General features: G+C 43.7%; 4 protein-coding genes across 9 annotated transcripts; 2 read left to right on the forward strand and 2 right to left on the reverse strand.

Moving 5' to 3' along the window:
• Nucleotides 1-18426: 18426 nt before the first annotated feature.
• On the reverse strand, nt 18427-36909 carry arhgdia (Rho GDP dissociation inhibitor alpha). Its single transcript, XM_062970526.1, has 6 exons — nt 36787-36909; nt 23544-23754; nt 22126-22209; nt 20491-20567; nt 20314-20377; nt 18427-20010 (listed from the first exon to the last, which is right to left on the reverse strand). The coding sequence occupies exons 2-6, from the start codon at nt 23731-23733 to the stop codon at nt 19811-19813; spliced, it is 615 nt and encodes a 204-aa protein (XP_062826596.1). The 5' UTR covers nt 23734-23754; nt 36787-36909; the 3' UTR covers nt 18427-19810.
• A 2753-nt stretch (nt 36910-39662) lies between these two features.
• Nucleotides 39663-46085, reverse strand: alyref (Aly/REF export factor). Its single transcript, XM_062970525.1, has 6 exons — nt 45846-46085; nt 45532-45663; nt 42621-42768; nt 42237-42300; nt 41796-41967; nt 39663-40433 (listed from the first exon to the last, which is right to left on the reverse strand). The coding sequence occupies exons 1-6, from the start codon at nt 46083-46085 to the stop codon at nt 40419-40421; spliced, it is 771 nt and encodes a 256-aa protein (XP_062826595.1). The 3' UTR covers nt 39663-40418.
• A 3-nt stretch (nt 46086-46088) lies between these two features.
• On the forward strand, nt 46089-51308 carry anapc11 (anaphase promoting complex subunit 11). Of its 6 annotated transcripts, none has more exons than XM_016991392.2 (4): nt 46152-46250; nt 48937-49076; nt 50100-50252; nt 50347-51308. In XM_016991392.2, the coding sequence occupies exons 3-4, from the start codon at nt 50144-50146 to the stop codon at nt 50490-50492; spliced, it is 255 nt and encodes an 84-aa protein (XP_016846881.1). In that variant the 5' UTR covers nt 46152-46250; nt 48937-49076; nt 50100-50143; the 3' UTR covers nt 50493-51308. The 6 variants fall into 6 exon arrangements, with proteins under 6 accessions (XP_008102798.1, XP_008102796.1, XP_003217347.1 ...); XM_062970528.1 differs by having other exon boundaries at nt 46162-46254; XM_008104591.3 differs by lacking the exon at nt 48937-49076 and having other exon boundaries at nt 46089-46211.
• Nucleotides 51309-55576: 4268 nt separating this feature from the next.
• On the forward strand, nt 55577-58327 carry npb (neuropeptide B). The gene is made up of 2 exons (XM_003217321.3): nt 55577-56188; nt 58070-58327. Exons 1-2 carry the CDS (start codon nt 55835-55837, stop codon nt 58199-58201), a joined length of 486 nt encoding a protein of 161 aa, XP_003217369.2. The 5' UTR covers nt 55577-55834; the 3' UTR covers nt 58202-58327.
• The last annotated feature ends 7625 nt before the right edge of the window (nt 58328-65952 follow it).

Consider the following 65952-nt stretch of genomic DNA (forward strand, 5'->3'; position numbering starts at 1 on the left):
CAGAGAACTATAGTGTTTTCCACGAATGATTTCTTTGGCATTATGTATCTGCCTTGAAGATATCAAAAACTGGCTACAATAGGTGGGTAGCTTCATGCAACTCTTGTAAGAAAACCACATAAATCTTGCCCATATACTGATGTTGCACTGTTTTGATGGTCAGAAGAGCAGAAATGTGAACACTATGTGAAATAGGTCATCAAACTATGTTGCACACAGATTCATTGTAGCTTGGAGACAGCGAATTTGGAAAGTAGGCACTCCTTAAAGACTTGCTCGGCCTGTTAATACTGTGGATCTCAGCCAAAGAAAGAAAGCAACTGCTCTTAAGATCTTTGGCACTAGATTCAAACACACAACTGATGAGCATTCCAGCATTATATCTGTGTGTACATACATATATATATGTGAGCATGTAAATTTTAGGTGTTATTTCTCAGACCTACATGCGACTCCTAGTTTTAAGAATGGGTGAGACAACAGGCAATGAGATGAAATCTACCCCTGGGAACAGAAATTCACTCCTGGAAGAGTTATCATGGAGAAAAGGTGTATCTACTGAAGCTTTATCACCAATCCCTGTTTCCACAGCTCCAAATTTTCATAATCCAATTGTCACCAGGACAGAAATTGCGGTTAAATTTTCTGAACAAGGCACAGATAGCAAAACAAATACCACAGGGGTATTAACCTTCCCTGTGCTAAAATGGCTGAAGTTACATTTTTAAATGTATCTGTTCTAATTTATATACAAATTCAACTTAAGAACAAACCTATAGGTCCTATCTTGTTTGTAACCCAGGCACTGTATTTTGGATTTCTTATTGCATACTCCTCACTCATTTTTATCAAGCTGTTAGGAGCCCCCGGTGGAGTAGTGGGTTAAAGCCTTGTGACTTGAAGGTTGGGTTGCTGACCTGAAGGCTGCCAGGTTCGAATTCCACCCGGGGAGAGCGCGGATGAGCTCCTTCTATCAGCTCCAGCTCCATGCGGGGACATGAGAGAAGCCTCCCACAAGGATGGTAAAAACATCAAAACATCCGGACGTCCCCTGGGCAACGTCCTTGCAGATGGCCAATTCTCTCTCACCAGAAGCAACTTGGTTTCTCAAGTCGCTCCTGACACGAAAAAAAAAAATCAAACTGTGTTTAGAGGTAACTGTTATATTGCCTCTGATAACTAATGAACATCCTCACACCCCCAATTTCTATGGCTGTGCAATTTAACCTGAAGCATTAACCTAACCCTCTGCCTCTCTTGTAAGGAAAGCCAAAAAATGGGGCCTGTTTGGAAGAGAAGCTTGGCATCCTATCACACTGCATAATTTTAACATTATGATTCCATTTTAAGTGCTATGACAACATCATGAGGGATACTGGAGGTTTTAAGGCACTTATGAATTCTGAATATGCCCCCCCCCTGCTAATTCCAGAAAATCCCACAGCAGTAAAATTGGAATCATGGTACTATAATTGTGTATTGTGAAAGAGTATAAGAAGTAGGAGGAGTAAAAAATAAGATATAGTAAAAAAAGAGTTTGATGTTTGGTATTGTGAAAGAACACTTCATTTTGTTCATGTGATGATAGCTCATATGTGGAAATATATGTTTGCAGTCCAGTGGTATCTGGACATTCCCCAGCTTTTTAGTGGTGTTTTTTGCCATAAGGAGCCCCAGTGGCGAAGTGCGTTAAAGCGCTGAGCTGCTGAACTTGCAGACCGAAAGGTCCCAGGTTCAAATCCCAGGAGCGGCTTGAGCCCCCGCTGTTAGCTCCAGCTCCTGCCAACCTAGCAGTTCGAAAACATGCCAATGTGAGTAGATCAATAGGTACCGCTCCGGCAGGAAGGTAACGGCGCTTCATGCAGTCATGCCGGCCACATGACCTTGGAGGTGTCTACTGACAATGCCGGCTCTTCGGCTTAGAAATTGAGATGAGCACCAACCCCCAGAGTCAGACATGACTGGACTTAACGTCAGGGGAAACCTTTAGCTTTTACTTTTTGCCATGCTCCCTGGGCACATCTCACCTCTTGAAAGAAGCTGGATCTGAGCTAGATAAGAAGCAATGCTGTATTATGTCGCTGTTAGCATTAAACTAAGCTGTGATGCAAGTAAGCACAGACCTTGTTCCTCTTCCAGGTAAGACTACAGTTGTTAGATTGGTCAATAACTGACTCTTTCTAAGCATAGTCAAGGGATCTGAGGAAGAGAACAATAAAGAAAACCTGCAGATTGCAAAATATCAAGAGAGCACTTAAAATATTTAGAGGGGGTTAAAATACTACTATAAAGAGGTGCTGGGGACTGAGGACAAATGTATTGACTTTGTACAATATACCGAAGGAAAATAGTCTGAACTGTTTTTGTATGGAACTTTCCATACCATTACCTTTTAAGTTACTATGCCAGGTATGTTCTCTCTAACACACAATTTTTGTAGCAGTCCCCAGAGGAGTAGTACCAACGAGTAGACAATAAACATTCAGGCTGCAGTAGTATTGGAGTTGTATATCTTACTGAACCTAACGGAATTTTATGACTAATTCAAGACTGTCATATTGATCATATTGTGAGAAGACATGACTCACTAGAAAAGAATAATGCTTGGCAATATAGAAGGCAATAGGAAAAGTAAAAAGACAGCATTCCACAGATGGATAGACTTTTATCAGTGAAGCAGTTGATCAATGACTGGTGTGGCTACACCACATCCAAAACCCCTGTATTTCCACATAAGGTCCACAGAAACAACACAACACCACACCAGCCACTAGGGTCCCAGAGTTAATACTCAATTGAGTTATTTTCCAACCCTGCCCTCCCATAGAGAAAGAGTAGAGCAATTGATGCATGAACAGCTCTGCCATAGCTGTTCATGCATGAAGACGGCATAATAATAATAATAAAACTTTATTTATACCCCGCCACCATCTCCCCGTGGGGACTCGGGGCGGCTTACATGGGGCAGAGGCCCAAACAACATAGAACAAAACATAAGCAACATAATACAAATCACACTATAAAAAGATAAAACAGTAATACAATATATCAATTAAAACAAAAATACAGGATAAAAAATTGCATTTAAAACACATAAATGGTAAAATCATAATAAAAACTGGATAGATGATTAAAAAACCCTCTGGGGCTGATTAATTAATGACTGTGTCTCCAAAGGCCTGCTGAAACATCCAAGTCTTCAGTTGTTTCCTGAAGGAAGGTAGAGAGGGAGCCTAATATAAGAATAGCTTGGTCTATTAAAAAAAGGTCAGATGGCTCTTAGAATGTCTGCTAAAACAAATCTTTTATATCAAATACAGGTAATATCCCCTCTGAGTGTTTTTGATTTACAGTTCCCATCAGCTCCAGGCAGAAGAAACTATGCTGAATATTTGGGATATGTAATTCATAAAGATCTGAGGGATTGATGTCGCTTGCTTCTCTTTATAATAACTTTCCGAAAGAGAGAAGGGTTGTCTAGGAAGTTGTCCTATCAGCCTAACTGGTTAAAGGAAAAGACTGCACAGAAAAACGTGCGGAAGTTGACAAGAGAGAAAATGTTTCCTAACGTAATCTTGGATCAGGCATCTTAAGAGTTTAAATGTTAGAGCTGGGAAATGTAGCTATTTCAACTTTACATGCCTCCACAGCAATATTAAGTTTGCCACAACCTGCTCATTTACTATGTTAACCTCAGGTGTGTGTGTGTGTGTGTGTTTTAGCACATGTGCGCGCACACAGACACACACACACACACATATATATCTTTTTGTAATTTCATGAAATCCTTCAATTGCCTACCAGAGAGCTCTGCTAGTACTACTGTACAATTCAGAAAATTTCACTAAGAAAATTTAAGAATTTCTCCAAATTACAAATCCCAGGATTTCATATAAGGGATTTATGTAGGACTAACAGGTCCGGACTGTCCCAGGTCCAGAGATTTTGGGACAAAACCCTGAAACGTAAGAATGGCTCCTTGCAATAGTACAGGCCCTGGTTACAAAGGACAGTCTCTGGAGATGTTGCTAAGCATCAAGCACATTTGCACAAAGAACATCTCCCAAATTAAACACCAAAAAGCTTATTAGCAGATTTCATATTGTCAAAGTGTTTCAGTTAAGAGTAGCAATATCGGCCTGCTACAGTGCCGAGAACAAAATGGCGCAAACCTGAAAGACTAACTGTGACATGAGCTTTTCCAAGTGTCTGATGAAGTAAGCTCTTGTTTATGAGATCTTATATTAAGACTACAGCTTTGCTATAGAATTTCATTACAACTGAAATCAGATCAGTGGCAAGAGTTTAGATGCAATAGAAAAAAGCATACATGTACAATATTAAGCTATATCGTTTTGGTAGTTTTATATATATTGTGTTTTTCTAGAGTAAAAAATAGCTGGATGCCTGGAACTTATTTTGTTGGCAAAAAGCAGCTACTCTGGACATAAACTAATAGAAAGCAAGATAAATGACTCAACGGTAACTGCTTTTGATGGTTGTCCTGGCCAAATTCAAACTGGAAGGCTAATACTTGTGGTCACTAGACCATCATGGCCTGAATCATTCTTTGGAGAATGACAAGGTCTTATCTATAAAATAGGGTCATATGGGACACAGAGCTCTCCCTCTGAAACCTTCTATTGCAGGATTACAGTGACTGCTCCAATGTTTTGCAGAAATCACACACTATGTGGAATTCTGATAAGTGTGCTTCATATTGAGGACACTGTGCCAGTAGAAACTCCTTGTTAATATATGCTTAGGGGTGTAACTGCAAACAACAGCTTAAAGTTCCATGCAGGTTTGGGAGACCTTATAGATAGACCCAAATGCATTATGTCCCAAACCTTCATGGACCACTAGAGGTTGAGATGAATCAATCTGAAGAAACAAACTAGGTTCACAAGTGTCCGTGCTGTAATAAATGTTTTAATCTATAAGGTATCTGAAGATACCTTGTTTTTACTGCAACACTGTAACCTAGCTGTTCATCTGGAAATTAAAACTTTGCATAACGTTGCCAATTAATTGGGAAATGACTTGAAGAAAACTTACAGAAACAATGATTTGAACCCTGGTCTCTCCAAAGGGAGTGTCACACTTTACACTATACAGGCTTTTGTATCATGCTGGGAATTGCATGTCTAATTGCAGGACAAACAAAAGCATGGCAAATGTGAAAAGGCATTATTCACAATTTTTTTTGGGTCAAACAAGTAGAGTATAACATAACCACTTTTCCTCATGAGGAAGTTTAGAAGATAACACAGACTTATACGGTATATATACGACGTATTTTAACAATTTAACAAAAAAGAAATAAAACATTTCATTTGTAATCCCCCTCGTCCCCTACTTGTATCCATCCCTTTCCCACTATTTCCCCCCTCCCTCTCCTGCTCACCCCATTGGTTGGCATAGAAATTGGCTTAGAGACAGGTGGACTATAAGCATGGCTAACTGGGGCCTGCAAGGTTCCCCTCTCTCAAAGGAGAGGGACACCTTTCCTCTTAAGTGATTCCACTTTCCAGTCAGCCAGAGCACTCAGTTCAATAGCCATTTCCATTGTGATGCATATGTGTTACTACTGAAAAGAAGGTCCAACCATAGAAAGTAAACCCTCCAAAGAGGCCCTAAGACAGTCTCTCCATGGAAAAGACTTCAGTCCCACTGCAGCTGCTTCTCCCCTTTGGCCTTTCTTAGGCAGTCTAATTGGCTTTGAGAGCAACTTTGCTCTCCAGCAGCCTCTGGTGGTCAACCAAGGAAACAGCCACAAAGGCTTGGTTTCGGTTTTATTCAGATTTTGCATACGTTGTAAGAAGAACTTTGCTTCATTAATATAGTATCTGACAATACATTTTCTCTGTGTACAATTCTGAAATTAAGTCTATTGAGTCTCCTCTTTATTTACTTTTTCCTTTGAAATAGGAAGATATAGCTGAGAATTTAGGCACAGTTACCTTAAAAAATGGCCACGAGGCATTGTGAATGGGAGAGTAATATGCACCAGCTGCGCCTTACAATCAGATGGGAGGTGGGGGGGGGATAGGCTATGCACTATCAAATCTGCCACCCTCACGCTCCAAATTGGCATGTTTTGCCGAAGTATTGTTCTTTCCCCCTACATAAACTGTAATGGAATGGCCTACCTTGCAAGGTTGGTGTGTAAAGTCAGTTCTAGGCCTTGGTTGGAAAGGCAGAGCCAGGCAAGGGGAGGAGAGATCAGGCAGCTCCATATATAGAAGTGGAGTCTGATTGGTTGATGGAGTTGGAGGGAGTTGCTTAGCAACAGGAGGTAGGCAGCACCAGGGTACAGAGTTATTCAGCCAGAGATTTAGTTCAGTCAGGGCTTGGAGTGTGAAGAGAAAGGAAGGAAAAGTTTGGGAGCTGGTAGTTAAGAATCTTTGTGAGGAGAAAAGTTAAATTAGCCGTCGGAGAGAAGTGCTAGAGATTGAAGAGAGCCTCTAGGGCAGGGGTCCCCAAACTAAGGCCCAGGGGCCGGATGCGGCCCTCCAAGGTCATTTACCTGGCCCCTGCCCTCAGTTTTATAATATAATATTTTTATATCAGTTTTAATAATATAATATATTGTATATACACATATTAATAAAAATATTACCGTGTTATACAATATAATACTAATAATACCATATAATAATATTAATTATGTTATATATTACATATAATATTACAGTGTAGTTCAATATGATGATATATAATGCTAATATTGTGCTATGCTAATAATATAATATATTGTACATACAGCTGCTCCAAGTCCCCTTCGGGGTGAGAAGGGCGGGATATAAATGTAGTAAATGAATAAATAAATAATTTTTGACTTAGGCTCGCCCAAAGTCTGATATGACTTGAAGGCACACAACAACAACAATCCTAATTAACTTGACTATCTCATTGGCCAGAAGCAGGCCCACACTTCCCACTGAAATCCTGATAGGCTTATGTTGATTAAAATTGTTTTCATTTTTAAATATTGTATTGTTCTTTCATTGTTGTTGTTCTTATTGTTTTGCATTACAAATAAGACATTTGCAGTGTGCATAGGAATTTGTTGGATTTTTTTTTCAAATGATAATTCGGCCCCTCAACAGTCTGAAGGATTGTGGACCGGCCCTCTGCTTAAAAAGTTTGAGGACCCCTGTTCTAGGGGATAGAGTGCTTATGTTTAGTTCCTCTGGAAGGGAGGACTGAGGTTTTAAAAAGCCTGTTTTGTTCTCTTTTGAGGGAACAGATTTCTGAGGAAGTCAAGTTCAGGAACCATTTTATTTAAATGTAACCAGCCTGTTAATTTACTGGAACTCATATGCAACCTTTTTGTTCAAGTTCAAATAAACATCTCAATTCTGTTTTTATTTCACCTCAAGTTTTCATGTGTCTTTTTGTTCATCATAATAAGGGGGTGGCCTGTCTGCTTATTAACCATCACTCTGTAAGTTGGAGTTTCCCTCCATTTTTGGGTGGCTCTGTGTGCTGGCTCCGGTGAGTGGTTGCAAATATATGAGTATGTTAAAACTGGTGGCACAAACAGTACATATAATATAATTGGTGGCAGCAAATGGCCTCACCTGCTAGATAAACCAACATCTTTGAGGTCTCAAATCGTTGGGAGTAGTTTTGGGTAATTTATGCTGTTGCGTTTAAATTGAATGTTTACATTTAAGCTTGTTATTCAGGCAGGCTTTGGAAGCAAGGGGGATGCTGTGGGCCAGGTATTTGATACTGGTCACCCCAACCTTAGAATCAAATGAATTTCTGTCACAGAACAAAATCACCTTTATTATAGCATGGAAAGTTGCTTCAGTAATTGTATCAGAGTTGGAAGGGGCCACATACTTTCACATACCTTCAGGCCATGTGTATAAAGTACACATGAAACATAAATGGGTTTCAGGTTTAGACTTGGACCCCTACAAGACAGCCCCATACACACACACACACACACACACACATATTCCAGACATTTAAATCCACAGCACTTTTAGTTGCAAGCATTTCGGATAAGGGATACTCCAGCAATACACATGAAAACAAACCCCTTTCTATGCACCTTGAATTCCTCTCTTGTACCAATCCTTTATATCTCAGTAAGTGGTTATGTAACCATAAGTGGAATATACAGAGCATTTATTTCTTGCAAACTGCCCCGCCCCCAAAATAGAGGTTGCTCTTTACTTTTAGAACAAAAATATAGTTTCCCCTCTGCTGCTTTTCTATCCTCAAGGCCCTCCCTCAAAATCCTTTGATCAGATCTCTCACTGCTTCAGATCTTAAGCCTCTTATCACTTCCTCAGTTAGAAAGTATAGGAGGGTAACTAACTGCTGTGGATTCTGCGTTCTCCACTAAGGGATTCGTAGCTCATTTGACAGTTTCTACTTAATAGCTTCTTGTACTTCCACCTACCGTTGATGATTAACTGAGAACACAATGGGCCTGTTTGCTCCAGAAAAAAAACTGTTAAGAGTCAGATATGTTGTGCTCAGTCTACAAGGAAAGGAGCAACAGAAAATGACTTGGAAGTCTCTATGCTGCTTTACCTGACGACTTCATAAGGAAATAAAGTCAGGCGTCCATCAAACATAAGCCCTGTCAAAATGACACAATGAATTGTCAAGCCCAGGGAGAAATCTCCTGTGGCCCACAGGCTGCATGTGGTGGTGGGATTACTATGGTTTGGCCCCACACACACATACACAATATCCCCAAATGTATTTTCTAGAAGTATTCCATTTGAAAACCCAAAATTATACCTCCAGGGGAGGCAAACCTCTAAAACACCAAACATCAATAAATGAAAAATAGGAAGGTATGATTAGAGCAGAGCTTTCCAAACTTTTCATGCTGGTGACAGGCTTTTTAGACATGTATCCTTTTGTGATGACCCATGGGCCTTGTAGTCCTGCTCAGGACATTGTAATCCCTGATGAAGATGAGAACTTGGGTTTTTTACCTTCCCAGTCTGAACTGGATTCCTCTCAGCCAGATCTTCCCCAGGCAGATCTGGGAACCTTGCACCTGCAAGAAAGTTGTGTCCCAGAAGTATGTCAAACAACCCCAGAGCCTACTTCTCCCGTGTTCTTGCGCCGGGAGTTTTGTAAACAACAGAGAAGTTTGGAATCAGCTTCGCGCAGGAGTGCGAGGATAGCAGCTAAGAATGTTGCCAATTAAGACTGTTTCTCGTGAGAATCTTTAAGGAGTTTAACATCTGGTCTCGGAGTTTAGCTTTCGTTTCTGTTTCCCAGAGAACGGCTTCGGTGAGAAAGTTAGACTCTATATAGGTGTTTTGCCCGCGTAGTAACTTCGCGGAGTCAATTCGTCAGCCTACGGAGCGAGTTGTGTCTGGACAGCGCGCTCCGATTCAAGCCTCGCTTCTGCCCAAGCCTTGCCTGCTATCCAGCCTTCGCCTTGCTTCCCAGCCTTTGTTTATCTGCGGACCTTGCCTTGTTTCCCAGGATCAATCCTTGCCTTGTTCACGGATTTTACCAAGTTATCCCACGGACCTTGTTCTTGTTCCTAGTTACCTTGTTCCACGTTCAAGCCTTGTTTCAAGTATCAAGTTATTTCCTAGCCACGCTCAAGTTTTATGGACTAAAGGACCTTGTCATCTCCCCTCACTTTGCTTGGCAAAGTGAGTGTTTCGGTTATTGGATTACAACTTTGGACCTTAATATTTCCTATTGGACATTGCTTTTTTGGACTATTTCTGACCTTTCCTGAAAGGTCTATTTCTGGACTATTTTCTACACTTGTTCTTATTAACTTTATATATTCCTTCAATAAAGATATTAGTTAGATTCTGGCCTCTGTGTATGGTTATTGGTGCTCTGCAGCCTGGGTCGTGACAGTTTGACTCCGCCACCCTAAGCACCAATTAACCTCGGCCAGAATGTCCACCGGAGACGTACCTGGGCCGAGCGGCCAGCCGATTACCTACACCATCGACAAGGAAGAGGTGGATCGCATCCGCGACAGACTCAACGCCCAGGATGGAGAAATAAAGGGCTTGCGGGAGCGCGGAGTCCGCCTCCCGGCCATGGCGTTGCCCACCAAGTTTACTGGAGAAGCTTCTAAGGTTCATGTTTTCCGTCGCCAATGTCAAGCTTATCTAGAGGCCCGAGATGCCGAGTTTCCCCAAGAAGACATCAAAGTGGCGTGGGTTTACAGTCTTCTAGACGGGCCAGCGGCCAATTGGGCGACGGCACTGTTCGACCAAGCCTCTCCACACCTAAGATCAGCGCAACACTTCTTGGACCACCTCAAGGAGACTTGGGGAATCGAGGACAATTTGGAGGCAGCCGGTCACAAACTCCGTCGCCTTTTCCAAGGAGACAGACCTATGTCTCAGTATATAGCCGAGTTCCGAGTGCTGGCCCACAATACCGGCTGGAACGATGTAGCCCTCAGAGGACAATTCCGGGAGGGTCTCAACATTGAAATGCTGGAAGAAATCTCCAAGGTGGACCCTCCCCAGACCCTCGAGGCACTCATTGATCAATGTTTACGGGCTGAAGTCATGATTGCCAACAGGAAACAGTGGGTTCGAGGCCAGGGCAGTAGAGCCGGGGCAAATCCCCCCGCTCCCGCCAGCGTTCAGCCACGACCAGTATGGAGACCCCCACCACCAACCCCATACCCCAGAGGAGGCGAGGAGGTGCCGATGCAGTTGGGCAATGTGCGTCCCAGACTAGATGCCGCCGAGAAGGCCCGTCGTCAACGCTTAAACCTCTGCTGGTACTGCGGGAACGGGGGCCACTTCGCCAGAGAGTGCCCAGCCAAAGGGAAGCCGGCCGCCCGTCTTGCGGCGGCGTCCTCCATGGAGACGAAGGCGTCTGAGCCGACTGGTACACAGCCGGCGGGGGAAGCCAACGACCGGGTGTAGAGAGGCTCGCCAACCCGGTCAAAAAATCCATCCAAGAGCCGCCAACCGGGGTCCTGTTCCTTCTCGTGGTCACTTTATGGTCAGCAAAAAGGGGACCCGTCATGATCCACGCCATGATAGACTCTGGAGCTACCAACAATTTCATCGATAGAGAGTATGCCGACTCTCTGGGATTACAATATCATGATTTCAAGAATGCCCGTGTGGTGCAAGCCATAGACGGCCGCCCCCTCAAGACGGGCCCCGTAAGTCAGTGGTCGGAACCCACCAGGATGTGGATAAGGGAACACATGGAAGAGATCTCCTTCTTTGTTACCGAGGTCCCCCATTTCCCTGTGATTTTGGGAATTCCATGGCTGACTCTCCACGACCCTAACATCTCCTGGTCCAACAGAGAACTGCAGTTTGCTTCACCGTACTGCCAAAACCATTGCCTCGTAGCCAAGGTATGCCATGCCACAGACACCGAACCCATCATCACCTTGCCAAAGAAGTACTCCGAGTATTGGGATGTATTCAATGAGAAAGAAGCCGAAAAATTACCCCCACATAGACCTTATGACTGTGCCATTGACTTGGTGGAGGGGGCCCCGATCCCGCGAGGGCATCTCTACTCCCTGACTGAACCAGAGCAAGAAGCTCTCAGGGAATTCCTAGAGACAAACCTTCGCAAGGGATTCATCAGACCCTCTCAATCCCCAGCCGCCTCCCCAGTGATGTTTGTGAAGAAAAAGTCAGGGGAACTACGCTTGGTGGTGGACTACAGAGCATTGAACAATATCACCAAGCGGAACAGCTATCCCCTGCCCTTAATCTCGGATCTACTGGATCGGCTTCGAGGAGCTAAGGTTTACACCAAGCTGGATCTTCGGGGGGCTTACAACTTAGTTCGCATCAGGGAAGGGGACGAGTGGAAGACCGCCTTCCAGACCAAATTCGGATTATTTGAGTCCCGAGTTATGAATTTCGGTTTATGCGGAGCCCCCGTAACGTTCCAGCATTTTGTCAATGACATTTTTCAGGACTATCTAGACAGGTTCTTGATAATCTACCTGGACGATTTTTTGGTGTTTTCCAGATCACAATCAGAACATGAGAACCACGTCAAAATGGTGTTACAACGATTGCGGGATCATGGACTTTATGCCAAGCTGGAAAAATGCGCCTTTGATCTACAAGAGGTAGATTTCCTTGGTTACCGCATCTCGCCTCTAGGGCTTTCCATGGATCCAGCCAAGGTCTCAGCAGTGTTGGAATGGCGGGCGCCAACTAACAAGAAAGAGGTGCAGCGTTTCTTGGGGTTCGCGAACTATTACCGCAAGTTCATTCCAGATTTTGCCCGCTGGTCCGACCCCATCACTAGCTGCATCCGTGGAAAGCAGCCTTTCCGCTGGACTGATCAAGCAGAGAAAGGGTTCCAGCAACTAAAGAAACTATTCACCTCCCAGCCAATTCTACAACACCCAAATCCTGGAACCCCCTTTGTGGTGCAAGCGGACGCCTCTGATGTGGCAATTGGGGCTGTACTCTTACAACCGGAGGGAGATCACCTCCACCCCTGTGCCTTTTATTCTCGTCAACTAACCACACCAGAGAGGAATTACACCATTTGGGAAAAGGAACTACTGGCTATAAAGGCAGCCTTTGAAACTTGGAGACATTGGCTAGAAGGGGCCAAATTTCCCATTGAAGTCCACACTGATCATCGTAATCTAGAACATCTAAGAACTGCCCGCAAACTAAATCAGAGGCAGCAACGTTGGGCTTTATTCTTCGAACGTTTCAACTTCCAGATCCATTATGTGACTCCAGCCCAAACCAAGCAAGCAGACGCCCTGTCACGTAAACCGGAGTACGCTGCAGGACGCAAGGAGACCTTTGAATCCCAACTGCTACAACCCGAGAACTTTGCCACGCTCACGGTGGGGAACACCAAATCCATTCCCATTGGTTCAACTTCCCCTACTCCAGGACCCATCTGTGCTCAAGAAATCCGGGCTAGTCAGCAAGCAGATGCCTGGGCGCAGGACCAACTTCGCCAAGGTCTGCATTTTCCCTTTTCGCTTAAAGATGGACTGCTATGCTATAGAAATCATGTTTATATCCCACCCGGACCGGGCAGGGAGAAAGCGCTTCGTCTGTGTCATGACTGCAAACCAGCTGGGCATTTCGGACTATTTAAAACCATGCATCTGATCCTAAGGGATTTTTGGTGGCCCAAGATCCGCAAGGATGTGGAAAAATATGTCAACACCTGCCCAGTATGCCAGCGCTCCAAGATAAGAAGGGAGAAGCCCTCAGGGCTTCTGCATCCCCTTCCTACCCCATCTCGGCCATGGGAAATAATTTCTGCGGATTTTATCACTGACTTACCACCTTCCTGTGGTTTCACCACGATCCTAGTGGTGGTGGACCTTTTCACCAAGTTAGCCCATTTCATTCCCTGTGAAGGTCTTCCCACGGCCAAAGAGACTGCAGATCTATTCCTTCAACATGTTTTCAGACTACATGGATTGCCCAAGAGTTTAGTCACAGACCGTGGATCTCAATTCACCTCTCGTTTTTGGAAGGCACTACAAAAACTATTGGGCATAGACTCTCGCTTATCTTCAGCTCATCATCCCCAAACAGATGGGCAAACGGAGCGCACCAATGCCACTTTGGAGCAGTATCTTCGCTGTTATGTAAACTATCAACAGGACAATTGGGCTTCTCTGTTACCACTGTCTGAGTTTGCCTACAACAATGGAGTTCAAGCTTCTACAAAAGAAACGCCGTTCTTTGCAAACTACGGCTTCCATCCACGTTTCTTCCCCCCTGTCATTGAAACTTCAGAAGTTCCCGCAGCAGAGGATTGGCTGCAGGAACTCACAGCGGTGCAACAACTTTTGCTCCAGCAACTGGACCAAGCCAAGGAGGACTATAAACGCCACGCTGACAAACATCGCCAGCCGGGCCCCGAAATCAAGGTAGGAGATCGGGTTTTCCTGTCCACTCGCTTTCTGCCCTCCCACCGCCCTTGCCGGAAGTTAGATGCCCGTTTCATTGGCCCCTATCCAGTGGTGGCGCAATTAAACCCCGTGACTTTCAAACTCCAACTTCCGCGTTCAATGCGCATTCACCCAGTGTTTCACCGTTCCCTGCTCCTTCCGGCGGATGGTGTGCGTCCTGATTCAGACCAACCGGCCCCCCCTCCTGTGTTGATGAATGGGGAGGAGGAGTTTGAGGTTGAGGACATTTTGGATTCTCGCTTTCATCGCCGCCGCCTACAATATCTCATTGACTGGGTGGGTTTTGGCCCTGAGGAACGCTCTTGGGAAGACGCCTCCACAGTCCATGCTCCTGATCTAACCCGCCGCTTTCATCAGACCTATCCCGCCAAGCCGCGACCTCGCGCCTCGGGGAGAGGGCCCCAGTTTGGGAGGGGCCTTGAGGAGGGGGATAGTGTGATGACCCATGGGCCTTGTAGTCCTGCTCAGGACATTGTAATCCCTGATGAAGATGAGAACTTGGGTTTTTTACCTTCCCAGTCTGAACTGGATTCCTCTCAGCCAGATCTTCCCCAGGCAGATCTGGGAACCTTGCACCTGCAAGAAAGTTGTGTCCCAGAAGTATGTCAAACAACCCCAGAGCCTACTTCTCCCGTGTTCTTGCGCCGGGAGTTTTGTAAACAACAGAGAAGTTTGGAATCAGCTTCGCGCAGGAGTGCGAGGATAGCAGCTAAGAATGTTGCCAATTAAGACTGTTTCTCGTGAGAATCTTTAAGGAGTTTAACATCTGGTCTCGGAGTTTAGCTTTCGTTTCTGTTTCCCAGAGAACGGCTTCGGTGAGAAAGTTAGACTCTATATAGGTGTTTTGCCCGCGTAGTAACTTCGCGGAGTCAATTCGTCAGCCTACGGAGCGAGTTGTGTCTGGACAGCGCGCTCCGATTCAAGCCTCGCTTCTGCCCAAGCCTTGCCTGCTATCCAGCCTTCGCCTTGCTTCCCAGCCTTTGTTTATCTGCGGACCTTGCCTTGTTTCCCAGGATCAATCCTTGCCTTGTTCACGGATTTTACCAAGTTATCCCACGGACCTTGTTCTTGTTCCTAGTTACCTTGTTCCACGTTCAAGCCTTGTTTCAAGTATCAAGTTATTTCCTAGCCACGCTCAAGTTTTATGGACTAAAGGACCTTGTCATCTCCCCTCACTTTGCTTGGCAAAGTGAGTGTTTCGGTTATTGGATTACAACTTTGGACCTTAATATTTCCTATTGGACATTGCTTTTTTGGACTATTTCTGACCTTTCCTGAAAGGTCTATTTCTGGACTATTTTCTACACTTGTTCTTATTAACTTTATATATTCCTTCAATAAAGATATTAGTTAGATTCTGGCCTCTGTGTATGGTTATTGGTGCTCTGCAGCCTGGGTCGTGACACCTTTTGTGACACAGTAATTCATTTTACTAGTAAACCAGAAGTTAAACCAGGGGTCCTCAATTTTTTTAAGCTGAGGCGCTGGTTCATGGCCTCACAGACTGTTGGGGGGGGGGCAGATTATAGTTTGAAAAATCATGTACACAGCACATATCTTGTTTGTAGAAAGAAAGAACATTTAAAATGAACAATTTTAACCAACATAAACTTACCAGTATTTTAATAGGACGTGTGGGCCTGCTTTTGGCTGATGAGATAGTCAAGTTAATTAGGACTGATGTTGTTATGTGCCTTTAAGTCATTTCAGACCTAGTCTAAGCTTTAGGGCAGAGGTGGGTAAATGGCCTTGGAGGGCAGCATCTGGCCTGTGGGCCTTAGTTTGGGGAAACCCTGGGTTAAACCAACCCCTTGTGTGTGTGTTCATATATATTGCATTGAATCTTTACTCTTGAAACAAGGTTTGGAAATGTTTCATTTACTCTTCTTATGTACTACACCTGATTCTTGTGTAGATTCCTCTAGAGCTGTTTCATGTGGGTCATCAAGCTTCACTGTCAACAGATTCTCTTTTCTTAATTAGAAATGTATAAATTTTAGAGGCAATTATTGCAACTCAATCAACAAATTGTGCAAATTATAAACGTTATAACAGTACCTACAGTTGAATAACACCAGCACTCCACTTCTGTAGTGATTAAACCTCTCTAAAGGTAAAGGTAAAGGTTTCCCCTGACGTTAAGTCCAGTCATGTCTGACTCTGGGGGTTGGTGCTCATCTCAATTTCTAAGCCGAAGAGCCGGTGTTGTCCATAGACACCTCCAAGGTCATGTGGCTGGCATGACTGCATGGAGCGCCGTTACCTTCCCGCCAGAGCGGTACCTATTGATCTACTCACATTTGCATGTTTTCGAACTGTTAGGTTGGCAGAAGCTGGAGCTAACAGCGGGGGCTCACTCCTCTCCTGGGATTTGAACCTGCGACCTTTCGGTCTGCAAGGTCAGCAGCTCAGTGCTTTAACACACTTCCCCACCATGGCTCCTGGAGGTTTATAAACAGAGGCTGGATGACCATCTACTGGTGCTTTGATTGTGCGCTCCTGCCTAGTTGAAGGGGGTTGAACTATATGCCCTTTGGGGGTTTCTTTGAACCCTAATAAAATATATCCTGCGTGGGAGTCCAGTGAAGTCTCCTTCTCTGGAGGTTTTGAATTGAGGTTGGATGGCTGTATGTTGGGAGGGCTTTGACTGTGTTTTCTGCTGGCTGAAGGAGTTTGGACTGGATCGTCTTTGGGGGTGCCCCCTCCAACTCCAGGATTCTATGAATTTTCAAGATGGAAACATCAAGGTGGAATAGATGGTGGTGGAGCCTCCTTCTCTGGAGGCTTTGAAGCAGGGGCTGCCAGGAGGCTTAGATTGTGTGACAGAAGAAGTTTGCACGAGATGATCTTTGGGTTCCCTTCTCACCCTATGATTATTTGATTCTAGAGTTCTGACTGGATGGCCATCTGTCGGGAGGGCTTGAATTGTGTCTTCCTGCCGTACAGAAGGGGGTTGGGCCTGGATGGTCTTTGGGGGTCCCTTCAAATTCTAGGATTTTATAATTCAATCCAGGGCGACTCTTGGGGTTCCCCTTGCTATGGACTAGAGCAGGGGTCCCCAAACTAAGGCCCGGGGGCCACATGCGGCCCATCAAAGCCATTTATCTGGCCCCCGCCTTCTCCCTTGCCCAGTGTGCGCCTTCCAGAGCTTTGCTTGTTTATAATGGTATTTTAATTATTATTTAATTAATAATTATCAAGGGGGTGCTTTGCTAGTGCTTTTGGTGCACAAAGGCAGAAGGGGGCTGGACTATATGGCCCAAGGAGTCTCTTCCAATCCTCTTTATTATTATTATTATTATTATTATTATTATTGACAAAAAGACACAGTATAACACAGCAAACAAGATACATATGCTGGATTTCGTATCACAAAATCACAAGTTCCCAAGACTTTAGGGCTGTGTGATGTATTATTATTATTATTATTATTATTATTATTATTATTATTAACAACATTGAGGCTGGATGGCCATCTGTCAAGGGTGCTTGTGATTTTGGTGCAGAAAGGTAGAAGGGGGTTGGATTAAATGGCCCAAGGAGTCTCTTCCAACCCTCTTTATTATTTTTCTTATGATTATGATTATTATTAATATTGAGGCTGTATTTGTTCCCATTTGTTTTTTCTTTTACTTCAAAATAAGATATGTGCAGTGTGCACAGGAATTTGTTTATAGTTTTTTTTTCAACTATAGTCTGGCCCTCCAACGGTCTGAGGGACCATGAACTGGCCCCCTGTTTTAAAAGTTTGGGGACCTCTGGACTAGAGCATCATTTACACTTTTGCAGGAAGTCAGACTAAGAGGTCAGCTGAGTAAACCTTTTTAAAACTTAGTGAGCCATATGCCACTGAATAATCTGCAAAGAGAAATATGAAAGGAAGTTCTAGAACTCTCTTCCAGTGAAGATGAGGCTGTCTCTTCCCCTGTTTGTCTAAAAACAATATCTGGAGCAACTAACAATAATCTCTATTGCAAAGACAATTTCTGCAATGTCTGGCAGTAGAGAGTGATAACCTGAAAGCTCTCCACACAGGATTGTCTCCACCAACATGAAGCAGACAGCGTTAAACAGTTGCTTTTGTCTCTGAGAGTCCTCAGCAACACACCAATGGTTAGACAGAATAAAGCAAAAAGGATGTGATGAGCAAAGTTTCATTTAGTCAAGGAAGATGAAAGGATTGTTGAAAATTTAAAAACTACACAGGACAGCACTATGGAACTTGGCAAATAGGCACTGGATCTGCCTTTTGTTTAGACAAATAATTGGTTGATCCACCCAATACTTTCAAAGCCAAACGGCTTCCCAGGATTTCAGACAAGATTTTTTCTCTTTACCTGGTTATCCCAGCTTGTACATCAGGACTGGGGTATGAGCAGATCCTCCAGATGCTGTTGGACTGTAACTCCTAGCATTTTTAACACTATGATGGTTGTGAGGTATGTGAATTAGTCCAACAACATCTGTTAAACCCACATAAGGTCTACAAGAACTGAACAAGGAGGCAAAACCCATAGTCACTTTCATGATTTTATTTTACTGTCAGAAAAGGGGAAGCTGATGATTCCAATCTGTTAATTCAGATCTAAGATTTACAGACAAAAATGCATCAAATCAATTTAACAAAAAAAAATCTCCTCTACAGGGAAGGAGAAGGGAAGAGGACGTGGGCAGACACATAGCTATGAAAGGGAACCACGCACACTTGGTCCCAGATCTAGAACAACTTTGGGACTCACAGTAGCCCACCGTGCAGGACTGTGGAGCAGGAACCTGGTCCCAACTGGCTGGCAAGCAGGTCTCTGGCTCCCGATTGCAGGCCAGTAGGGTCTTGCTGGGGTGGCCGGGCATCATGAGGGAAAAGAATCTAATCAAGGCAATAATAAATACTGACAAGCCAGGCACGTGGTATAAAAGGCAGAACAGATACATAAGGCATTCTCTGCTCTCTTGAATATTTGTCCACAGCAAGCTCTTTGTTCAGATTAGATGAGGAATAGCTGAGCTAGGCCAACATCTTCAAGCCCTAAATCCCAGAGGCTGCCCTTGGGGCTTCAGGACTCTGCAGTCAGTTTCTGTATGATTGAACTAACATGGAGACTACAGTGGCATTAAAAGCTTCTATGCCCACTGACAGCCCCCCTCCCCCTCCTTAGCTGGAGTAAAGGACTTCTCTGGCCAAAAGGAGCCTACAAGGATAACAGCCTGAACCCTACATAAGCCCTTGAGGAGACAGCCTCAGCAGCATAAATGTCCAGCCAGGAGATCTGAATCAGGAGGGAGGGTGTGTGTGGACAGGACGGGTGCACATATAAAAAAAAATGTGTAACAAGGCGGGAATTGGGTGGGACCCTCCCTGGAGGATGTATGTTACACACATTAAGGCATCATGGTTACAGGAAACCATCACAAATGAAAAACCAACCCATGCCCCGAAAGGAAACAGGTGGGCTATGAACATGATTAAGCCTGGACACAAACTGGGGGAGCAGGCCCTTGCCAGCTCTACATGGAATTAGGATTCCTCTGTATCTCCCCCCACATAGCCAGAGACAGAAGTGTCTCCCAGGTCCTTGGCCCCAGAGGCAGGAAACATGGCTTTCCTTTCAATATTTTGCCTGAGATGAATTCAGAAGGGCTAGAAGCAGGGGACCTCTGACTCAAAAGTCAGAGGAAGGACAAGGGGCAGTTCTGCCTCTGTGCTTGCGAACAGATGGCACAGGTTTGGTCAATTTCTTGCAGTGATTCTTAGGAGGTGGGGCCTTGAGCCAGAAAGATCTTCCTGGTGAGCTTAAAAAGGGGAAGGAGAAGAGGGATGTCCGATGCCAGCACTTTGGTACAGGGTGGGGTTTCTACTGTAGCCACTGTCTGAGCAATTCTTGGGGATTTGGCTAGGAAGGGCTAATCCTTCCATTCCTTCTTGATGTTCAGGTTCCACTCCCAGGAAAGGTGGTCTGTCTTATCATCATCTGTGAATTTGGATCGGATATTGTAGCTGCCCCGGGCCAACATACCCTTGGGGGCTTCCTCCATGGGGGTGAGGAACTCATACTCCTCTGGACGGGGCCCATAGCTGCCAACCATATAGTCAGTCTTGTCAACTGAAAGAAGAAAAGCACAGAGAGCTGTTGAAATGTGTCAGTGTTTCAAATGAATATCAGCAAACATCATGGGACAATCAGCCAAGCTTGCATTTATGTCCCCTTCAAGGCTGGCATACTGGACCGGGGGCAGGGGGGAGGAGAGAGACACAATTTCTGCATTAGGGTAGTGCCAACTTCCATTTTTACTGAGGAGACCATGTCAACTGCCAAGGCTCCCCTGTCTGCTACTATACAAAAAAGCAGAGAAGGTGAAAGTATGGGCTCAATAAAAGAGAGGTTGCTCTTATTCTTAGTACTTACTTTTTACTCCTTTCCTGAATGTATACTGGATGTACTTCAACCCTGAAACGATCTCATGATTCACCTAAACAGAAAGAGGAGGCATTAGCTGCCATGCACTACCCTGATACGCTCCCTCCCTAAACCCAAAGGACCACCCCTCTCACAGCCACTACCAGCATCTTCAGGAAACTGTACCTGAAAGGAGATTTTTATCTGGTACTCCACACCTTCCTTCATTATGAATGATTGCTTCTTGAAAGCTGCCAAGTCACCTAGAGAGTACCAAGGAGGAGAAAGCAATTACAGAAAAATCATCTCTCAGATGGCAAAATGTAAGTATAAAATGTTAACTGCACCAAATTCACTTCTATTTGTAATATTAGTCTTAAAGCGTCTCCTGCAGAGTTCTTCCCTAGTTATATGAGAAACACCACTCTGCTTCTAATATTTTGGGCAAGATGCTTCAGAGGATTATAATTGGTCAGTTTTTAAAAGTAAATAAGGATATCTATGACTGTTCTAGTGTGGTTTGAAGTCAATTTTGGAACCTGACAGGTGACATTGGACATAACTGAGGTAAAGAACTCAGATTTCACTTTAATTGCTTTGGTTCCATCCTACAGAATCCTATGATCTTCAGTTTAGGGTGAAAACTTGCACATTCTCGGCCAGAGAGCTCCTCTGATGCCTATAACCACATTACAAATCCCTGGGATTTCATACGAAACAGTTACAGTGGAATCGGAGTACTGTAATTGTTTAGTGTAACAGGCCTCCTACTATAGGAGACAGATGGAGGAGTGTCACACTGTTGCTCCCATTGATCTCTCAGTCTCTTAAATCATCAATGATATTTGGGGGAGACAAACACTGTGAGGCAGGAGTCATGAGCAGTTCAGCTGAAATCAGTTTTTCCCAGTTTCACTTGGCAAACAAACTACTACACATCTACAAAGGGATAACCTGGCAACAGCAGCTCAAGCACAAGTAACTCCCCATCTGGATTGTTGCAATACACTCTTCAATATGGGGCTATAGGGCTGACACAATGCAGTAACTAGTACAGAATGCAGGAGCAAGATCACTTCTGGAAAAATCAAGTAGAAACCACATACAACTGATTCTTAAAGGAACTGCACTGGTTAATAATGTGGTTCTAGTCAGTGTTCAAGGGAGAAGTGAGGGTGCTGAAAGCCTGAACAATAAGAAATAAGCCTCTGAGGATGCCTGCCATAGATGTGGGCGAAACGTCAGGAGAGAATACTTCTGGAACATGGCCACACAGCCCGAAAGACATACAACAACCCTGTGATCCCGGCCATGAAAGCCTTCGACAACACAAATAAGAAAATGTACAGATAAATCAAGGCTTTCTCTAACAGCATGTTCATTTTAATTAATATGCCTTTGAGAACTACATGTGCACGCTCCCGCTCAATGAAAGACTGGTAGATGTTCTAAGAATCAATCATGAAGATGGAAACCTTCTGCATGAACTTATTGAAGGTTGTGCTTTTTCTAGGGGACTGCCTGCCCCATAAACAAGTGTTAAGATGAACTGTAGCTATTTTAATCACATGATGCTGAAACTACAAAACAAACCTGACTTCAGTCAGGTCCCAGTAGCATCTTTGCAGGAACACAACTTAAGAAATTGCAAGTTTGTAAATATAATCTACAGCGTTAACACTGGGTCCAAAGCAAACACTTTTGAGATAAATCCCTCTGACTGTCCTCTGTACATGCTACATGCAATATGCTGAAGCTGAAACATCCTCTGATGAGCCCACATCTATGGGAGAAGTCAAATGCTATGATCTCACTGCCTACCTGTCAAGTCCAATTCCAAGGGGCCAGGAGCAGCAGCACAAACCAAAGTCAGCTTTGTTACCACCACATTCGGAGTGCGGGGATCTGAAAAAAAAGGAGGCAAAAATGTTAGGAGTTGGGAGTCACATAGTCCCTCAGATGTAGTTGAACTGTACCTTCCAGCATTCTTTGCCAGTAGCTGGTAGATAAGCCTGCCAGGACTTGCAATCCAACCACACCTGGGGGCCATATAATTCCCACCTCACTTCTAGACAATGGAACAATCTGTCATTTCACAAGAGGAAGCAAGAGGCTTAGAGCAACGAAGCATGTTTGGGTCACTACTACACCAAAATCAACATTACTCCATGGACATATTATTTAACAATACACTTGCCCTAATTTGAAGGAAAATGTCAAACATGAAGTGATTGCAAGTATGGAGAGATCCCAAAACTGAAAGAAATGGAATCTTTATTCTCTTAACTTCCCCAAGCACTGCAGCCAGACTAGTTATAGGAACACCCAGGGGTGAGCATAATACCCCCATACTAAGGTCACCCCACTGTTTGCCTTTTAGTTTCCAGGTAAAGTTTTGACCTTTAAAGCCCTGCATGGTTTTGGAACCTACAGGATCACCTTCTCCCACACAATCTGTTCTGAACATTGAGGTCCTCTGGTGGACGCTTACTCCAACTAGCCAGAACCTGACTGGCAACCGTCACCCAGATTACCTGTTCATCAGTCGTGCCACAACTGTGGAATGATCTGCTGGAAGAAATTCAATGGCTAAATCAGCTCACGGAATTTAAGATGCAACTGAAGACCCATCTCTTCCAGGAGGCCTACCAACTCAATTTTAGCTTGTAAATTTTATCTGCATTTATCAGCAAAGTTTAACATGCATTGTAACTATGTGTGTCTTGTATTTTAATAGTGTTTTATCTCTTTGCTTTAACAATATTGTACCCTGCCTCAAGCTGCAAGAAATAGTGGGTAATAAATGTATCCTCATCATCATCTCCTCTATACCTATTTTTTAAATCAAATGATTTCTGGTTCCTGCCAAAAAGAAAGCACAATCCAAGATGACCTTTTCATTAGTTATGGTTAAGAATTAGTATTATTTTTAAAGCTTATTCCAAATTTAATTTTTCGGTTTATCAAGAGGCAGCACAAAAGCTGTACAGTTTTACTAGCTGTTATGTCCTCTTCAAGCCAATACATTTTATGACAGAGCAGCTAATATGCTTTTTCTCAAGTGCCCCAATTCTTGACCCAGGCTGTCTGCATTCCATCTGCACATCTAGATGGAAGAGGACTGAATAATTGCCTTCAGGGGAGCTCCATGTAAATTGTGAAGGTAGAGCAGATTTCAGAAGCTGTCTGCCATCATCCCCATCCCCCTGCCCCTCACACAACACCCTCCAGGAACTCACCAGCAGAAATAGTAACATTTCCCAGCAGAGCCTCTTTGTACTTCCGTAGGCTCTCATCCTCCTTGTCCAGTTCCTGGATCTCCTGGATACTCTTTTGGGCAGGGGGCTTATAGTTGACTGAGTGCTCATCCTCCTCATTCTCAGCTGCAATCTGGGCCAGCTGTTCAGGGGTGGGTTCTTGCTCCGCCATTCCGGAAACTGTGATTGAAGTCTGGGGAAAAAAGGGGCATACACAGAGATACATTTGTTAAATATATCAGTCAATTTCTTAACAGTGATAATTACTACTACTGATAATAAATATTAACACAATACACCTAAATACGTTAAAGGCATAGATTCCATCTGAACTTGGAAGCTAATCAAGTCAGCTCTGGTTAGTACTTGGATGGGAGACCATGAGGTAAACCACAATCACCACCACCACCACCACCACCACCATCATCATCATGCCACCTTTTCCCAAGGTTGGGTCCCAAAACTGCTCCCAATTTTAAAAGCAATAAAACTGAAAACATACAAAAATAATTATAACAATAGAATTACGCTACCAGTAGTTACAATTATTAAAACAATTCAGTTAAATGCAATAAAAATAAAAAAAATAATTGTTTAAAGGTTAAAAACATTTAAACTTAAAATAATGCATCCTCCTCTAGGCCATTTTTAAAACATTTTCCATGCTAAAAGTCTGCTTGAACAAAAAGGTTTTAGCTTGCCACTGGAAGGACAAGAAGGGAATCTTTCTGGCCTCCCTTTGAAGAGAGTTCCAGAGCCAAGGGGAACCCATCGAGAAGGCCCTTTCTCACATCCCCACAACTGTGCTTATAATGGCAGTGGAACTGTAGGCTACATTTCAGATTAAAGAACTGTCAAAACAACCTCTCAGGCGTCCTTGCCTACCAAAGTCGTATGAAAATTCATGGCGTCACCATTGCACAGGTGACTTGAAGGCACATGTGCCTGTGTACTGCTTGTCAACATGAAGGTATGCGCACACACATATATATGTGCCTTCAAGCCATCATGGACTTCATAAGAGTTTTCTCAGACAGAGGTGGTCTTGCCACACATATGAATAAATTAATACATCTTTATAGGCAAATCTGCTGGCAATAGTCATGCCTGCTCTCTCACATCCATGCTCAAAGATTAACAAAGCTAACCAGTTCATTGAATTTCAGAGGAGCAACGATTTCTCTGTAGAAATCAGAAAACAGCAGCTTCCCTGGTCAAATCCCACCAATGCTTAGAGCAGCAAGTAGTGCTGGATATGGGCAATGCACTTTGCACCCATTCTGTACACATACACCCTGGCTACTAGAGCAAGATTTTATCTGCAGAATCTCTCTCTGCAATTGTTCCGCTACTAAAATCAGAAGCGAATTAACTCAGCAATAGGCCTGGAGCGTGTGCTGTCCTAGGCCCTTCCTCTGTATCTGGATTCAAGTAAGCCAACAGCCCCATATCCTGCAGCCTGGGCTAATGCTCTTTCCTACTGCTGGTCTGGGAAGCAGGGGTCAGGGTGACTTGGGCAGCTGAAAGAGAATTTGGCTACTGGAAGAGAATGGCCAGTGAGGTAAAATGCCTAGCCAGTCTACACCAATGAATAGGAAACTATTGTGCAGAATGGCACAAGTAACCATGGTTAAGGAAATTTGCTCACATTCCAAACCCTGTTAGAAATACCCTCCAAATCTTCCATGGGTGGAAAAATGAGGTCAATTCATTCCAGGGGATTGGCTAATTTGAGTTTGTTCTCAAGTGACATTACATTTCAAAGGCTGTCCATCTCCTGCCCATGCTCTTGTCATCTAGTGAGCCCAGGGTCCAGATTTTCTACAATTACGTTGCTTCAGTGCTTCAGGGAGGGTGGCAATTGTGGCTCTGTCCCCATGCAGTTGTCAACTTCTTTCTCCATTCCCTCCTCTTGGCCTCAAATTCACTTTGCATAAATATGCAGAGGTTAGAACCAGGACAAGATTCCTGCCAGGAGATACTGGCAAATGCTAAAAGGGCCCGCTCAAGAAGAGGAACAGAGAGAATTAGACTTGGACAGCTCCATGAACTTATTATCTATGCTGCCCGATTGCCAATGATACACTGCTTCCAAAGTACACACTTTTTTCTGTAGCACAGGGAGAAATGTGAGATCAGGCAAGGAGGAGCCCTGACCAACAATATTTTGAAATGAAGCCAGATCCCTTTCCTCAAAACATTACAAACCGGAAAAGAGTTTTGGAATGCTACAATAATCCCATCAAAGACTGTGGCTTCAACACTTTAGGAAAGCCTTGGTGGCTAACAAAATAAAGAATCTCTTCCTCATCTGACTAGAATTCAGCAGAGGACTACATCTGGAAGGACTGGGTTTTTTTGTTCTCGTGCTAGGAACGACTTGAGAAACTGCAAGTCGCTTCTGGTGTGAGAGAATTGGCCGTCTGCAAGGACGTTGCTCAGGGGACGCCCGGATGTTTTTACCATCCTTATGGGAGGCTTCTCTCATGTCCCCGCATGGAGCTGGAGCTGATAGAGGGAGCTCACCCGCATTCTCCCGAGGCTGAATTCGAACCAGCAACCTTTAGGTCAGCAACCCAACCTTCAAGTCATCAATTCTGCTGGCACAAGGGTTTAACCCGCTTCGCCTTGAACTGCATCTGATCATGGCCTATTTAACCAAGTTATTGTCTAAAAGCTGTTTCCAAGCTATACAAAGTGAGAAACTTGAAATCCCCGCGCCACCCAATGTGCTAGAGACCAGCATCATGCCTGTGCCCATTGACTACAATTAATTCCTATTTGTCTGTCTGTCTTGGACTGAGTGGCCCAGGAACTGCCATGCTGGATAGCCCTGGTCTAAAACACCTTTTCCTAGATTGTCAGATGCCAGCTATGGTGACATGTGTGAATATATATATGTGCTTTCCAGTTGCCAGTCAACTTATGGTGACACCATCAATTACATAGGATAACACAGTCCAACAACAACAAACTTCTTAGCGTCTTGTTTTTTAGGCCTGTTCCCGGGGTTATCTAGGGTGCTGATTCAGAAAACTGCATTGGATAGACCGCATCAACTCTAATTTCTTATATATGGTTATCATGATTTTCTATGGGCAAACAGATGTTGACTGGTATATTTTCTGTATCAAAAACTAGAGCTGATAGGGGGAAATTGTGCCATTTTTGGATTCAGCAGGTCAAATATATCCAGAAACAAGTGTAACATTTAAGGCACCAAAATGTGTATTCACCAGTATAAGCTTAGGCATGGGATACTCAGAGCTTTTATCAGCTCCTCTGACATCTAGCCTCACACCACCAGATATTTGTTGGAACTAGTTTTCCCCATACAACATGGTTACTCTGGCTACCAAGACCCATGCTTACTAGGAATGATGGGAATATCTGAACAATGTTTGCTTAGGTTGTGACACATTTACAAACTGTCAGAAACTCTCCAGGTCTTGAAACAGGGACATTTTGCAAATGAAGAACACCTTCCCCTAATGAATATGACACTTAGTGATATGCCCTTTGCTCAAACTTTCTAACACAACGCATGGCTATGTCCTTAGAACTAATGACTTGTGCACCTCCTAATTCTACAAGAAGCAGAAACCTAAGCATGAAATCACAAAGAAAAATTTCTCCTGAGTAGTCCTGACATAGAGGAAACTGGCTATTTAATGATCAGGGTGAGTTCTTGCATTTCATACCACATTAAGATGAAGTAATTTTCCAACTGGGCAAAAATATACCAACTCATACAAATCCAAACTTCAATAAAGTTTCTTTCAGCTCTGAGTATAAAGAAGAGTTAAAGATCGGGACAGGAAAGTATTGTCATTTTTAGTTGAATCAGGATATCAAGGAGGCTTCTCTCATGTCCTTAGCTCATGATTTTAAAGCATGTTAGATCAGGAAAAAAAGTTTTTCTTTAACTCAGAACACGGGTAGGACTACATTCTATTGAATGAAGTGAACCACACAAACATGACCAAAAGTGTAATACCATACTGTCAAATGAGTGAGTAGCAAAATGGATAAGCATGAGGTTCACCCTTGCAAAACATGCATGGCAAGGAGAATGGGCACCAGCCACAAGGCGTAGAACCACTTCACACTATCTTTTAAAACAGAAATGTTAAACTTTTCTTGCAACTTTGCGGATGTATCCCACAAACTGTTCAAAACGAGAAGTTTGCTTTCCAGTCCCTATGCCCATCCCAAATATAAGGCTCTTTGTGAGAGGCTCATGACATCCTTAAATTTGCTTCCCCCAATTATACTTGAAGAAGTTCACATGGATTTTACCTATCTGTCTACTTGGACTTCAGTATCTTTTTGTGAATAGTTACCCCACCTCAGACTTGGATGATGTACCATTTGATTAAGAGATATTATTTTTTTGATTTTATTGTAGCATTTTTTTTCTACAATTCATGTGAGTTAAACAGCAACACTGTGGGATGTGCTCAAACCCTTGGCCTATCAAAGTGAGACAGAAAACATCGATTTCTGGGAGACACCAAAATAAAAGAGCAGCTTCCTTACTAGAAAACTGCTCTAGAAAGTAAACAGATGCATCACATCCCGAAAGACTTCTTAAAGGGCTCAAGAACAGCAGAACCCTGTTTGACCTAAAAACACATAATTAACACTAACCCCTTATTTTCCAGGAAACTGCTCTTGGTCCTTTCTTTCACCAAGTTAAAATGACATCATGAACAAATCCACAGGAACAAAATGTCAATGGGGAGGAAGAGTTCTCTGAGCTGTGGGTTTATGGAGAATAATCCATAATATAGTTTTTATCATTGTTGATCCATCTTGCAGTGTTCTCTGGTGTGCAAAACAACACTGCATGTCCAGCACCCAAATGCCCCACAGGGAACAGTATTCTCCACAGCAAGGTACAGCCTTCTCCACAGTTTGTGACTAAAAGCATAAAATGATGCAGCCCAGCCCTAGCCTGTCGAAAGCAGCACACTCCTTCCCTCCCAATCAGGAAGCTGGCTCACTCCCCAAGGGTGTGTCCACATGCCTTGGACGTTACTGAAGAGCTGTAGCTCCTGGCACAGCTCTCAGCTGCCTTCCTACATGTGTGAATCTGTATAAGCCACAGACCAGGCTTCTGCTTATATCTCATTCCCCTCATCCTATACACAGCCAAGAAGCATTTCACAGTGGCCATTAAGAAAAGTAATAAACTATGCACACGACCATCTACCAGTGGTTGCTGTCTCCCTTCCTTCCCACAAATTCAGCTAAAAACAGCTGACAGGATTCACAGGGGTTCCTTGTCCACAACTTCATGGCAGACAATCCTTCCGTCCATATGTGCTCACTTTCTCTTTTATGGATATACCCCTCCAATTTTCCTCTCAAAATCTAAATAGGCATGCTTCACACTCTATTCATTGTCATTGAGGCACCCAGAAAGGGAGCCTTGTGCATGGCAACTGTGAGATACAGCGACTGTGTGCTCCTTCAGGTTGTTTGTCCATTTATGAAAACCCCATACAAGTGGTTTTGCCAGCTCCTTTTTATGAAATATAGCTTTCATCACTAGGTATCCATTGGATGTCTCCCACTCAAGTACTAACCACAGGTGACCCTGCTGACCTTCCAGATCAGATGGCATCTAGGGCCTTTAGGGGATTGAGGCTGTATACCCTACATATTAGAGTCCAGATGGCAGCTCTTAGAAGCACATTGTATGATAAGCTATTCACAAAAAGCAGCTGAACCTCAGAAGCATTGTCACAAAATAGAAGGATCTCTGACTCTCATCTCCCCCCAGGCCAAGAGGCTAATCCTCTAAGACTTCTGGTGCTGCTGATTGCAACTTAAAAAGCCCTTTTAACTGTTAAGGTCTCAAGGAAAGACAGTTTTGCCACAGGCTATCCTGAGAGCACAACAGGGAATACTCAGTCTCAGAAAGCAGACATACAGCTGCCTATCCTCCAGCAGCACACACAGGTTTTCGGAAGTAGCAGAAGACACAAACCCTAACCAGGCTGTGCAATATAGCAGAGAAGACATGAACCAAGTTTTTGTGACACCTCCCTCTGCCCCCCCCCCCAGCCCACTCACCAGGGTAGCCTGCAGCCTCCCTTCACACACAGATTCACCAATCCTGCCCACATTAACAATAGTTTCAAACCAGACAGGAAGGATATGTTCTTGCACAATGCTGGCCCCAGCCTCCTAAGCCTCTTCCTTGGAGGAAGAGAGCAGTTTACTAAGGGTCACTAGTACAAAGGCTGCCTAGAGGAAACAAAGGCCCTTTATCCGCCATTTTCAGGTGGCAAGCAAAACACTAGCAAAGTCATTCTAAATCACACTCTCAGACACTCTGCTCCCTAAAACTGCAATGGAAAACAACTGCTGTGCACAAAACCTGAGACTTCTTAAAAGAAGACTCCACAATTTCAGTTGAAACACTTCACCTTCCCAAAGATAGCAGATGGGACAAATCATACAAGAAAGACGCCCAATGATCTTAGGCCATAAAAAGTATATTCCTGGTTAGGAAGGAACATTTAGCAGAAGAAAATAGACCATTTGTAAGAGAATTGTGTTGCAGTGTTTAAGGTTTCTAGGTTTTCAGTATCTAAAGAGATTAATGTGCTTATGTAATGAAAGAGGCTTTGGTATATTTTAAAGGGGGACGATTGTTAACATAGTGCAGACAAAAAGATTTGTTGCACACATTTATGTGGACACAAAAACATAAAAATATATCCTAATTTCACAGATGCATAAAATGAGAGAACACAGAAGGAAAATTGTAAATGATGAAGCAATCATGTTAGAAAAATCATGCCCCTGATAGTTCTAGCACAAAAAAAAAATTCTTGTTACAGTGAGAGCTCCTGAGACAGTTGTTTTGAATTGGAAGATCTATCTTACCAACCTTCATCCATCTAAGAGCTGAAATGACTGGACATTGTTATTCAAAACACACAGTGTGAATCAGGTTAGGATGCCAGTTTTAATGTGCTGTAAGTATGCTTCTTTAATTTCAATACATGGTGAAAGTAATTTACATACATTCTGCATAAAGCTAGAACTCAAGCAAAAAAAATGCTCAACTGTGCACAATGGCAGAACTACACGAACCTATACTACCTCCTGGGAAAGGGGTTGCATTCTACCTCCCTTCAAGCCTTAGTTATTCTAGAACAAAATGGTAAAGGAGGACTTATAAGCTCAACATTACACTTAAAGACCTTACAGTGACTTAAGTAGGGATTCAGTAGTAAACATGTAGCCACATACAAGTCCAAGAATTTGGGATCTTGAAAATTATTGTTCTTTTATTTAAAAAAAAGTCAGCATTTGGTGGAATTCAAGACACTCAAGAGCCTGAAAAGCAAAATTGTAATTCTAGTGACTGGCCATTTGCTGTTCTTACATACATGATCTAATTACATCTTTCATGAAACAGTCCAAGGTTTTCATTCTGAAAGGAAAGTATGCTGCAAACTGTGGAATATATTCTTGGCACATTTGCTTGGCACAAAAATTGTTGTTAAGAAGGAGAAACCCAATACATTCAAACCTGACTGCGAAATAATGTTGGCTTTAGCTTCTAAATCAGTGCAATGGCTAAAGAACCACAACTTCCTAATTTTGAAATCTTGGAACTTGGAGAGTCAGGATTTTCTATATGCAACAATTATTTGCTTGCCAGTAGAAACTGAAGAAGATATTCCTTCTGTCTAAAAGCCTGCTTACTGCGTTTCCCCGAAAATAAGACAGTGTCTTATATTAATTTTTGCTCCCAAAGATGCGCTAGGTCTTATTTTCAGGGGATGTCTTTATTTTTCCATGAAGAAGAATTCACACTTATTGTTGAACAAAAAGATTGAACATTTATTATGTACTGTACAGTAGTTGTCGTCACAAACCAGCATAACCAGACAAACTGTGAATCCTATCAAAAATTTCTTGTTACTACCATTATTTCTATGTATAACAATCTATGGTATGTACATTTACCGATCCTGCATGCTCTGGTGTTCTGTTCGATGGGCATGCTTTCAAACAAAAACTTTGCTAGATCTTACTTTCAGGGGAGGCTTTATATTTAGTAATTCAGCAAAACCTCTACTAGGTCTTATTTTCTGGGGATGTCTTATTTTAGGGGAAACAGGGTAGTAGCTCATTGCTTTATCTGAATTACTTATATCAGCACATTAAGAATTACAAGATCATCAACATGGCTAAAATGCAAGAATCAGTGTAGATCCAAATGCATGTCCCGTGATCAACCCTGCAGCATCAACTGGATTTACCTTGCACTCATGAATGGATCCTTTCAAAGTTAATCCACATTTCCCTCATTAATTACACTAATTGCTAGATAAACACCCCAATATTATCTTGAGTAATAGGGAGGTTAAATATGAAGAAAGCTCTAAATGAATGTTTAGGACTGTCTTGACTGTTTGGGTAAATGTGCAAAGCACCCTACATTGAATGTGTTGTCGAAGGCTTTCATGGCCGGGATCACAGGGTTGTTGTATGTCTTTCGGGCTGTGTGGCCATGTTCCAGAAGCAGAATGCTTCTGGAACATGGCCACACAGCCCGAAAGACATACAACACCCTACATTGCTTAGTACAGGAGGGAGTGGGAACCAAGAAGAAGAGTCAGGAAATAAGGATTATCTTCTGCTATAGCTTCAGGACTGCTTAGAATGCTCTCAGTACCAATATAGAACTGACAAATTCTTCAGGAATGAGAGCACCTCTAGACCTAAATATAGCTAGGGAAGCAGCTCAGCAAACGTGCACCATTGCACACCTGGGGCTGAGAGCTGCTGTAACACTGACAAAGCAAATCCCTGTAGAGGTAATCTGAGCCACTACTGCACCTGAAAATTTCAGAGTGAGTGAGCCTCTGGTTCTGGGACCAAATCTGGGTGCTTGAAAAGTGAACCCAGCTATGTCCCTTCATCACAATACCATCATTGTGTGCTTTCCCATCTCTTGTACTTTTACTGTTGTTCGCCATTCTAAAAATTGAACTACCACTGCTAAATCAATGTCAGCAAAAACTTTAAAATAAAAACATCCTGGTACATGGGTCCCATCCTTTGCACCACCTTGCCGGAAGAATATCTCTTAAAGTTAATTTATCCCTCTAGCTAAAAGATATTTCAGAAAAAGAAACTGTCAAAACCACCTCTTAGCATTCATTGCCTAAGGAAATTCATGGCTTGTAATAAGTTAAAAAAGTTGAAGGCAAATACGCACTCATGCATTGGACTACAGCACAGCCAACTGATGTAGAACCACGTTTATCAACTTCTTACTTAATCACTAATCAGATATTAGATTTATACTGTTAATATATACCAAAGCAAGAATTAATCCACACTCATTGTTATGGATGGAAAAATCAGACTATATGAATTCACTATACATCATGACATGTGAAGTATGTCACATGTTTCCCATTCTTCAAATATCTTCACACTATTATGAAATATCCTTACACCATATTCCCATCAGGAGAAGCCAATTTCTTATGCAGGTATCGAGATACTTTCCACATGGGGGAAATGAGATAGAATTAATTTTTTTATTTAGTCTGAAAGGGCCAATTCAAACTTCCAAAATATTTTACTGTTGCAAATGGAATTTAAATTTTACTGCCTTTGCCTTAGTTCCCATCTGGCCAAGAGAGCAGTGGCCTCTGCCTGCATTAAGATTCCTCCAGGCCAACTGAACTACAGCAGAGATGACATCTGCTATAAATTGTAAGCTTGTGACACCAACACCATTCCCTTTTTTCGTTCCTCTGTATGCTTTTTAAAAACTTCTTTTGTCTGATGAAGTGGAGCTTAAAAAATACATGAGGTGTTTTGTGCATTTTAATTGACCAACAAAGGCATTACTCTTTTTTGAATTTTCCTTTACCACCCAGTTAATATGAATCTGCAGCATTAGAGAAGCATATTTGCAACTGTAACACCTAGTATACATTAGCATTGGTTTCAATTTCTGCTACCAACAGGTGTTTCCTACTCATCCAAGCACTTACAAGTATTTATCCTCCTCAGGCTGCTAAAGGAAAAGAGCCCATAAGTCCTCTAAGAAATCATAATCCTGATTTATCATCCTGCTAACCAAACATGGAGAATCTTCAGCACTGTAAGGAAGACACAGGGCATTTGCCATCATAGAAATCTGCTGCTGGGTGAGGCAAGAACAGAAAGCCTCTCACACAAATGGTCCCAAAGGCTAAGCCACTAATTCACGTTGAGGGAAGGTTCTCTTTGAATGAACTGGATATCCCATTAGCCTCGGGGATAATGCATTATGCTGCAGTGAAAGAAAAAGGGATCAGTAGGGAGTTTGGACTTATCACTCTTACATGCACAATTGAGCCAAAAGATTAAAAAAAAACCTCAGAAAAAACTCAATTTGTTGCCAGATCCTGTAGTTTACACTGATTTATATTACATCTGCTAACACTTTTACAGGAATGGAAAGAACTCTGTTAAAAACACATTTCTGGAATTGTAGTTGGGATAGCATGGTATAGAACTCTTCCACAAACTTTCATGCAACACACGCTAGCACTTAAAAGTCCAAGCACTGGTTATTTCTGCTAAAATATGCTGAGATTACACAGCAATGAATCAGGAATGGCAAATGAGATTCTAACCCGTGGTCGGCATGCATCCACTGCCATTATTTTCTAGCTGATAGTACAAGTCTGCTACACTGTAATGTGTACAAGGCTCACCATGGAAACCCAAAAGAAAATATTGACAAGGGTAGCAGCAAAAAATTAAGAGCCTCTGCTTTTACTGGAAATGTTACAGCCCCAACGGTTATCGTTAGGAAGTCAAGTGCCCACATATCTTAGGAACTAAAAGTGACTTATGCACCACCAGAATACTGAAAGGCAGAAAATACACGAAGTACAAGTCAACTTGCAAGAGCAGGTTACCAAAATATGGCAAAGCAACACCTAAACTAAATTAGGCAGACTGGAAACCTTCTAGATTAATTCAAATTAATCTGTAGTTTATTGCAATTTTAATGTTAAATACAGTGCTTGTATTTTGTCAAAGCAATGAAATCACTAATAGTACCGACCACTAAGCCAGCAGTGAGAATTGCTGCCTTCCTGATATTGTTAAACAGCTAATTACTATGGGCTGTGCCAGCTGGGCAAAACATCAGAGGGCCACCTATTCTCAGCCCTGCCTTAAACAAAATATTATTTTCCTTCCTGTTCAATACAGTGCCTCCCCACAAAATATGGCTGCTGCTCCATGACAGCCTTCTCTACTGTGCTGTGCTATGTTGCACTGAGCATTGGGACTGACAACATATCACTCTGTAACTAAACTGTGAATGGATAAGGGCAAAGTCCCACTAGTAAGACTCTACAGAGTGCCCAGGAGAGTCCCGAAAAATAAGATAAAGTTACTTTCAGAAAGGATGCAGACAATAACCCTATTCAGGATTTTCAGAGTTATGAGTGAGAAACCCGTGGTTCTGCAGATGTTACCAGACTTCAACCAGACAGTATAGTGAATAATGAGGAGCAGCCAAGAAACATTTAAACTTCAAACTCTTCAACATTTGAAGACCAAGACAAACACAGCAATAAAGGCATTTCTAAGCTGCACAGAATTCATCATTGTCCTGCCCACAATTCTCAGCTGAATCCTCTCAAACTTAGTCCACATGAATTCTGACTACATAATCCTTATTAACAGAAGAAGAAGGTTCTAATGCTGAACTATCCCTACTTTGAAACAGTATGAATAATTCCCCCAGCAACGGTATTTCATTTTAAGGAGGAGAGGCATTACTCTTCAAGCCTGCCTGAAAGAACCATTCATTCTATCCATCTAAACCGAGCAACATGGGGATTACTTACAAGGCATGAATGAACTATACTATACATCCTCTGATATTCCCTGACTCCAGCTAACACTAATATCACGTCCTAGTTGAAATGAAGCCCTGATCCATATCTATGCCCATGTCATGAGTCACCAAGCTTTTTAAAGTAGTTTAGAAATGGCATATGATTTCACACGTAATGGATACCATTCACGAAACAGTGGGGCTAAAAAGGTATGAGATCTAGCCATCCCTGTCCCAAAGCATCTCTGCAAACAAGGTAGGGATACATGCACAGTATAGCGAAAATAGAGGCACAGCAGCAAATAGAATATGACGTGATTGCTGCTATCACAATCTTGAGATGTCAAGGACTAGAAACCCAAATAGATGTAACATATGAAACTTTGCCTTCAGGCACGTATACCCTGCTGAATTAATGCAGTCTGACCCCACTTTCACTGCCCTGGCTCAAGGCTATGGGATCCTGGGAGATGTGGTTTTACAAGGCCTTTAGCTCCTTCTGCCCAGGAGTGTTGGTCCCTCACTGAGTGGCAAATTCCAGGATGCGACAGCACTGAAGCAAGACAGTGAAAGTGGTGTCAAACTGCAGTGTAGCTATTGAGTTTTCCAGGCTGTATGGCCATGTTCCAGAAGTATTCTTTCCTGACTTTTGCAGGTATCCTCAGAGGTTGTGAGGTCTGATGGAAACTAGTTATGTGGACTTTGTATATCTGTGGAATGTCCAGGGTGGGAGAAACAACTCCTGTCTGTTTGAGGCAGGTGTGAATGCTTCAATAGGCCAGCTTGATTAGCATTGAATAGCCTTTCACCTTCAATGTCTGACTGCTTACTGCCTGCGGAAATCCTTTTTTCCCAACATACCTCACAACTTTTGAGGATACCTGCCGTAGACGCAGGTGAAACGTCAGGAAAGAATGTTTCTGGAAGATGGCCATACAGCCCGGATAACTCACAGCAATGCAGTGTGGCTGCTGCCCGCTTTGTCTTGGCTTTCCTCCCCGCCCCGCAGAGAGCGCTCAGGGGCAGCCCCGCGCACACGAGGCCCCTGCTCTCCAAACGCAAAGCGGGGGAAAGGTTGCTTTGTGCGGATGGAGCCACGGAAGGCTCCAAGGAAGGGGAGGCAAGGGACCCTCCCTCCACCGCTCATTTCCCCTCCACGCGGGACCCACAAAGGGCCGGCCCGAGAGCGGCGTCACGCCCTTCCCACTTCACGGGAAGCAGCCCCACGCCGCGAGACCCACAGCCGTCCCAGGGAGGGGAAGAAGAGGGCAGAAGAAGGCCCGGGTAAGAGAAACGGGCCCTTCCCTCGCCGGCACCCGCCCTCACCTCCTCCTCCTCCTCCTCCTCGCCGCCGCCGCCGCTGCTACTGCTGCCGCCTCCGGTGACAAGCGTCGCCCGCCGCCGCCCAAAATCCTTCACCCCGCCCCTGCGCGCGCACGCCCCCTCACTTCCGCGGTGCCACCTGACGTCACTTCCTGCTCTAAGCGGACCGGGTTTTTTTTCCTCCCTTCATAACTCGCCCCACCCTTGTTTTTATTTTTTCATATACTGTATATAGATTCCACTTCCGTCATGCGCGCCTGACGTTGGTTCCCAAGGCGAAGGAAAGGAAGCGACAGAAAAGCGAGGGGAGGTCCTAGAGAGGCTCCTAATGGCAAGAAAAGGAGTGCCTTGAGGAAAGCTGACTTGTGCTCTTCCAGGTGAAACAGAGCCAATGGTTGTGAATAAGGAGCTGTGGGTCCCCAGGTGTATTGGCCTTCAACTCCCAGAAATCCTAACAGCTGGTAAACTGGCTGGGATTTCTGGGAGTTGTAGGTCAAAACACCTGGGGACCCACAGGTTGAAAACCACTGGATTAAACCCTTGTGCCAGCTGGACTGCTGACCTGAAAGTTGGGTTGCTGACCTGAAGATTGCCGGTTCGAATCCGCGAGACAGGGTGAGCTCCTGCCTGTCATCCCTATCTCTCACTTGTGGGGACATGAAACACCCAGTAACACATCTGGGTGTCCCCTGGGCAACGTCCTTGTAACCTGTCAATTCTCTCATACCAGAAGCAACTTGCAGTATGGTCTCAAGTCGCTTCTGACACAATTTTTTTAAAAGGAGACCTTAGGCCCGAGTGGCCACTAAGTTCTAACTCTGGAGTTTAAAGTACCAGAGAGGCCACGTCAGTCACAGGATATTGGGGGTGCATTTGGAGAAAAGGATGTTTGTGAATATGAGTTCATCCAGGGATGAGTCCAGTCCATCAGTAAACATTTGCGCTGCTGAAGGATCCAATTGGCTCCCGGCAGATTGTAGGTGCATCTACAGTACACTGCGGAATGCAGTTTTATACAGCTTTAACTGCTATAGCTCAATGTTGTAGAATCCTGGAACTTGTAGTTTGGTAAGGCACAGCACTCTTTGGCAGAAAAGGATTTGCTTCGTAAATCTCCAGCTCTCATGATTCCCTATTACTGAGCCAAGGCAGATAGAGGGGTGTCTACTGCATGGATTCTACTGTGTAGATCAGGCATGGGCAAACTTTGCCCCCTCCCCTGGTGTTTTGGACTTCAACTCCCACAATTCCTAACAGCTGGTTTGGGAGTTGAAGCAGGGCAAAGTTTGCTCGTGCCTGGTGTAGATAATAGTTGAATTGACTACATCAACATTTTCTGTGCAGGCTGCAGTGTCTAGTAGGAGGCACTGGGATGGCTTTGCGTAAAATTAGACTTGCTTATTTGCAGCTATTGGTTCCAACTCTGGAGTTTAATGCACCAAGGACCACCTTCTGCCTCTGCAGTGAATTATAATGCAAAAGGGCAATGTATCTGGCACTATAGGGGCAGACCCCAAAATGATGAGAAATTCTTAAGGTGAAACTACTCAACCTTAGTATGGAAGTGTGCACCTGGGGTCATGCTACAATTTCTTCCTATGGATGTAAAGCAGAAACTGTAATGTCAAGAAATTCAATGGTGTCTCTTCATTTGCTTATGGAACATAGCATCCGACTGAATTATGTGTTTAAAGTCCTAAGTCAGTGACCAAAACAAGCAACAGTCTACTATCCTATCACATTTATATTCTTTTGTGAGTGAATGAACTTGTTTATTGCTTTCTCGGTCACAAATAAAGGCCTAAACAAATAAATTTGGGCCATATTGTGGCAACTGGATTGTAGATTGTGGTATTTCAACTCAAGTCTGTTTGGTACAAATGTTCTATCGAATTTCAAAAATCTTTTTAAAAGAACCTTGCTAAATTTGCATGCAATACGAAGAGATTTAAATGATAATTCCCCATTATCCATTCTTTAAAAGTGATGACCACTATGTTGTATTAAGCCTCAAAAATATATAGTCTTATTCAAAAATATTGTTTCAAGATGCCATGTTTCAAAAACTCCATGCTCGATTTCTCAAAATGTACATAGAGAAAATGTTTTTGACTTTGGAAGACTCAGACTCATTTGAGTTTTAAAGCCAAAGAAATATTTCACCACATGCTAAAGTTATGTGAGACCCCCCCCCCCCAAAATTAATATACTTTCCACACCAAATGCCTGTACTTATGAAATTTTGTATATCATTATGAACAGGAACATTTCTTTCAATATTGTTTCAAATTCTGAAACTATTTACCATGATTATATTCTCCCTTATTATTTAGCAAGTTATTTGTTATATCATCTTTTTGTCTTTTAAATTGAATTTATGGTCATCTTAAATTGATCGTAGTGATATTATTGTAAACCTTCCTAAACTCTTTAGATCAAAGGAGGATATAAATATTTTAACAGATAGGTGTCCTACGACCACAAAGAGCTATTTTTGTTAAATGTTTTCTTTGACATCAGTGTTCAAGCAATATTCAAAGATTGATCATTAAGTGTTGTGTAACCTTGGTATCTTACTGTGTCTTTTTTTCCAAATTACTGATGCAACCCCATTCCTTTGAGCATTAAAAAGCCATTGTCACAATAATATTCAGAAATTAATCCTTCTGAGATTTCAAAACTGAGTCTTATTTGTCAAAACGCTCTATTATGGATGAAAGGTTATAATTCTACCTGCTGGTAGTGTTGCTATATTATTCAGTTTATACTATGCCATTCGTAACACATTATTTTTACAAGTATTCTGTTTCCTCCCCACCCTCCCCATGACCAGTAAATAAGAACAAATAAAATTGCCAGCAAATTATGTGAAATAAGAATTCAGCAGGGAGTTGCAAGTTGAAAGACTAAATCTTTACTTGGCATGTTGGAGTCACTGAATTATCACAGTAACCATTTTACAGTAAAAATACTAAGGTGGGACCATCACTGAACTTTGGAATCAAGTGTTAAATACAAAAAATGACTTTAACAAGTGTTCTCCCCCTCTCCTTGATCACAAAGGGTGAACCTTTTCCATTGGATTCTACCCCCCAACCACCTCCCTGAAAAAGTAGTCTTACTGTTTGGCTTTAGCATAGAAAGGAGGAAGATAAACACACAGGAGGTTGGAGATACAGAGTTTGTAAAGCCCCAGCAAGGAGGAGAGAGACCTCACTCTCTCCCTGTGGGAAGCACAATGAGCACCAACACTTTTGCTAGGGGCCTGCAGGCAGACAGTTGCTCCCCTACCCATCTTGGTTTCTGCAGTCTCAAAGCTGGACTCCAGCTGCAACAGGAAGCAGACATTTACAGCTCTAGACACATTTCTATTTTATTATTGCCATGGTTAAAAAGTCACCGTGGCCCAACTGGCAACCAGTAAAATTTTCCCAAAAATAACTCAGTACAAAACAGATCTGTTCCAGAATTTTAAAAAAAGAAAAAGAAACCTTTACATGAGTTTAAAACCTATTCCAAAACATAAAAGTAAAACAAATTCCATTCTTGATATTAGTAGCCGCCGCCATACACCTTTCCCCCTCCCGCTGGGGAGCATGGAATGAGATGTCTGCAGTCCTTCCCATGCACGTGATGCATCAACAGGTTTAACTGGTGTCCATCTAGGAGGGAAAAAAATAGTTACTTGGTTGCTATCAGCCTAGGAAAAAGATGAGAAAGCCATAGGTTTGGGCAACCTCACTCCCCAGCAGCATAGATCAATTAAACCCATTATCACTTCGATTAAAAAAAACTCAAGCTCTAACAATGTTTCCCTGTCAAGATGGCAAAATACTGGTTTTTTTATTCTAAGACATCATCCGTTGTAAGACACACACTAATTTCAGTACCACCAAAAAAATAAGGCCATATTTATATACATAAAAGGGCAACTGTTATTCTAAGATGCATCCCATTTTTAGATATATTTATATGGGAAAAATGTTACTACAAAGCATGAGTCCACATTTTTAATACTTTTTAATTATCTTTTACTTTAACAATATCCATATTGTTAGCAGTGATCACTATTTTACAGTGAAGGTTTAATGAAAATGTCTTTTAGTTTAAAATATTGTTAATACAGAATCAACCCCCAAATACAGGGTGTTTGAAAAAGAACTCCCTATTCATCATTTAAATTAAATGGTGAATAGGGAGTTCTTTTTCAAACACCCTGTATATTCCAAGTGCAAGAGCTACTTTTCATAGCAGTAGCGTATCTGGTAAACTGATAGTAAAGTATCTCCATGATGTCCAGGTAATTTAAGTTATTTAATGTACCATATATAGTCATGTATAAGTCAATCTCATGTCAAGCACAGGTTTTGAGGCTGATTTCTTGGCTAAAGAAATTAGACTTACACATGAGTATATAAGATATATTAGAAATGAAACATTCTATTAATAAATAAAGTCATCAACAAACATATTGAGTAAAGTCTCTATTTAATGCTGCACAATTTCATTATGCTAAGTAATGGAAATCTAAAATCTACATCTACACAGCATTTGAAGCTCACGAGATATGGAGGCTTCTCCTTAACAGACACCTTGCTGCCAGCAAGATTCTAATTTTGAATCATGTCTAGATGATTTGAATAGGAGACTACAAAGCAGCAGACTGTGAAAGACATGAAACTGTGGAAGATGTCACTTTTGCAAACTCTGATATATTTCACCAGCATTCTATTATAAAGTTCAGTTAATTGCAAAATCTAATACATAGTTGACAATGGTGTCATCAGAAGCACACTTTGTCTTGCTGGAACTGCCTCTACATACATGAAAGGGGTAGCAAATAGAAATGCAAGGAAAAGCACAACATACTTCCTATCCTCCAGGCAAATTACCACAGTCCTCATGTATTGTACTTTTTGTGAAGCTGTACTTTTTCATCAGAAGACTAACACTACTAGTGTGCACCAGTAATACTGACTCATTTGTCTCCCCCCCCCCCCCCCCAAGCACTCACTGGTACTTACCCTGGCATTGTAAGCATCCAACTGTGCATCCAATTCTTCAGCAGAGAGTTGCTGTTTGGAACTTCTGCCTGCACCTCTACCTCTGCCTCTGCCACCACGGCTACCTCGTCTGTTGCCACCACCAAAGCCACCTGATCCGCCACGGTTTCTTGTCATGCCTCCTCTATTTATGCTAAAATAAAAAAGACTAAATTAGAAGCACATAAGGTAATTTGTAAAAGGGAAAATACAAGTTATACATTCTGTGAAGAACTCTGAAGGGAGATAAAGTATGGCAACACGGCTGAAAATTTTTAAAAATTCTGCAAAACCCACAAGGATACAGGATAGAAAGTGCTCCTACACAACCAAAATTCATGTTGCACTCCTTTTGTGTAGTTCCTAAAACTGAAGTTACCACATAACTAATTAGCAGGCATCAATAAAGATTAAATCTCCTACCTCTGTATTGGTCTCCTCTGTGTATCTATTTGTGATGTAACCAGCTGGATATTCATGGGACGTCCTAAAAAAAGGACACGTGATTACAAGGGTTGTTAGTCCAAAAACCTTACTAGTCTGTAAAATAATGCTACTATACTTCTTTAAAGAACCAGGCGTTGGAAACTTCTCAAGACCAAATCTTTTTAAACTGTCTTTTTGGTTTCTATGCCAAAAAACATACCCCCATCCTTCCCTTGCCACTCTTACATGGAATACTACACACACACACACACCACAAACACGGTTCCTTGTCACTTATAACTACCAGATGTGCTTAAATTCAAGGCTAGCTTATCTCTTATCCCACCATGTAAATATCAAGATAAACAGTGAAGCACTTACCATCCAGGGGAACTCCATTGTACTGTTTCATAGCCTTCAGAGCATCTGCCTTCCTCTCAAAATGAACATCTGCAGTACCCAGACTACGCCCAGATCGGTCATAGTGCACTGCTGCCTTCTTCAATGTACCAAACTCTGCAAAAAGTTCCTGAAAATGATATGGTAAAAGTAGGAGGTTATCTCAACTTGGAGGATTTGGTAAAGTATTCAGGTCTTTCTAGAAGGATTACCCATTAAAGTGGTAAACCCTTTCACTCTCACATTTGCCATTTTAATACAGCTACAAATCAGATACAGTAGAGTCTCACTTATCCAACGTTCTGGATTATCCAACGCATTTTTGTAGTCGATGTTTTCAATGTATTTTGATATTTTGGTGCTAATTTCGTAAATACAGTAATTACTACATAGCATTAATGTGTAATGAACTACTTTTTCTGTCAAAATCAATCTATTTTGATGTTTAATAGGCTTTTTCTTAATCTCTCATTATCCAACATATTCGCTTATCCAAAGTTCTGCTGGCCCATTTATGTTGGATAAGTGAGACTCTACTGTATCACATTAACTTTGCCTCATTTTCTACTTAAATTAACCCCAGAACTTAAGGAAAAATGCAAGAAATGTAGGGCAGATCTCCTGTGGATACAATGTTGCTGAGGCCCAGGCCTCCACCAAGGTGCCCTAGCCCCAAAATAAAGTGAAGTGGTTGCATCTCCCATATCCCCTACTACAAATAAGATAAGAATGATTCTAGAAAACACGATCCCTGATATACTACCCCACTCAAGCCACAAACTCCTAAATAAGTTAGTGATCTTGCACTATATAAACTGTTGCCCTGTTTGAATCTCGAGTCATGCAAGTGACTTTCATCTTATGCTGCTTTAAGAGTTGGCCCTCATGAATCTAGTGTGTGAGCATCAGGGCCGGCCGGAGATATTTTTTAATGGGAAGCGGGGGTGCTGAAAAGCGCCCCCGCCACCCGCGCCCTGGCCCCGCCCAGCGTGCCCTGGCCCCGCCTCCCACGCTGCGTGGGAGGCGGGGCCAGGGCGATTAGTGAGGGGGGCGGGGCCACAGTTGGCCCCGCCCCCGCCCAGCGTGGCCATTTTGCCCTTAGTAACAAACTAAGGGCAAAAATGGCTTATCTGGCTGTGCGCATGCGCACAGCCAGATAAGCCATTTTTGCCCTTAGTTTGTTACTAAGGGCAAAATGGCCTAGGTGTGCTGTGCGCACGCGCACAGCACACCTAGGCCATTCGGGCCTGACTTCCTGGTCGCGGCCGGCGACCGCCCGGGCGATCGCCGGCCGCGACCAGGAAGTCAGGCCCGAATGGGCTATCTGCGCTGTGCGCACGGGCACAGCGCAGATAGCCCATTCGGGCCTGACTTCCTGGTCGCGGCCGGCGATCGCCCGGGCGGTCGCCGGCCGCGACCAGGAAGTCAGGCCCGAATGGCCTAGGTGTGCTGTGCGCGTGCGCACAGCACACCTAGGCCATTTTGCCCTTAGTAACAAACTAAGGGCAAAAATGGCTTCTCTGGCTGTGCGCATGCGCACAGCCAGAGAAGCCATTTTTGCCCTTAGTTTGTTACTAAGGGCAAAATGGCCTAGGTGTGCTGTGCGCACGCGCACAGCACACCTAGGCCATTCGGGCCTGACTTCCTGGTCGCGGCCGGCGACCGCCCGGGCGATCGCCGGCCGCGACCAGGAACTTCCTGTCGCGACCAGGAACTTCTCTGGCATGCGCACAGCCAGAGAAGCCATTTTTGCCCTTAGTTTGTTACTAAGGGCAAAATGGCCTAGCTGTGCTGTGCGCACGCGCACAGCACAGCTAGGCCATTCGGGCCTGACTTCCTGGTCGCGGCCGGCGACCGCCCGGGCGATCGCCGGCCGCGACCAGGAAGTCAGGCCCGAATGGCGCCCCTAGCAGCCAGCGCCCGAGGCGGCCGCGTCCGCGGCCGCCTAGTAACAACCGGCCCTGGTGAGCATACGGTTCTCTTAAGTAATAAAAGCCACTGTAGCCTACATCCAAACCACAATATATTCTAGTTTATCACCTAATACAACATTGGTTTTCTTTCAAAGGATAAACAGTACTGGAAAATGTGGCTCAACAAGATAAAATCTCTCTGCAAAAGAGCACTTTTTGTCTCCATATGGGTTAGCTTTAGTTTCAGACTTCCCTGCACAGAAAAAAATCCAACAGACATCCACATCTCCCAAGGATTACAAAAAGAACAATGTTGAGCAGATATATCTACTATAGTACTAAGTTTATGAAACTGCCTGTTTTGGAAATGTTCATATATGCAGTCTACACAAAACAAGACAGCCTATGAATATCAATGAGTTTGCTAGCAATCCCAAACTATCAAAGGGGGCAACTAATAATGCTGATAATTTCATAGCTAAGCATTTCTGCTTTTCTCCAAACCCACCTCCACAAATGAAATTTGTAACAAGAGATTATCAGGTGCCCAAAATAAAGGCACCTCCTGTCTTTGGAATGCCCTCCTGAGGGAAATCAGGCTAGCCCTCCCTCTACAAGCCTTTTGCACACAATTGAAGACGGTTTTTCAACAAGTCTTTGACCACATTTAGATTTTTTAAATGAATATACGTGAGGACCCATTGATTCACTAAGCACTTTACCTGATAGAGATAGATTATTGTTGTTCTATACCCGCAGCTATTGCTGTTTTGGCTTTTACTGTTTTATGTTGTTTCTGCTATCTTTGTATTTTGTGCGTTTGCACCTTTGAGCGCTTTGCAAGCTGCCCAGAGTCCCTCTGGGAGATGGTGGCAGGGTATAAATAAAGTTGTTGTTGTTATTATTATTAAACAACCTTATCAGTTAGAACAAACCATTGCACTGCGCCACCTATTATTACAGGTGAAGGGAAAACCTACCTGTATGTCCGCATCTGACACACCAAAATCTAGATTAGAGACCAGGAGCTTTCCGCCCGTCTCCACACCAGCGCCAGGACCAAAGCCACTTTCGAAGAGGTCGTGTTGCCACTTTTCAGGAAGTTGTTTGGGCTGGAAAGAAAGAGAAGCCCAAGTCAGTAACTGGTCAGTATTTTAAGGCTTCGTGTCCCCATATGTTTCCCTGCGTTTTCTCCCCCACATACAGGCCCAAGTGCTATCACGAGTTCCGCATCCACCGAGAGTCCATTTGCGCCCAAAGGCAGGCCCCCAGGAGCCGCCTCAGCGAAACTTACCCGGCTGTAGGGCGCCGGCCTGTTCCTGCCGCCTCCCCGGGACAAGGCAGCTCTGTTCCGGATGGGGCCTCCGCCTCCTGCGCGCCCCGCGCCGCCGCCTCCTCGCCCGGCGCCTCCGCCGCCTCCTCCTCGCCCCGCGGCCCCTCGGCCCCGACCTCGCCCGGCGCGCCCGCCTCCGCCTCGCTGACTCCGGTTCAGCTTGATAATATCGTCCAAAGACATGTCCATTTTGTCGCCCATGATGGCGGCTCCCTCCGGCTCCTGGGGCCTACGCTTCCGGCCGCGCTGCGCGGGGAGGGGACCGGAAACGGATGAGGCGGGGATACTGAGGGAAGGAAGGGCGGCGAAGGAGAAAAACAGGCCGCGGTGAGGAAGGGAAAGGAAAAGGAAAAGCGCTGCGAATGGGTGGGTGAGTGGACGCGCTCGGGCTCGTGCTCGGCTCCGCTGAAAGAAATGCGCCAAGTTGTCTGTCGTGCTCGGCTTTAAGGGCTTGGGGCCGCGAGGAACTATGGGAGAGCCTTGGGGGAGGGACTTCCGGTAAGGGGGTAGGTAGGCGTAATAGGCGGGAAGGTTGGAGGAGGAGGAGGAGGCGGAGGCCGCCTCAGGGCAGCGGGCTGTTCCGCCAAGGCCCCCGTCTACACAACGTTTCATACAGTTCGGCAGCCAGGCAACAAACGCCCATCAAATCAAAGCCCTTAATGTGCCTCAGGGCTCTCAACACCATCTGGGCCACAAACTGGTTACAGAAACAACGCTCAGAAAAAAGGGGAATTCCAGACATGAGACAATCAGGGCCAGGCCAGCTAACACCTCCCTACAAAGGATTCCCCTAGGAAGGAATCAATCAGGCCTTGAAGCAGCAAGGCTTTTCAGTGCTACCGTGTTTCCCTGAAAATATGACAGTGTCTTATATTAATTTTTGCTCCCAAAGATGTGCTAGGTCTTATTTTCAGGGGATGCCTTAGTTTTCCATGAAGAAGAATTCACATGTATTGTTGAACAAAAGAATGAACATTTATTATATACTGTACAGTAGTTGTCATCACAAACCAGCATAACCAGACAAACTGAATCCTATCAAGAATTTCTTGTTACTACCAATATTTCCATGTGCAACACTCTATGGTAGGTACCTTTACCGATCCTGCATGCTCTGGTGTTCTGTTCGATGGGCATGCTTCCAAACAAAAACTTGTCTAGGTCTTACTTTCGGGGAGGCCTTATATTTAGCAATTCAGCAAAACCTCGACTAGGTCTTATTTTCTGGGGATGTCTTATTTTAGGGGAAACGGGGTAATCAAGTTCATTAATTGCAACATTCACACTTTGTGTCCAACAGACAAGAGTTCTTTCTCCCACCCTGGACCTTTCATAGATATATAACTCCCCCCCCCCCTTGCCTAGTTTCCAATATACAGTATTTCATAATCTCTGAGGATGCCTGCCATAGATGTGGGTGAAACGTCAGGAAATAATGCTTCTGGAACATGGCCTTCCAGCCTGGAAAACACAGCAACCCAGTGGTTCTAGGTTTTTCTATGTGGTCATTTGCACAGCAAAACTGCTCTCTTCCATACCGCTTTGGGCTCTGTTGATGTTTGGTGGCTGTTCTTTGGTAAAGAGATCTGAACGTGATGCACTGCCCAGGCCAAGCTGCTGGTTCCAAGGAGAGCAGAGCTATTAAATTGATGGAGCTTAGATTCGTGCCGGTTGACCACACAGCAGTCAGTGTGTGCCTAACTGTTGTAAAGGGGCCAAGCCCTGTCTGATCTTGGAAACTGCATAACGCCTGGATGGGAGAGGGCCAGCAAATATCAGATACTGTAGGCCACGCATGAACAAACAGCCTTAGGCTGGGAGTTTAAGTCCAAAACACCTGGAAGGCCAAAGTTTGCCCATGCCTGCTGTAGGCTATATTTCAAAAGAAGGAGATGGCAAAACAAGCTCTGAGGATGCATTTACACTTTGGAATTAAGGCAGTGTGACCCCACTTCAAGGGCTTTGCCTTAGTGGTATGGAATTCTGGGGTTTGTAGTTTGGGAAAATATCAGCTGTCTTGCAAAGAAGGCTAAAGACCTTGTAAAACTACAGCTCACATGTGGCCATAGCATTGAGCCATGGCAGTTAAAGTGGAGTCAAACTGCATTGATTGGACAGTAAGTGTAAAGGTTTCTTGCCTAAGAAAACCCCATGAAATGAAGAATCAATGATCAGCTTGAAGTGTTGTGTGTACTATACACAGATAGACAGTTGATACAAAGAGCCTGCTGTAGTTGAAGATGACCATAATTTTAAACCACTATTATAACTTCATCACACTGAGCATCTATCCACTTTAAATCCAGTTTCTGCTTCCTGCATAATTCTGGGATTTGTAGTTTAGGAGGAGCTTTAAACAGCTCAGCCAGAGAGGTCCTGGGCCTCACTAAACGACAAACCTCGGAATTCTTCTGCGAGGAGCAACTGGATTTAAAGTGGATAGATGCAGTAGTGAGATAAAGTAGCAGCTGCCTAGGTTTTTCTTCTTGCTAGTCTTTTAAAAGAAGACAGGAAGTTATGGGGAGCTGGCAATCGAAGATGCAGTGTTTAAAATATTAATCTGATAATATGTAATTGCCCACATGAGAGAGTGCTTTATTTTTAATATGCACTTTAAATAATTATATACTGCTTTAACATGATTATTTTAATTGTTTCAATGTTTTATTCTTGGGTTTTTATTAATTTATTTTGTAAGAAAGGCAGCATATAAATTAAATAAGACTCAGTTAAGGATGTCCTGCAAAATGTGGATATCTTTTGCTTCTCTTCCTTCCTAATTATCCCGCAGACCAATGGTTTTCAACCTGTGGGTCCCCAGGTGTTTTGGCCTACAACTCCCAGAAATCCCAGCCAGTTTACCAACTGTTAGGATTTCTGGGAGTTGAAGGCCAAAACATCTGGGGACCTACAGGTTGAGAACCACTGCCTTAGGGCAAAGAGATGTTTATCCACATAATGTGTGAATAGCCATAGAAATGCAAAACAAGTACAGGACAGTCCAAGAACTCCCTCCACCATTCATATGCTTATCCTCTTATCTTGCCTTTAGGCAACATCATCTCGACTTCCTTTGTTCCTCAGTGAGCATCATTAACACTGAACTAATCATTTCATCACTATGCCCACAAATTTGCATTTCTGTGGCTACTCTGACAAAATGGACTTGATGTTATCAAATATGTCTCTAAGGTACTGTAAGATCCCTTTGCATAGTGGTATTCCAGACTAATGCAGTGATGCCTTTGAATTCTACCCGCATGGGATAGACTTAATTATGATTCCTACCTGACTACTTCAAATTTTGTTGAGTTCAATGGAGCTTGCTTCTTGCAGTGTAATAATATTTTCAAATGATTAGCTATTATTGTTTTATCTCATTAGCAACACTGAGATAATTTTTGCATGAATTAGTGTAGTAGTCCTCCATTTCATTTTAGGATTATTATACTGGGGCTTTCCCATAATACCAAGCAGAGTATCATTTTATCTTTCTCTAACTTGTGTGTGTGTTAAGTTTTATATCCAGACTCAAGAAAAGCAACTAGGAATTCAAAAGTATGCTCCCTTAGCTGCTACAAGTAAAGAAATAACTTTTTCTTTTGGACCAAGGTAACTGATGCAACCTTTGACTAGTTGCAATTTTTGGCTTGTGGTTGATTTGTATGGTCTGTTATAAACCAATCTTTCAGGTAGCAGAGGCAGAGGGGGCATGAGAGCAAATGCCATCCACTTCAGGAGCTAAAACTACCATTCTAGCTCCCAAATGGTTGAGGAGCCACAAGGCAGATTTCTCTCCCAAGAGGGATGGCTTTCTCCAGTGTTCCCAGCTTTGCAGTGTCTAACGCCACTGTTTTTCTGCAATGTTTCTGTTTAATTATGCTGGGCATTAGGACCTTGGCATTCAACTGCTGTATAGTGATAATATAAAAACAATCTATTCATAGGTAAAACTAATATATATTAAGACCTCTGCTCCCATCCTGTCCTAACCTGGAATTTGATTGTAGGTATGAGTCTGGACATGAGTTTGGACTGTATATACACTGTAAGGTGAATATTAATATCATTTATAATGCCATCTGTTGCTATCATGGTGAAAAGATTAAATAGTTTTAAAAATTACATTCCTCTTCCAATCTTGATAAGAACAGAGACTGTCACACTTTGATTTCTAGAAACTGTGATTCCCATTGTTCCTTTTTCTCCCTTCAGGTGCTAAACTAGCTTGATCTAAGTGTTGTGTTTAGTTGAACAAAATGAAAGTGAAAATCAAGAGCTGGCATGGAGTTGCCTCCTGGCTCTGGGTTGCCAATGATGAGAATTGTGGCATTTGCCGGATGGCCTTCAATGGCTGCTGCCCAGATTGTGAGTAATGGGACTGTCTGCCCTCTGACATTCTTCTTGATCAATGTACAATGCCTTTTTCAGCTTTTCCCTAGTAACTGTGTGTGTTTTGCAGGTAAGGTGCCTGGAGATGACTGCCCGCTGGTGTGGGGTCAGTGTTCACACTGCTTCCACATGCATTGCATTCTCAAGTGGCTTAACTCCCAGCAAGTCCAGCAGCACTGTCCAATGTGCCGACAGGAGTGGAAGTTCAAGGAATAATGAGGTCAAGATTTCTCCCTTTTTACGGATTTCATATCCTCTTCTTGTAGCTTCATGGAGAGTCATCCTTCCTACCTCTTCCTCAAGCCTGGACATTTTACTTGCTCTTATTGTATTGTATTGTATTGTATTGTATATCGTAAGCCTTCCCATAAACTGAATCAAAAGAAGTGCAGGAACTGTATGCTATTTGTGAGAAGGTCAGAATACTGAACAAGAAAATATAATGATAGTTTATTTTGATATATGCTAGATATTATCTAGACCCCTCTTGTAAGATTTGAGAGCTTGTGTCTTGGTGAATCGTCTGAAACTCTAGTTTCTAGGAGCTGTGTCTCAGCTGCATGAATGTTTAAAAGAAAATAGTTTCAAAACATTCTTCCTATTAAACATATTCCCTTGTTAGATTTTGAAATATGGAGCATCTAAACTTCCTTTCCATTGCTATGTTTTGTGTTTCATGTATTGCTGCAACCTTACTGCCAGTCTGATTTCCTGGCTCTGTAGCACAGCCTGCACTTGACCATTTAAACCACAATTCTGTTTATATTTGAGCCAGTCCAAAATTACCAGGATGCAGACTTCACAAAATCCCATAATTGTGCATGGACCTAAGACAAAAATTGTGCTAGAGATTACAGGGAGGAACTAGGATTTGTGCCCGCGTCTTGCTGCATAGTTGGCCTGTAGTCCAATAATATGTTTGTTCCCAGAAGGCTGTAATGCCAAGCACTTTTGTTGCCAAAAGCTTGCCCACAGTCTTAGTGAGGCCACTTGTACTGTGGGTGATTCCAATAAATGTTGTGATTCATTGCCTCCAATGCTCCCTGCCTTTTTCCATATGAGATGGGATTCTTCAAAGATGTTCTCAGTAAGTAGTGCAATTTTTTATCTATTGCCAGTATTCTACTATCATTGTGAGATTGTAGTATGTGACTTGTGGGAAAGGATGAAATGTTCTTGGTTACTTTTTAAAATGATACCTATAATTATTTGTAATAGGAAAAGGTTCCTAGTTTAGCTATTTAGCCATACAGCCTACAGACCAGCTGTTTTTGATGCTTCATCCTGGCTGTTGGGTGCCCAGTACTTTTGGTATGTATGCCACCCCCGCCTGCAATGTGTAATAGATGGCCCCTTGTGCACCCAAATGAGAAGGTGGTGTTAATAAATTATTCCAATTGGTGACCTTTATAATACAGTGAAGGTTACCGCTCGCTAAATTGCAAGTTTAGCCACAAAGAGGAGGGCTGGGGGATTATTTTGCAGGCATAAAAAAGAAAACCTTCAGAGGGTCCTTAAAGTACTCCCAAGCCTTGAGAGATGTGCTCTTTCACAGAAAAGCACAATGTGAGATTTATTAGCTTAATATAACCATTGACTTTGACTTGAAGTATACTGTGCTTCCATGTTCTCCAGACCTCTAATCGCTAAGAAATAATTTTCATTAAAACTGAAAAAACATTCTCCCTATGTACAGAAATCTTCCTTTTTAATCTAGAAAACATGCTTTTATGTGTTTTAGTATCTGTTCCTCTCTTGTACCTGTCTTCTGACAATCAGGAAAGTGAACAACAAAACATAAAAGGTAAAGGTTTTCCCCTGACGTTAAGTCTAGTCGTGACTGACTCTGGGGGTTGGTGCTCATCTCAATTTCTAAGCCGAAGAGCCAACGTTGTCCATAAACATCTCCAGGTCATGTGGCCGGCATGACTGCATGGAACGCCGTTACCTTCCCGCTGAAGCGGTACCTATTGATATACTCACATTTGTATGTTTTTGAACTGCTAGGTTGTCAGGAGCTGGGGCTAACAGCGGGCGCTCATTCCGCTCCCGGGATTTGAACCTGGCACCTTTTGGTCCACAAGTTCAGCAGCTCAGCGCTTTAACGCACTGTGCCACCAGGGGCCCCAATAATATACAAAAACACATAAGGACCATCAGCAATAACATCTTTGGAAAATGGGTGTTCTAGTCCACTCTGTAACTGAGTAAACTTAGTGCTGATGTATGGAACAATTGCACTATGGTTGATAGGAGATGATGCAGGAATATGGTATAGCGGGTGCTTTCCATTAAATTATTTAGCCTCAGGGGAATGTTTAATTCATTTCTTAGTACATTCATTTTGAAAAATGATCTAGCATCTTTGCAGAACTGTTGAAATTTCTCACTCAGTTTCAAGATGTTTCCAAAAGTAAGAGCTACAGAATATAGGTTTTCAAAATATGTTTTCAATCTGCTTCCTGCCTTACAAGGGTCCAGCAGTACCCAAATGGTACTGGAAGCATAGAAGTGATGTTAGAAACAACCCCATTCCTGAGTAATACTGAGCCCTAGGAAGCAATCAATGCAAAAAGAGATTGCAATTTTCGCTCATATAGTACACCCCAGCCCACTAGCAGGATGCTATGGTAGCACAGTAGACATGACCTGGCAGATTTCTGCCACTTCCTAAGTCCGTATGTATAATGACCCAGGTATTGTCCCAATGTGAAAAGGTTGCTACATGTCCCACTCGGCTTCCCACGACAGTTACATAAATTTACTGACTAAGGAACATGACCTACATTTTGGTAAACCTATGACTACAAAGTATTTTTGTGTAATTTGAGAACTAGTTTCTAGCATTTTAAAGACCATTTGATCTAATAAGGAGGTTTCATATTTGCTCTTTTTGATTTGGCAGTACTAGCAAGCACTCAAGCTTTATACGTGATTCATGCTGTCATTCCAAGCTAGAGACCAGTGTAGGAAGGCCTGGCATGTGTTAGTGTCTCATTTGAGGCCACAGTATCAAATAAGGTACCTTGCTTCATCAAGCTTGCTCCCTCCTCCCTATGACTTCCCCTCACATATTTATACATGGCTATCATGTCCCCTCTCTGCCTTTTCTTCTGCAAGCTAAACATACCCAGCTCTTTTCTAGTTTGTAGGTTGTGTTTTTTCATCAGCTTCCCTATGCGGTCAGTGGTTCCCTTAATGTATGGTAAGAACACCTTTCCTCTGGGTGGATCTTTGTCTTGACTCTCATGGCTTGTTCTTGGCCTTGCAGCTCTTCTGATGTCTGTGGTGGAGTATCCATTGGCCTGTAGAGCCCAGTTTAGGTGGTTTAGTTCACCTTGGAGGAGGTGAGGTTCGCAGATTTTTTGTACACGGTCTGTCAGGGCTTTGATTGTGCTTCTTTTTGACTTGGGTGATGGTTGGAGTTTTTCTGAAGGCATTTATCCATGCGTGTAGGTTTTCTGTAAACTGTGTGGCCCAATTGTTGATTGGGTTTGTGGATGACTAGAACATCTAGAAATGGCAGTTTTCCTTCATTTTCTTTTTCCATGGTGAATTGGATGTTTGGGTGGATGCTGTTGAGGTAGTCCAGGAACCTGTTGAATTCTTCTTGTCCATGGCTCCAAATGACTTAAACAGAGGAATTCCAGACATGAATCAATTAGGTGCAGCTAACACCTCCAAACAAAAGATTCCCCCAGGCAGGAATGAAGCTTGCAAGGCCATTAATGCTAATCAAGGTGATTAATTACAACATTCACACTGGTCTCCAATAGACAAGAGTTCTTTCTCCCACCCTGGGCCTTCCACAGATATATAAACCTCCCTTGTTTAGTTTTCCAATATATCTCACAACCTCAGAGGATCCCTGCCATAGATGTGGGTGAAACGTCAGGAGGGAATGCTTCTGGAACATGGCCATACTGCCCGGAAAATGCACAGCAACCCAGTCACTTTGCTCATGAAAGCCTTTGACAACACAATGTACATTTAGATTATACTAAAAAGTGTTCACTTATTAGAAAGTTTTGCATCACACCATATCCTTGGGTATTGAATAATATTATATTTAAATCAGACATTTCCCATCCACAGATGCATGCCTGCACAAACAAACAACACCACAAGGGGACAGCAAGAAACTCTAGGTGCTATTTAATGAGTATCGTGCATTCTACCATAGGTGTATAGAAATTCATTGTTTGCCAGCGGGTGCCTTCAAATTGTCTCTGATTTATGAGAAACCTATCCTGGGTTTTCTTGGTAACATTTCCTCAGAGGAAATTTATCATTGCCTTCCTCTAAACCGCAGAAAATGTGGATTATCTGATTTGATAATCTGGATGAAATGGCTTTAGAAAGACAGAGCAGCACAACTTTTGTTTGTTAAATTAAGAAAGAGTGCAGTTTCAGCCTTGGACCATGACTGTGGAGACCAGAATTGAATCCCTGCTCTGCCACAAAACCTACTGGGCTGACTTTGGGTTGGTCACGGACTTTCAGCTTCACAGGAGGGTAAGGACAAGTCTCTGAACAAATTTTGCCGAGAAAACCCAGTGAGATCTTCAATGTAGGGCTGCCATTGGTTGAGAACAACCTGAAGGCAGGCAACCAGTATCAGAAAATGGGTTGCTGTGAGTTTTCTGGGCTGTATGGCCATGTTCCATAAGCATTATTTCCTGATATTTTACCTGCATCTATGGGAGGCATCCTCAGGAGTTGTGAGGTTTGTTGAAAACTAGTCAAGTGTGGTTTATATATCTCTGGAAGGTCCAGGTTGGAATAAAGAACTCTTGTCTGTTTAAGGCCAGTGTGGATGTTGCAATTAATCACCAAGATTAGCATTGAATAGCCTTGCAGCTTCAAAGCTCGGTTGTTTCCTGCCTGGGGGAATCCTTTGTTGGGAGATGATTAGCTGGCCTTAAAATAAGGAGAGTAAATAAAGAACAACACTCAAAAATGGGGATTTCAGATAAGAAACAATCAGGGCCAGGTAATCACCTCCTGACAAAGGACTTCCCCAGGCAGGAAGCAGCCAAGCTCTGAAGCTGCAGGGCTATTCCCTGCTAATCAAGGTGGCCAATTGCAACATTTAAACAGGCAAGAGTTCTTTCTCCCACCCTGGAGCTTTCACTGATATATAAACTTCCCTTGCCTAGTTTCCAACAGATCTCGCAACCTTTGAGGATGCCTGCCATAGATGTGGGCAAAACGTCAGGAGAGAATACTTCTGGGACGTGGCCATACAGCTTGGAAAACTCACAGCAACGCAGTGAAAGCCTTCGACAACACAAGGATCAGAAAAGTTCTTGTGTTCCTGTCGGAAAGCGAAGTCACGGTCTTGGCAGTGCGTGGCACAGGAGAACCAGGCCTCTCTTCTCTCCTCGGTGCCTCCGGGCAGCAGCAGCAGCAGCAGCAGCAGCGCCGTCCCCTCCGCCCCCGCCACGCCAAGGAGGAGGATATAAGGGGCGCCGCCCGCGCGGGAGCTGCCCAGCCGCATCTCCATCCTCATCCCCATCCTCATCCGGAGCCGCATCCCGATCCCGAGTCCCGGCAGCATGCGGGCGGGCCGCACCCGGACGGGGCCCCCGCGGGCGGCGCTGCTGCTGCTCTGCCTCCTGGCGCTGGCGGTGCTGCCCGGTCCTCCGGCCGCCGCCGAGGCGTGGTACAAGCAGGCCGCCGGACCCAGCTACTACTCGGTCGGCAGGGCTTCGGGGCTGCTCTCGGGGCTCCGGCGCTCGCCCTACAGCCGCCGCGCCGACGACAACGAGCAGCCGCAGCAGCCGCAAGGCGGTGGGAGCAGCAGCAGCAGCAGCTCCGAAAACGGCGTCGTCCCAGGACTCCCTCCAGCCGCCGCCTCCTCTTTCTGGGCAACTGAGCCGCGCCTGAGCCCCGGCGGACTGAGGAACATGGTGAGACTCGGGGGAGAGGGAGGGATCTGCGGGTGAGCCTACACCAGGCCTGGGCAAACTTCGGCCCCCGAGGTGTAGATTAGGACAGTTTTAAAAACGTGTTGTCGAAGGCTTTCATCACCGGGATCACTGGGTTGCTGTGAGTTTCCCGGGCTGTATGGCCATGTTCCAGAAGCATTCTCTCCTGACATTTCGCCTGCATCTATGGCAAGCATCCTCAGAGGTTGTGAAGTTTATTGGAAACTAGGCAAGTGGGGCGTATGTCCAGAGTGGGAGAAAAAACTCTTGTCTGGGTTGCTGTGAGTTTTCCGGGCTGCATGGAAACTCTTGTCTGTTTGAGGCAGGTCTGAATGTTGCAGTTGATCACCTTTATTAGCATTGAATAGCCTTGCAGCTTCAAAGCTTGGCTGCTTCCTGCCTGGGGAAATCCTTTGTTGGGAGGTGATTAGCTGGCCCTGATTAATTCATATCTGGAATAATAATAATAATAATAATAATAATAATAATAATAATAATAATAGTAATAGTAATAATAATATAATAACTTTATTTTTATATCTTGCCTTCATTTCCCCGAAGGGATTTGGGGCGGCTCACATGGGGACAAGCACGAGCCAACAAAGATTAAAACCGAACACAGATGAAAACATATCTCAGTAAAATCAACGACATTACAAGGAGACAATAACAAAAACAGCATCATCAACAGCCAATAGTCTGAGCAATAATGGGTACTGAAACTTCTGTTTTTGAGTGTTCTTCTTTATTTACTGTCCTGGTTTTTCATGGACACCATGAGAATGAACAAAATTTGGCTACCAGTATTTAAAAAAACCCTCTAAAATCAGGACAGTAAATAAAGAACAACACTCAAAAACAGGGAAAATCCAGACATGAATCAATCAGAGCCAGTTAACACCTCCCAACAAAGGATTCTCCCAGGCAGGAAACAGCCAAGCTTTGGAACTGAACGGCTATTCAGAGGTTTGTTTGTTTTTTTTTCGTGTCAGGAGCAACCTGAGTCGCTTCTGGTGTGAGAGAGAATTGGCCGTCTGCAAGGACGTTGCCCAGGGGACGTCCGGATGTTTTGATGTTTTTACCATCCTTGTGGGAGGCTTCTCTCATGATCCCGGATGGAGCTGGAGCTGATACAGGGAGCTCATTCGCAGTCTCCCCGGGTGGGATTCGAACCTGGCAGCCTTCAGGTCAGCAACCCAACCTTCAAGTCACAAGGCTTTAACCCACTACGCCACCAGGGGCTGCTATTCAGAGCTAATCAAGGTGATCAATTGCAGCATTCAGACCTGCCTCAAACAGACAAGAGTTTCCATACAGCCCTGACAACTCAGAGCAACCCAGAAAAGAATTATTTCTCCTACTCTGTATTTTCCACAGATACATAACCCTACTTTGCTTAGTTTCCAACATACCTCACAACCTCTGAGGATGCCTGCTATAGATGTGGGCAAAACGTCAGGAGAGAATGCTTCCGGAACATGGCTATACAGCTGGAAAAACTCACAGCAACCCAGTTTTAGAAACCTTGTAATTGTAGTTGATTTTGCCTCTGAAATATAGCCTACAGCAGGCCTAGGCAAACTTAGGTCCTCTCTCCAGGGGTTTTGGACTTCAACTCTCACCATTCCTCACAGCCTCAGGCCCTTTCCTTTTCCCTCTCAGCCGCTTAAGCTTAAGCGGCTGAGAGGGAAAAGGAAGGGGCCTGAGGCTGTGAGGAATGGTGAGAGTTGAAGTCCAAAACCCCTGGAGAGAGGACCTAAGTTTGCCCAGGCCTGCTTTAGCTTCTGAAAGGACTGGTGGGCTGCAACTGCTGTGGGTTGGAGCTTGACCGGAGCCTCTCGGTCCTTCCTTGCCTCCCTGCAGGCGGTGTGCGTGAAAGAGGTGTCCCCGGAGCTGCGGAGCTGCCAGCTGCTGCCAGGCTTGCCCAGCGTGGTCCAGTGCCAGGCCGACGTCACCGTCTCGCTGGACCCCGCCGACTGCAGCCCCGTCCCCTGAAGACCCGCCGCGGGAGGAGACGAGGCCAGGCGCCCCCTGGAAGAAGCCAAGCCCTCGGGGAGCCACGGGAGGAAGGCCTGCCCCCCGACGCCCTCACAGACAAGAAATAAACGCGCTTGAAACGGCTCTCCTGTCTCTCTCTGTGTGTCTTGATAGACAGCCTCCAAAGGCAGGCAGGGATGCGGGAAGGGAGCGGTGGGGAACCCACACCTTGTTTGTTTGAGAGGCCCAGAAAAACCACTATCGGGACTGATAGCATTTTCCTCTCTGCCACACAAATGCGGTTTCTCAACTGCGCTGTCCCTGCTTGTGGGGGATTGTTGTCATCAGACTCTAAGAAAATTGAATTTTTAAAGCAGGGGTCCTCAAACTTTTTAAGTGGAGGGCCGGTTCATGGTCCTCAGACTTTGAGGGGCCAAATTATCATTTGGAAAAAAAATACAAACAAATTCCTATGCACACTGCACGTCTTATTTGTAGTGCAAAAACAACAACAACAACGGAGCAATACAATATATTTTTTAAAAATTAACCAACCTATCAGGATTTCAATGGGAAGTGTGGGCCTGCTTCTGCCCAATGAGATAGTCAAGTTAATTAGGATTGTTGTTGTGTGCCTTCAAGTCATTTCAGACTTTGGGCAAGCCTAAGTTAAAACTGAGGGTGGGGGGCAGGTAAATGACCTTGGAGGGCCGCATCCGGCCCCCGGGCCTTAGTTTGGGGACCCCTGTTTCAAAGCATTGAGTTGTTGAGAGTTTTCCGAGCTGTATGGCCCTGTTCCAGAAGCATTCTTTCCTGACGTCTCGCCCACATCTATGGCAGGCATCCTCAGAGGTTGTGAGGTCTGTTGGAAACGGGACAAGTGGGGTTTATCTATCTGTGGAATAATGCCCAGGGTGGGAGAAAGAACTCTTGTCTGTTGGAGGCAAGTGTGAATGTTTAAATTGGCCACCTTGATTACCATCAAATTACTGGCGCAGTGTCTGATCGATTAAAGCGTGAGCTGGTGAACTTGCAGACCAAAAAGTCCCAGGTTCAAATCCCGGGAGCGGAGTGAGCGCCCTCTGTTGCTCCAGCTCCTGCCAACCTAGCAGTTTGAAAACATGCAAATGTGAGTAGATCAATAGGTACCGCTCCGGCGGGAAGGTAATGGCACTCCATGCAGTCATGCCAGCCACATGACCTTGGAGGTGTCTACGGACAATGCCGGCTCTTTGGCTTAGAAATGAAGATGAGCACCAACCCCAGAGTGAGACATGACTGGACTTAACATCAGGGGAAACCTTTACTTTTACCTTAGTCTTTCAGCTTCAAGGTCTGGCTGCTTCCTGCCTGAGGGAATCCTTTGTTGGGAGGTGTTAGCTGGCCCTGATTGATTCATGTCTGTTATTCACCTGTTTTTGAGTGTTGTTCTTTATTTTCTGTCCTGATTTTACAGTTTCTTAATGCTGATAGCCAGATTTTGTTCATGTTCATGGTTTCTTCCTTTCTGTTGAAATGCTCCACATGCTTTTGGATTTCAGTGACTTCTCTGTGTAGCCTGACATGATGGTTGTTAGAGTGGTCCAGAATGTGTTCTCAAATAAAAGGCACTGCAGGCTAATCCAACCGGAGAAGTCAGCTTTAGCAGAGCACTTGAGGAACCAACCTGGACACCACTTAGGAAACAGAGGAATTCTAGACCTGAATCAATCAGGGCCAGCTAATACCTCCCAACAAAGGGTCCCCCCAAGCAGTAAGCAGACCTTGAAGCTGAAAGGCTATTCAGTGCTAACCATGGTGGCCAACTGAAACATTCACACCTGCCTCAAACAGAGAAGAGTTCTTTTTCCCACCCTGATCTTTCCACAGATACATAAATCCCCCTTGTCTGGGTTGTTGTATGTCTTTCGGGCTGTGTGGCCATGTTCCCGAAGCATTCTCTCCTGACGTTTCGCCCACATCTATGGCAGGCATCCTCAGAGGTTGTGAGGTATGGAGAAAACTAAGCTTAGTTTTCTCCATACCTCACAACCTCTGAGGATGCCTGCCATAGATGTGGGCGAAACGTCAGGAGAGAATGCTTCGGGAACATGGCCACACAGCCCGAAAGACATACAACAACCCTGTGATCTCGGCCATGAAAGCCTTCGACAACCCCTTGACTGGTTTCCAACATCCCTCACAACTGCAAAGCTCACAGCCTTGCTGCGGTTGTGTTGGGTCCTCGGAACCTAACATGCGAGAAGTCGTCAATGGGACTCCGCCACACCACCCTGGAAAAACAAAAACACAAAAACTTTGAGATGCCCAGACAAACCATTACCCCAGGCTCACGGGACCTTCCTTTCGGCCCTACAAAGCCATTTCTAAGTGCCCTGCCCTGTTTGTTGGCATCACATTCCAACAAAATAGTTTTTCAACAATTGTTTTACTGGAGGAGGGGGTGCTGCACCCAAGGGATGTCAGCATGGGTTCAAAGCTAACATCATTATAATGATTAAATTAAAAGTAAATCCCATTGAATGCCAGGGGCTTACTTTGGAGAATGGAGATCTGTCTGTCCGGGAAGGTTGCTTCTGTGCCAGGACTTTGAAGTGTGCCCCCTCCCATGCCATTGATTCCCTTTTCCATCTTAACTGGGCTGAACTGTTGCTTTAAGGAGGGGGGGGGTCAGTGGGCCATCTTCCCCTTTTCATTAAAGGATGTGGAAGACCTGGGACAGCACAGAAGGCATGGCTTTCCCTAACAGAGCATTTCAAACCCATGCGTAGGCTTCCCTGTCTCTGCAGTAAGTGGCAGAGATCCCTCATTTTAAGGAAACTTATTCAGTAATAGTTGTGTTGGCTTTCAGAACAAAATCACAAATCCACAAAAAGGTTTTTGATCTTTTATAAATCTTGGATTTTGTTGTATCTTCTTTTAAACGTTTCCTTCCCTTTGCAGAATAAAACAGAATTCACCGGCAGATAATATCCACTAAGTGGGAGTTACTAAAATCTCACAAGTGCCTACAAACTGTTGAGCTCTCCAGGACTAGCATCCACTAGATTACGTTTCAACTGTATCCTCGGCTGCTTCTGACATGATAGATAAATAAATAATTAGACGGTGCACGCTTTCAAGTTTGCCAGAACTGTGGCATTTTAAAATATGGTTAATGATTGTCAGGCATCTTCATCTCCATTTTACTGAGCCCTTTCTTCTCCCCTTTCTAATCTAAGTCGTATTCAAGGCAGGGACATCCCTGGAACTCAGGCTATGTGGGGAGTGCAGGAGTATGGAAGAGAGGAATTGCTCTGGACATTGTAGGTTTAACCTGTTCTTGCCCCCTCCAGCAGTCATTTCCCATGTTCTCTTTTCAGGTTCTCTGGAACCTTTGCAGAGATGCCAAGTAATTGGGAGAGGCATCAACTTCAGGCAAACCACTGACTATTCCCTTGAGCATTGGTTCTCCCCCCCCCCCCCACTTTTGTGTGGGAGGGAGCAGGCATGTGCGGCTGGCACTGAAGGCAGAGCAGTATCTTAGGAGCCTCCCCAGCTCTGTTTGGACACAAGGAAATCTAAAGGCACATATATTTGGGGGGGGGGGGTTGTTTGTTAAAGAGTCACATCCCATAGAGGAGAGGAAGGATGTGAAGTTTTGTTGTTTTGTTTTAAATAGTAGAACTAGGTTCCAGACAGAAACCTGAAAACAGTGGCAAAGAGCACTGTCCAGGTTGGTTCCTCAAGTGCTCTGCTCTGGCTGACTTCTCTGGTTGAGTTAGTGTGCAGTGCCTTTCATGTTCCTTGATTTGTGTTTGGGCAATGATGTGTTTGGTGGTCCCTATGCAGACTTGTCCTCAGCTGGAACCAACCTGGACACAGAAATGCTGGACCACTCTAACAACCACCATGTCAGACTACATAGAGAAGCAACTGAAATCCACAAGCATGTGGACAATATCAACAGAAAGGAAGAAATAATGAAAAGTACAAAATTTGGCTACCAGTATTAAAACAAACTCTAAAATCAGGATAGTAAATTAAGAACAACACTCTGAAAACAGGGGAATTCTAGACATGAAACCATCAGGGCCAGCTAACATCTCCCAACAAAGGATCCCCCCCCCAGGCAGAAATCAGCCAGGTTTGAAGCTACAAGGCTTTTCAATGCTAATCAAGGTGATTAATTGCAACATTCACACTTGCCACTAACAGACAAGACTTCTTTCTCCCACCCTGGATCTTCCACAGATATATAAACCTCCCTTGCTTAGTTTCCAACAAACCTCACAACCTCTGAGGATGTCTGCCACAGATGTGGGCAAAATGTCAGGAGATAATGCTTCTGGAACATGGCTATACAGTCCAGAAAACTCACAGCAACCCAAAGTACCTCATATTCACAGCAAAGCATATTCATACAGAAGCTGCTCTGCCCCAGATATTCACCCTTTTGATTAGTCAGATATATAATTCTTGTAGCTTAATAAAGTGTAACGCATACCTTATTCCCCAGCACTCTAAATACTTTATTAAGCTACAAGAATGATATATCTAGGAAATCAAAAAGGTCATTTCCAAAGGGAAAGACACATCTTCCTGTGAAAGAACTATGCAGCAGTCTAAAGTATTCTTCCATGAATTTAAAAATTTTCCGATGGAGATGTAAGTAATTTATTCTTTTCTCCCATTTGAACTGGTTTATAATTGCTTGCCCCGGAAATCTGACATGAAAGGTCAAATCAGGAGGCAAATGTGGGTTTGGTAAGGACTTGGCAAAATAATTCACACCATTGAAGTTTCCTGATTAGTTCAAACTTGCAGGAATTGCATTGGTAAATCCCCCCCACCCCGAAATTGTTAGAGGGATTCTGTGTTTTGAGTGGCAACACAACTGCTCCGTACAAACCAGTGTTTCCTGGCATATTCTGTCTAGTTCTGGACACCACATTTCAAGAAGAATATTGATAAATTGAAACATGTTTGGAGAAGGGTGATCAAAATGGCAAAAGGTTTAGAAGCCAAGTCCTATGAGGATCCGTTTAAGCATCTGGCTGTGTTTAGCCTTGAGAAGAGAAGGTTAAGAGGGGGCATGACAGCCACGTTTAAACATTTAAAAGCATGTTATATTGAGGAGGGGGCAAATTAATTTTTTTCCCAAAGCAACAGTAAAAGAGCTTCCACCAAAACATTGGGTAAGAGCTGTTTGACAGATATCACTATCAGGAATGATTGCATTGTGTATTCCTGCATGGCAGAATGGGATTGGACCTGGATGGCCCATATGGTCTCGCCTAACTCTATGATTCTATGAAACGCATAAAATGAAGGCCACATAAACATGTCTTTAAATTTCTGTGTACCCAAATTGGGACAGAGTTTCCAAACATGCACACACATGATGAAGCCTCGAGAACCACTGGCATGTGAAGCAGAAGCCCTCACTTACTCATCTTATCTGTGGACATAAATTATAAAATTAATCAGAGGGTTGGAGCCCACCACTTAACAGTAACTAATACTGTCAAGCAGAACCAGTAACCTTTCCTGAGAGATGGACAAGCTTAATTGTAAGTGACAGGCCAACAGGGGGGAAAGAAGGGGCAGAGCCAGCAATGGAATCCCTGCTGCAGAAAGGGGAAGACCAAGGGCTGCCAGGAGCAGAGCCCAGCTGTACAACAACAACAACAACAACAACAACAACAACAACAACAACAACATGAACTGTCAACAATATCTGGACATAGCAACATTACTATAATGATCCCTCTTGTTGCTATCTAATCTATCACTTATGGTATCCCTACTGTAGATTTTCTTGATAGGATTTTCACAGAGGAGGGGTGCCACTGCCTGCCCCTAAGGCTAAGAGACAATTAGAGGAGTCTACCGTATACTGTGCAACTGTGGACAAGTCTACATAGGGACCTCTAAATTCAGCGCCCAGACACAAATCAAAGAACACGAAAGGCACTGCAGACTAATTCAACCAGAGAAGTCAGCCATAGCAGAGCACTTGATGAACCGACCTGGTCACAGAATATTATTTGAGAACACAGAAATGCTGGACTACTCTAACAACCATCATGTCAGACTATGCAGAGAAGCCATGGAAATCCACAAGCATGTGGACAATTTTGACAGAAAGGAGGAAACCATGAAAATGAAACAAAATTGTAAGCCGCTCCGAGCCCTAGGGGAGTGGCGGCATATAAGTTTGAAAAATAAATAAATAAATAAATAAATAAATAAATAAATAAATAAATAAATAAAGACAGTAAATAATGAACATCACTCAGGGCCAGTTAACATCTCCCAAAGAGGATGCCTCCAGGCAACAAAGGCCAGGCTACCTCTATGCAGATACCCTCACTGATTTGCAAACTTAATGGCTACTCAAATGCTAATTCAAGCTTGCTAACTGCAACATTCACACCTTCTTTAAACAGACAAGGGTTCTTTCTCCCACCCTGGACATTCCACAGATGATAGATAGATAGATAGATAGATAGATAGATAGATAGATAGATAGATAGATAGATAGATAATATTCATTTTATATTGTATTATTGTTTTTACCTATGTTATACTGTGAATTGTGTATTGTGCATTATGTTTTTGTCTACTCTATTTTAATTGTGTTGTTGGGCTTGGTCCCATGTAAGCCGCCCCAAGTCCCCGCGGGTAGATGTTGGAGGGATAGAAAAATAAAGTTGTTGTTATTATTGTTGTTGTTGTTGTTGTTGTTGTTGAGAGACAGAGCTAGAGAGAGAGCTAGAGAGAGAGAGACTCCACTTGTCTTGCCTCCAACAGACCTCTGAAGATGGCAGCCAAAGATGCAGACGCAATGTTAGGAGAGAATGCTGCTTGAACATGGCCATACAGTCCGAAAAACTCACAGCAACCCGGTGATTCCATGCTTGAAAACTTTTGAGAATACACTAAGAGATAATTGTTTATCCAAAGCCATTGAGTAGGTTTCTGTGTCTGAGTGGGAATTCAAAACCTGGACTTTCAGAATCCTTGGCTGTTTCCACACTGTAGGATTATAGCAGTTTGATGCCATACTAACTGCCATAGCTCAGTGCTATGGAATTCTGTAGTTTTGTGAAATATTTACCCTTCTCTGTCAGAGAGCTCTTATGCTATAACAAACTACAAATCCCAGGATTCCATATGATGGATGGTCTTCTTGATTTGCATTCAAAGCATGTACATCCAAGGACAGCCTGTAGCAAAATATTTTTAAATGGTGTAATGTCTTTACTAAGGCTAAGCAAAAGATGTAAAATACATTATGAAGGCTTTCAAAGCTCAAATGGTCCTTCATCACGTATGGGTGTTAAAAAGTCATTTTAGAAGGAGAAACACAACAGTGTACCGGCACAAAGCTGTATTTTTCTTGAGATGCTAAACCTAACTTTAAGATGGGGGAGGGAACTTTGATGCAGGTAAATCCCAGCCTCTTGCTGGCCACTAGTAATACTTATTCAGAGGAGGATGCTGAATCTATGGTATCACTGGAGGGAACTGACATAAACCATATATCTATGTTAGCAAGATAAGAACTGCTTAAATACCTCATACAATGCCTCTCTTTTTAGAAATGTCCAAGTAAACCAGTAATTTACATTTTCAGCTGGATGCCTCTGTGACCCTGAAGCTTACAAAAAACTCACTTTCAAGTCTTTATTAAATCCTGTTGTTAGTTGTCTTGATTTTTCTCATTCTTCCTTTTTCCATTATCTTCCTCTTCTTCAGCCCAGCTCTCCTCATCTTTAAAGAAA

The sequence above is a fragment of the Anolis carolinensis genome, chromosome 2 (genome assembly GCF_035594765.1).
Source record: "Anolis carolinensis isolate JA03-04 chromosome 2, rAnoCar3.1.pri, whole genome shotgun sequence".
NCBI lineage: Eukaryota > Metazoa > Chordata > Lepidosauria > Squamata > Dactyloidae > Anolis > Anolis carolinensis.

Coding starts and splice junctions, on each gene's coding strand:
- anapc11 (XM_008104591.3), top strand. CDS start 50,144: ATGAAAGTGAAAATCAAGAGCTGGCATGGAGTTGCCTCCTGGCTCTGG. Junction 50,253..50,346: donor CAATGGCTGCTGCCCAGATT/GTGAGTAATGGG, acceptor TGTGTTTTGCAG/GTAAGGTGCCTGGAGATGAC.
- npb (XM_003217321.3), top strand. CDS start 55,835: ATGCGGGCGGGCCGCACCCGGACGGGGCCCCCGCGGGCGGCGCTGCTG. Junction 56,189..58,069: donor CCGGCGGACTGAGGAACATG/GTGAGACTCGGG, acceptor GCCTCCCTGCAG/GCGGTGTGCGTGAAAGAGGT.
- arhgdia (XM_062970526.1), bottom strand. CDS start 23,733: ATGGCGGAGCAAGAACCCACCCCTGAACAGCTGGCCCAGATTGCAGCT. Junction 22,210..23,543: donor AAATGTTACTATTTCTGCTG/GTGAGTTCCTGG, acceptor CTTTTTTTTCAG/ATCCCCGCACTCCGAATGTG. Junction 20,378..20,490: donor AGATAAAAATCTCCTTTCAG/GTACAGTTTCCT, acceptor CTTTCTGTTTAG/GTGAATCATGAGATCGTTTC.
- alyref (XM_062970525.1), bottom strand. CDS start 46,085: ATGGGCGACAAAATGGACATGTCTTTGGACGATATTATCAAGCTGAAC. Junction 45,664..45,845: donor GGCCGGCGCCCTACAGCCGG/GTAAGTTTCGCT, acceptor CTTTCTTTCCAG/CCCAAACAACTTCCTGAAAA. Junction 42,769..45,531: donor TGTCAGATGCGGACATACAG/GTAGGTTTTCCC, acceptor TATCATTTTCAG/GAACTTTTTGCAGAGTTTGG.